The following is a 62,305-nucleotide window of genomic DNA, read 5'->3' as shown; positions in this document are numbered from 1 at the left end:
AATGCCCAAGTTTACATTTTTTTCTTATCCCATCAATTGAAAGGATTTTTGGGGATGATGACATTTTTCAAGATGATAATGCATCCTGCCATAGAGCAAAAACTGTGAAAACATTCCTTGAAAGAAGACACATAAGGTCAATGTCATGGCCTGCAAATGTCCGGATCTCAATCCAATTGAAAATCTTTGGTGGAAGTTGAAGAAAATGGTCCATGACAAGGCTCCAACCTGCAAAGCTGATCTGGCAACAGGAATTAGAGAAAGTTGGAGCCAGATTGATGAAGAGTACTGTTTGTCACTCATTAAGTCCATGCCTCAGAGACTGCAAGCTGTTATTAAAGCCAGAGGTGGTGCAACAAAATACTAGTGATGTATTGGAGTGTCCGTTTGTGTGTTTGTTTTTCATGATTCCATAATTTTTTCCCTCTGCCTGGTCTGCAAAAAATTACCCTTACTGAGTACCACATTTTTTATCTTGATTTCTTTTAAAGCCCTAAAGTTGCCATTTGAAATGACTTTAGTTTTGTGTCATGTCTGTGATCTGCTTTTTTTAAACATTAAACAACTGAATGAACATCCTCCGTACCCGGTGATTCCATAATTTTTGCCAGGGGTTGGATATAGTCCTATGGTGACATGCATAATGCATGTACACATTTTTATACATGTATGGTTATGGCTCACCTGGGGAGGTGAATTTGCTAAGTTGTAAGTCAGGGTGAGCGGCGCAGATCAGAGGCCTTGATGTAGTGGAGCAGAACAAGCAGACAGTATGTGGAATAGTGAGGTAGAGAAAAGACCACGGATGCAGGATGGCAGGTGGACCAAAAGAGCTGGAAGTACCTGATGACTGCACCATGATACAAAGAGTGAGGATAGCATATAGGAACAGCAGAGCTGAGTAGGCAATCAGAACATTGCCACAGGAGTGCAGATACGGATGCAGGATGGCAGGTGGACCAAAAGAGCCGGAAATACCTGATGACTGCACCATGATAGCATATAAGGAACAGCAGTGTTGAGTAGGCAATTAGGGACCTTGTTGCAGGATAGTTGACGATGTAGACATCAGCTTGTAATAGCAGAGACGAGAAGGCAGGCAGGTACCTTAATGCAGCAGGTTAAGGCTGGGGATAGCACCTTGAAATAGCAGAAATGGGTAGGCTGGCAGGTACATTGACGCAGAAGAGATGAGGGTGTGAACCGTACCTTGGAATAGCGGATAAGTAGGCTGGCAGGTAACTTGAAAAATCAATGCATCAGGAATAGAATAGACGAATAGAAGCTGGATAGCACTCAGGAGCAGCTGAGTAAATAATCAGGCATCCGTCTGTAGCAGAGCTAAGTGGGAAATGTGACTTGACTCCTGGAAAGCAGTGAATCCTCCGGCTGCTATCAGTCACATAAGCCGGCCTAAAAAGGCCTTTGATGATGACATCAAAGGTGCATGCCGGGTTTCCATAGGAATCTGGTGCAGACTAGCACAGAGGAAGCTGTTGGGGAAGGAAGAAGCAGAGCCCAGCGCTGGAGCCAGGACAGGTGAGCAACACAACACCGCGTATATTAGACCACATAGTAAATACTGCCATACAGCAATGTGCATGAAGCCTTAGGCTCGGTGTCCAGCACGCTTGGTGCTTGTTACAACAGATAATGCTGTTCCAATGCACTACGGACATAGATCATATAGATGTGTGAATAGATTATATAACCGACCGAGTTTTCTATCAAAGGGACTATGTGGTAACAAGGATTTAAGTCTGATGGTAAAGCTCCTGCTAATAACTTTCTCATACACTTTTGACGCCGATTTAACATGCGCAGGTTTTTCTAAGTGACTTTTCTTTTTTTGTCGTGTTGTATTCATCGCTATTTTTTTTTCAAAACGGAGTTGAAGAGTTTTGCGCAAATTCAAAGATGCTATTTTTTCTTGTCTTTTACATTTTGTTGCAGCTTTTTATGGTAAAAAGTCACATGAGCCTTTTAAATTGTTGCATGTTAGCCCTGAATAAAAAAATAAATAAATAAATTTAGAGATAGACTTTGTACTCTAGCAGAGAGCAAAAAATTTGTGACAATTAGTAAAGTCGCAATTGATGATTTAGATGAAAACATTTGGGTAAGAAAAATCACGGCCACATTGCTGAACACAGAAGAAAAACAGACAAAACCAATTAAAGTTAAGAAAGCTGCAAATTAAATAATGAATAAGGAGCAAACATAAAAGTTGCAATTAGAACCAGTTTTATTCTGGAAACAAGGTGCAAAGACAAATGATGAATCGGGTCCTTTGGGCTTGAATTACTCAACATTTTCAAAGTTGTGCTTGCTTGCAGTGAAGTGGATCTCTAGTTGAAATCTATAGGCGAAGAAAATCTTAGGGCACGTTCATTTGGAATGGGAAAAAAAAACAAAAAAAACACACGCTTTATTTATAAATATGAAAAAGTTTATATCAATCTTACACACACAATTCAAGTAACTTTGCTTCTATGGAACAGGATCCAAACTTAGAAGTGGAGTTTCCATACATCACAGACATGATACATTACTCGGCCCCAGGGGAAGAGCACGGTGCATTTTCTTATACATTATATATTTTTTCTTATCTGATTTTTAAAGTTAGCATTGCATAAATTCATTTATTCTTTTTGCCAAGTAAAGACTTTTTTCATTTGATCATAAGAAAGAGCCCAAAGACAGAAAGTCAGCAGAACCATCTGATGATGGTGGTCCGGGCGACTATACTTGTACGACAACGTTAGGGAAAAGAAGGATCAGTCATGTTAAAGAAGTTGTCCCCTTGTATAAAAGTTTGTCCCATAAGCTCCATTAGTAGTAAAAAAACAAACAAACAAAAAAAAAAAACTGTTCATTACTCACCCTTCAGGGGTCCAGTGCTCAATCTCCGCTGTGGCTCCTGTGTCCGATATGGTCGTCAACGCTGCAGCCAATTAGTGAGTGCAATGGCTCTGCTGATGTAGACAGCACGAGCTGCTCAGTTATCAGCTGCAGTCAATAATGGACACCAGGAGCAGAAGTGGAGACTCAAAGATGGACCGGAAAAGATGAGTACAGCACAGATATATATATTTTTTTTTTTACAATTAATGGAGCTTATTGGAAAAACTTTTCTAAAAAGGGACAACGCCTTTAAATTTCATCAAACGATCCCTTTGTTTTCAGGAAAGATAAGCTGCCAACAGAGATGTCCTGCAGCAGCTTTCTTCCCTTTTTGCACGCTCGGCTGAACTGAGCGTGCATGTCTACGAATCAAAAGAAGTTGGGAGGAATAGTTGTTGATCAATCCAGCTATTGGCTGACAACTACTGAATGGGTAGCAGCAACTTTTCCCTGCTGTTAATAAGTACAACTTGCACAATGCACTTCTTGTAACTAGTGATGAGCGAGTATGTTCTGTTAACCCTTTCGGCGAGCATGCTCGGGTGCTCACCGAGTATCTTCAGAGTGCTCGGGTGTTATGTTTTAGTCACTCGGTGCTTATGATTTGCGACGGTTTGATAGGCATTCCTCACATGTATTAAAGCTAAGAAACAGGCATTCTTCACATGTATTAAAGCTGTCAAACAGTCGCAAATCATGAGCACGGAGTGACTAAAACATAACACCCGAGCACGCTGAAGATACTCGGAAAACACCAGAGCATGCTCATAAATCTCGAGTAACGAGCATGCTCGCTCATCACTACTTGTAACCTAATTCAGGAAGAATCTTTATAAATAAGGAAGACAAATGTAAAATAAAAATATATTAGATATGTCCACCTTAACCACAATTTTTATTGCTCCAAATTAAAGCAAATAGTAGCAGCAACAAGATCCAAACACTTACTGTCTACAGCTCCTAGGCAGAACAATGCATCTCCATGGTAACAATACTACAAATTAGAACCTTGTGTAGTCAGACTGTGAAGTCCTATTCCCAACTATTCTTTTCTTCTTGTTAAATTATATCCGATAGTCGCCCACTTCTTGTAACCTAGGACTAACTGAAGGGCGTACGGAGCATCAGACTGGTTAGGGTTCGTGTGTAGTCATGTAGACACATTGTTTCTACAGATTTTATGCAACCCAAAGTTGCAGAACATTTTCAAATCAAGGCTATATACAATATGGGCTATATAGAAAAAATGTTGTTTTTTTAGTATTTTGATGCATATTTGCAATATAAATTGGTTGCAAAAGTGGTCATACCCTGTAAAGTTCTTTGAGAATATATAATTACAAATGTTAACTTTCTGATCAATATAATCACTGATTAAATATGGTGCAAGTGCACTAATCTTGAGGACTGTGACAGTTCTGGTGGGCAGTCAGTGTTGATATGGGATACATCCAAAACCAAACAGTGAAAGCAACCAAAGTCAACCATTCAGGTGAACGATGATCCTAATAAATGTCCTGTAGGGGGCAGCACTGTTACAAGACCGTTCACACATGGACAGAAAAAATAGTATGAAGGCACAGAGGTTTGAGGTCTTCAGTGTGAACAGCATGGAAATAAATCGTGAACTCTACAGTTATTGTCTTAGGAGTATGGGAAAAGAAGACAAAATCTTCCTCCGTTTGATAAGAAATGAATCATCTGTACAATCTTGAGAATAATAACTTGCCTTCAATATATAAAATAATGAAAAATATTCTGGGCTCATGTGTTTGGTGCAGATTTTCCCCAAGTAAAATACATTGCAAAGTGGATGAATGTTAACTTGACCTCATCCACATGCTATGTTTTTTTTAGCTTTTTTTTTTTCCTTTTAATTAATACGGAACCCGCGCTGAAGTTGTTTTTGTGTTGCAGAATATCGCCTTTTTAGTGCTGTTTTAACCCATTCATTTCAATAGGGACCCTGAAATCCACAAGTTAATCTGCTGATCTGCATTGTGTTATTGAACACACAAAAATGCAGGAATACCGGTAATTGAGATTAGAAATATGAAGGCAAAATCCAAACCGAATAAGCAATGTGTGAATGGATTTGCATATAGTGCATGGAGATTTTGCTGCAAATTTGCCACGGATTTCACCCTATGCTTTTGCAAAGGGTAAAAAAAAAACTGCAATGAAAGAATTGACGTGCTGCAAATTTCAAAAGGTCAATTAATGCAAGGAACGTTTTTGCATTTCCGCTAGACTATTCTTCTCTGGTGCTACCGTATATTGTACTGATTTCTTGCATTCAAATCCGTGTGGAAAATCTGCATCAAATAGAAACTGATTTTACCCTATAGGGAAAAAATATTCATTTTGAAAATGCCAACTGGACAACCCCTTTATATTCCACAACAAACAGTGAAAACCTAGAAAACCTACAAGCCGAACCATTATAAGATTACTAAAGGTGCGACTACTGGCAACAATCACCGAAGCCTGAGAGTATGGTAAGCAGTATAGAAAATTTCCAAAGGTCACTTGTGGGAGATTGTAGAAAGACTGTCATGGTGAATGTGAATACTCGAAAAATCCATAAAAAACAATCATATACAATGCTGGGCTTCCATATACAAAAGATTACTATAGGCTGCCATGTGACCTTCAATGCACTTAGCACCATTATGGTGGAGTGTCCATACAGCGGAGAACACACAGTCAGACTAGATCAATTTCTTAGGAGCCAATGTAACTCTTTTAGTGGCCAGGCAAGAAGAATTATAACAGGTATTAACAATAAACAGCCAAAAAGTTAGATTATGTTCAATGAGTTTTCAAAGTTTTTTTTGGAGCGGATCTCAAAAATCCTCCTGGAAAACGCTTCCAATTCCTTTCTATATAAAATCCACTTTTCTGTTCACATGAGTTTTTTTTTTTCCTGAAGAGGTTTTTAAAAAAAAAAAAAAGTGCATATTTACTTCTTGGAAGAGGATCCTGAAGGAAACCTGTCAAAATGCGGTAATGTCACAACAAAAAAAACTGCAACCTTAGAAAAAACAAAAACCTTTTCAAAACCATTTTTTTTTCTGAAATAGTCTCTGCTTGAAAAATTCATGATTTTGACCTGCTGAAAAAACTGCACATTAAAAGTTTGACGCTGGCATCCAAGACTAAGTGCGCTGGCCACCCGGGTTCGAGGACTTTTCCTGCCCCGTACAAAAGGTATTGTAAACTCTGAGCATTAGCCTAATAAAGTGCACATATTACTTCTATAGAAAAATAAGCTCAATATAATGTCAGCCCTGTATATTCAGTGCACACGGGTGCTGCATACATGGCAAATCTGGATTCAGCCTTATACCAGTCTAAGAGGAGCATGATCCGCAGACGGTGACGGGGCAGATGGTGATGACTCCGGCGGGATCAGGTGCTGGGCAGGTGAGGCGACCACTTCTGGCCGTCTTGCGTTTTTCCTGTGGACCCGTAGCCGGATGCATATCCCTCGGACACGGCGCTTTCTCTGAAGTCGCTCGGCCCGGCAGACTTGCAGCAGCAGCAGCTCCTCAGTGAGGAGATCAGACGCGTCCTGATAACACGAGTGCACAGAACAAACATGATGCAGTTCGCTCCTCCCTGGAAACTATTCCCAATACCCTGGGAAGAAAAAAAAAGTATGAAAAATAATATGAGTTTATCATCCAATGTGTCTACAATAAAGCAAAGATGCTCCATTAAAATAATATGATCCTAAAAGGGGGCTTAAATGGACTCAGTCTGTCCCCTACAAAACTGAAATTAAACATTTCACATAGTGGGATTTCAATTGGTGCCAAGTCCCCTAGTACGATACATTTGACTTATTTTGTTTTTTTTATAGAAACATATGGAAATGGGGAGGCTTCGGTGAACCCGAGTGTTCCACTTCACCCCTTCCATTTTCCTCCCTTTCCCTTTGCTTTAAGATGATTGACAGCACTTGCTTAACACTGCACGTATTCAATACTCAGCTCTGCACACCGACACTGCAAGAGTCAACAGCGCACAAACAATGTCAGTGCGTTCGGCTGCCCTCTAATCACCCTGTCCTGTGAGCATCATCCATCCGCTGCTGTGCGATCCTGCTTGCCGATACAGACCCAGGAATCAGACCTGAGCACACTGACACTGTTGTTCTCAGCTGTGTGTGTGCAGGCAGGGCTGAGGATTCGATACAGGCAGCGCCCCTTGGAGCACTGTCAATCATCACAAGGGGAAGGGCGGAAGATGGTAATGAGCGAGGTGGAACAGTGCCCCGAGAACTTGGTCCTGCCATGGGTGCAGCAAAGACCCCACTTTCACATATGTAATAAAACTATCTTAACATGAAAAAAAAAATAATTAAAATCTACAGCAGAATGATTTTTATAGGAACCAAGTCCCCTATATGAATATAAATTGTTTGTTTATTTTCAGTTGTGAAAGTGACAGACTCCTTTTAAAGATATTGATGACCTATTCTTAGGATAGGTCATGAATATCAGATTGATGGTGGTCCGACATCCCCTCCAATCAGCTGTTTCTTATTTCTGCCAGATGCAAAGAGAGCCGGACAGCACAGCTCCGCTCACTGTGTGGCACCATTTCCCGGGTGCTGCATTCAGCTCCTATTCACATCAAAAGGAGCCGAGTTGCAATACCTGAGAATGGCCACTATAGCATGAAAGGTGCTGTGTTGTGAACATTGATCAGAGCGCGCATCTGGCCGCCATCGGAGATAATTACACCCAATCGGTGGAGGTGCCGGGCGTTGCACCCCAACCAATACTAATCCTGGAAGACCCTGTTTAAGGAGGTTTGAACAATTTCTTCTTGTTAGAGTTTCTAAACATTAAAAGGAATATGTTAACCAGATAAGTAAAGGTACTGTCCATCTTTGGGGACATTTTTAACTTAAATGCAGTCATTTGGGGTTAAAATAATTTTTGTAATTGGCTTTAATTAAAAATGTTGCAGTTTGTTTTCTACAGTCTGCCTTGCACTGACTACTGCCAGCTGCAGAATGAGCTAACTGAGAATCAGTCAGTGAGCCCTGATGGGAGAATTTGTAACTCTTCTGTCTTTTGTTTAGCTCCTCACCACATATTTATGATCACAGACCATGTCAAAGTTGAATGTGCAGTGAAACAAAGGGACTGTAAAAATCAAACGGTGCAAAATGAGTAATGAAACCCAATTGCAATAATGATTTTTAGCCCCAAATAAATGCATTTAAAGAAGAAAAAGTCCCTTAAAAATGGACAACCCCTTTAATTATCTCTCTCTCCTGTCCAATGTTTGACATTGATACCCGTATGGCTGTGCAGTTATCTCACAGACCCTCTGTGCTGTTGTGTCCTGGTTTATGATATGACCGGCGATGGTCCCACTTACATGCAATACAACAAGGATGGGGTTGTGCACGGCTGGCGAGTCGCAGAGAGTCAATATAAAGCGTATGGTGCTCCAGATACGGAGAACGATGAAGATGATGGGGATGAAAATGAGCTTCTTGTCCGCTATGGCTCTGGGCTGGTACACGGTAGCGGCCCTCAGGATCGGACGGTATTCAGACAACGCCCTATGCTGCAAGAAGGAGGGAGAAGTCACATTAAGGGCAGCAGCAACAGATGACCAACCTCCTACCATGTACTAACAAAATTACATATATCCATTATTATCTGTTTTATGAAGCTGCTGTAAGGTCAGGGATACGCTGCATCTAATGACTGCCAATGGGGTCGCTGTTGGATTTTTCGGTGACAGGCTGCAACTTTGCCCCCATAAACAACGAAAATTAGATTATAAAAAATAAACAAAAAAAACCAAAACCTTGCATTGAAAATAAAATGTACAGCAGTAATAAAACGGTGTATAACTATATTGTGCCCCCTGGTGTTATCAGAAGGTAAAACAAGGACTATGAACTTTTTACACAACTGAAGTGAATCAATCTAGTAACTGCAGAGGAGGATCCGTCACATTTTGCACAGGGGGGTCTGGAGCAGAAGTTACACTTTAGCTAGAGGGATCCTCCATCTAGGAAGGTCATGTTATGTTGCCAGGATATAATATGCTGATCGGTGGGCATCCAAACTTTAAGGGTTCATTTAATCTGGCAGATAATTCCTAGGAAAGCTCATTTCCCAATTATTGATCTATCTAAAACAGACTGCGGATCATCCATTGAATGAGCAAAACGCTCGTTTGTCAAGTGGAAATCATTTGTAAGCTAGCTAAAAATAATTTTTCTCGGCAGCACATGTCCTCTGCAAACAGGACATGTGCTGCAGAGAAAATTATTATTTCATGTGCACAGAACGATTGTTTTAACGATCGTTCTGTGCACATTTAAGTGCAGTTGGCCAGTCCAAACAAGCTATTAAACAACTGCCAATTGGCGTTTTATTTGTCCTGTAAATGCCTTGAAGACAATTAAAGGAATCACTAAACCTAGAAAACTTTTTTTTTTAACATTTTTAATAATAAATATTTGTCCTGAGTTTGTCAGACTGTAGCAGTCCTGAAATATTCCCACAGAGAAAAAAAAATGGGTCAATCACCTGCCAATCTGCTCCAATTCCCGCTGGTGACTGGCAGAAGGGGGTAAGGCTTAGGGAAAAGGTGTAGCTTAATCTTTTGTCTTACTGCAGATAGGGAAAAGGGGGGGCTCCTGCTGCCGAAGTGGTCTTAAAACCACACACAGAATAATGAGAAGGCGAAGGGGGGGGGGGGGGCATGACTAATTTCCTTGGACACAAGGAAGAGATCATATATTTCTCATTTTAAGTTTGAATATGAGACTGAATAGAATGAAGGTCAAAGAGAAGAATAATAGAGGAAATTTGGGTATTTTCTTTTTAGCATTTTCTAGGTTTAGTGTTTCTGAAAAGAAAAAAAAAAATTAAGAATGTGTTTTTACCGCTCTACCGATGTGCTTCTTTATTCGCAGGTACAGCACCAGTAAGATCAGATACGCCAGGATCTCCCAGGCTTTCCCCGTTAGAAGCATCCATATTAACTTGTCTTTAGCTTCTATGTTGATCCAACACCAACCGACCGAGACGTAGGATGCGTCATAGCCAATCTTCTGGAGGTACACTGCAGCCACAGTGATCACCAGCGGAACGCCCCAGCTGTGCACAGAGAACATCGTGTTATACAGCAAATAACCAATGCAATCTGTATATACAGCAATAGACACTTATATAAGGACAGTATATAAAGTACATGACCAGGTGTTGGTTCTTTTCCTGTCTTGTTATATGCAGTTTAGACTTCACTCCTCAGACGTTCAGCAGTCTCAGCTCAAATCCATCTATTGAAGTTATTTAGCCCCCGACACCGTGAAGTAAGTAGAAGTCGGTGTATAAACTCCGGTCACTGGTTAGCTCAGCCTTGTACATTCAGGTTATATAGATCTTCAATTTAATTGCATCATCTGACTCCTTCATATTGTTACCTTTCAAACCCAATGAAACATAGAGAAGCATAGCTTTCCTTTTCTATATTCGAGTATGCCCCTGAAAAAGCAGGAATGGCGAAACCCAGTATCAGAAAAAGAACTTGCCGTTCTGTTTGAAAAATGTTTGGACAAGTTACCTCTGAAAGGCGACTGTGACTGAACGCCATCTGGGTAGTAAACTAAAAAAGTGAGAATTTCACACTTAAGGGTCCAAGTTTTTCAATAAATTTTGATTTAAGGGTTATTCTCAAGTTGTACGATGATGGTGGCCTGACCACTGGTGACCACCACGAGAAAGGGCTCTGACCTATAGATAAATTGTAAGGGCTCCATAGTACGGATCGGTGGGGGTAGCAGTACTCTAACCCTCTTATTACTTGCCCAGTTGGGAGTAACCCTAATAGTCAATATGCCAAGATGAAATCAGAGATCAAGATGGGGATCGAAATGTCAGCTAGGTATGTTTTAAACTTACATCACTATGGTCAGTTTTGTATCTGGAATTAGGCCTCATTCAGACACTGGTGTTTTGTCTCGTACATAAAAACAATACACCGATTTTCATCAGTGTTTTATCCGTGTGTCAATCTTTACCATCAGTGATTTTCTCATCTGCAAAAAAGTAACTAAAAAGGGTTCTCAAACTTCTTCTAACAAATAGTCAAGAAAAAGCAGACAGCACACAGAAGCAACTAGACTTGATTTCGCAATTCTGATCTGTGACACGGAGGAAAAAAGGATGTGTGCCCATTTTTTTGGGGGGAGACACTTGGTCCACAAAAAAAAACAAAAAAAACCACAGACATGTGTGCAGCCATATAGACTAAAAGATACATGTTCTACACAGGAAAAAAAAACTAAACAAAAGCAGATAAAAAAAATATTATCTTGTGGATTAAAAAAAAAAATTCAAATTCCAGTAGAATTTAGAAAAGAAAAATCCAAAGACAAACAAACAAAAAAAATGATATCAAACTATAGGAACAAGGAGAAGCCAAGGTAAGCATCTGACCGATCCGAGATGCTATTAATAATCCCCTCTCGGTGGCCAGAACTTCTCGGATTGCAGCTCGTGATCCCGATGACACCGTCTGTTTACTTTTTGTCTGACGTCTCGGGAGACGCTCAGTGCCACGTCTGACCCCAATCTTATACATGAGGCTTTTACCTTCTTCTACACAAACTCTCGAGACACAAGAGGATTTAGCTTTATAATTTAATGCCATTGTATAGGAAAGAATGCACAGAAAAATACACGGAAAACAAAACCTCATCAGTAGGATTCTAAAGGATGAAAAGAGGTCACATAATTCAAGAGAAAATTAAACCTGAAAAAGAGTAATGAAAAAATATGAAAGAGATGAGGACTACTCATTTCTAACTTTTTTATTTATTTACAGGTTTATTTTTCAAGAGGTTTCCAATCTCAGAAAGTGATGTCATATTGATGGGGTCTGACTGCCGTGACCCCCACCAATCCTGAGAATAAAGAGGAACCAGCCCTTTACCAATTTAAACATATGTCAATCACTTTCTGCCATAGGAAAAACTACGATGGGACATCACCACCTACGCCCTGTGGAGAACCACCGGAGCGCCAAATGTCTAGAAGAGTAAGCAGCAATTATTTCTATATTCTATACCACTCCCTTTATCCTGGCAAATATTGAATAATAAAAATCCCTTTAATATGACATGGTAAAAAAAAAAAAAGTATGTGGATAAAAGCAAAGAAAAATAAAAGTTAAATTAAGACAGGGAAATGCTTCATGCAAATTGACTTTTTTTTCCCCTCTATCACTGGAGAAAACCAGCTTTCCATGTAATAATCACTCTATTGCCAGGGGCTTTAGCCAATTCCTGTGGGATAAATTCCAAAGCGTAAAACTCAGACTTAAAGGACTAATCTGCTCTGCTTAAATTGGGTATTATTCAAAACATACATTACACCAATATGTCCATAGAAACAACGACTATAAGATCATAGGGCCGAATTTCCAAAATAATCCCCCCTGAGATATACACCCTATTTCAGACTAAGCTTTAAAGTAATGGTTGGATGTTAATGACGAGCGCCTCTTGTATTCGAACCAGGATAGAAAATAATGCAGAAGGTACAGATACGAGACCCCTTTGTGATTATTTTTATATCCTGTCGTTCTTCGAGGGCAGCTTCTTTGAAGATTTAGGAAATTTTACCACATGCGCTTTTTCTACCAAAATAGGCAATCTTCTCTGTTTGTTGCAGATTTGATGCAGCATTTTATTTTGCGCAAAACTGCTCTACACTTAAAAACACAGTTGCCTTTTTTTTCCGGCTGCCCGTAGAAATATGAAGGAAAATTGCACAATTCTACAGCATCTTCGAAGACACAGCGGGCAGGAGTATTCATGAAATCACATCCACTTCACTTAAACTGTTAAATGCAGCAGATCTGTTGCACAAAAATACGCAGTGGCATTAACGCTACATGGGAACACGGCCTTATGTAAATCACGTAACATCAGCAACTGTGCCAGTATGTGAAAGGGAGGAAAAACAAAAGGGACAAAAGGTTAGAATTAGTGATGAGCGAGCACTAAAATGCTCGGGTGCTCGATGCTCGGGTCGAGCACATTGGAATACTAGGGTGCTTTACCCGAGCAACGAGCCCAATGTAAGTCTATGGGAACCTAGAGCATTTTTCAGGCGGCTCCCCCTGGCGGTCTGCAGAGGGCCTAAAAATTTCCCAACTAGATAGGAACAGTGTTCCAATGACATGGGAACAGCATGGGGAAGACCCCTGGAAGCATCTCTGACTCCAGGTCACTGCTGTCAACAACGTTGTCGGAGTATTACGCCACTTTTACGGACTCACAATAAAACATACAAAAATGAAACCAAAATGGATTTTCCTGGGAAATATGTTAAGGAACATCCTTTCCAGGGTAATGACTAGTATATAAAGCAAAATAAATAACCAAAAACAAAAATACTCCTCCACACCCTGGGCTATGTTCACACGTAGCGTTTTTGATGCCTTTTTTTCACTTTTAAATTGCTTTCAACCGTGACAATTGCATTCACCAGGAAATATAATTTTAACATTTTACAACCTTATCTGGCCATGTGGTGTGTGAGATATCATCAGACACATCATGTTTCATTTATGAAGGAGGGACTCAAAGTCAAAAAGCCTATTTCTATAGGGCCATCAGGCGACCTTTACTATTCTTTAAGGGCCAGCAGTCGGCCCTCACTATTCTTACAGAGCAATCAGTCGGCTATGTTTTATTGTTCCCATTACTAAAGAGTGGGTCTCCTATACTGTTATTGTGTATGCAGTGAGTGACAGGGCTGCCCAAAATTTGGACGCACCCCAATACCCCTTTGAAGAGACTTAGAGGAGGGCCTCCTGAAAACAATGTTCCCATTATTAGGAAGTAGGTCTTCCATTGTGTTTGCCTATGCAGTGAATGCAAGGGTTGCCAAAAATTGGGAGGCACTCCATTGCCCTTTGGAAGAGACGTAGAGGAGGGCCTCAAAAAAATAAATGTTCCCATTAGAAAGGAGCGGGTCTCTTATACTTGAAATGCGCATGCACTAAGTGTATGGGCTGACAAACATTTACCCCTGGGGGGTATACATAAACATACACTCCCTGACAGAAGTTATGTCGCTTATACATGTTATGTAAAAAAAAAAACAACTTATAACCTGACGTTAAATTCATCCATTGGTTTTATAAATTACTCTTTTGAAAGCTGAAACCCTCCCAAATTTGGTTTAGGTTAAGAAAATAAATTGGCATCAATGCTGAAATATTGATCATTTAATGAAAACAGAATGGTCAGATTTTGGCAAGACAAAAGGTTGTCGCCTGGTCATATAATGCACCCAATCCTAGTTTACAGCCTCACCAGTGCTCAGTAAATGATCGGATAATTAGTGGGCGTGTATAAAAAGAAACCCAGCACCCCAGACCTTCACTTGAACTGCAACTTGAACTCTGACAACATGCCAAATATCCACCCTGCGACCAGCCTTGATTATCAAGAGGCTGAAGACCAGATCCACTGCAGAGGTGGCTGGCACCTTTAATGAGTCTCAGCGTCGAGTACAAAGAATTAAGAAAAGATTTGAAGAGATTGGAGATGTGTTTGACAAGCCCAGGTCCGTCAGACCCCGCAAGACAACTGCTCAGGAGGAACGTTTGTTGGTTAGAAAATCCAAAGCAAGCCCCTCTTCCACTGCATCAGAGCTCCAACAGGCCTGGTCACCTCAAGTCCCTGTGTCAACCAGAACAGTTTGTAGGATTCTGTCTCGAAATGGCCTCCATGGTCGAATCAGTGCCCAGAAGCCAGCACTAAACAAAAGGCAAATAAAAAACCGTGTGGCATTTGCAAAGTCCCACAGCCTGCTAAACAGAAGGACGCTGGCAGAAGGTGGATTTCTCTGATGAATCTTCAGTAGAATTACACCACAACCGCCGCAAATACTGCAGGAGTCCTACTGGAGCCCGTATGGATCCAAAATAACCCAGAAAACAGTTAAATTTGGTGGTGGAAAGATCATGGTCTGGGGTTACATTCAGTATGGGGGTGCGCAAAACATTTGCAAGGTGGAAAGGAATATCAATAGCCTAAAATATCAAGAAGTATTAGCTACCTCTTACATTCCAAATCATAAAAGGGGTCAAATTCTGCAGCAGGATGGAGCTCCACCTCATACATCCACCTCTACGACAAAGTTCCTCCAGGACTGTCCAGCCCAGTCACCAGACATGAACATCATTGAGCATGTTTGGGGTAGGATGAAAGAGGAAGCTTGGAAGACAAAACCAAAAAATCTAGATGAACTCTGGGAGGCATGTAAGACTGCATTCTTTGCTTTTCCTGATGACTTCATTAATAAATTGTATCAATCATTGTTGAACCACATGGATGCAGTCCTTCAAGCTCATGGAAGTCACCCAAAATATTAAATATGACTCTAATAGCACCACAACTTCATTCACCAATGTTATGCAACATATATTTGTATTTTAAGATAATTATTTGTTTGAATATCACATTACTTTCTGTGGGCGACAAAACTTTTGTCTTGCCAAAATCTGACCATTCTGTGTCCATTAAATGATCAATATTTCAGAATTGATGCCAATTTATTTTCTTAACCTAAACCAAATTTGGGAGGGTACCAGTTTTCAAAAGAGTAATTTATAAAACAAATGGATAAATTTAATGTCAGGTTATAAGCTTTTATTTACATAACATGGATAAGCGACATAACTTCTGTCAGGAGTGTACTGTATAAAAAAAACACAGTAGTGCTTCCTGATGCTGCTACTTGAGAGTGTGCAACGACAGGTGCAGGGCAGGAGGCATCATGGACAGGGATTGGCTTGAATGCACAACAGCGGAATAAGCAATGGTGCCACCAGCAAACACCGTTCCTGGACCATGGGGTTCGGCCCACAAAGTCAGGTGCTTTGCTGCCATGTGCCTGATCATGCTGGTGGTGGTCAGGTTGGTCTTTTTGCCACCCCTGCTGATGCTGGCCTGGCAGGTGGTGCAAATGGCCTTTTTGGGGTTATCGGCAGAGTCTTTAAAAAACAACCAGACTCGGGAAGACCTAACAGTTATACTGGCAACTTCCTTCGTGTTGGTGTTACGGGGAAAGGTTGCCTGCCTTCTGTCTGCGGCCACCACACTGCTTCTTCCTGCCTGTTGGGGTGCTCTGCCTTGTGTGCTGCTGTCCTCGCTCTGCATGTCCTCCTGTCAGGTTGGGTCAGTTACTATATCATCCACCACCTCGTCTTCCACTTCCGCACCCTGGTCCTCCTCCTGACTTTCTGGCAGTTGTGTCTCATCATTGTCCACCTCTTGTGACACTTTCCCACCATCGCCTTCGTGTGACCGTGGCTGCTCAAATATTTGGGCATCGCTACATGCGATCTCCTCTTGCCCCCTTCAAGTGGATCGGGCGAGAGGCCTGAATCTATAAATGGAAAAGTGAACAGCTCTTCGGAGTGTCCAAGTGTGGGATAAGTTGTCTCCGGGCACTCGGCATGGTGGGAGGAAGGAGGATCAGGGTGAGAAATATGCGGTCCAGACTCACGGCTACTGAGACTTGACCGTGTGGAAGACAGGGTGGTGGTGGTGGTGGCTAAGTGACTGGAAGCATTATCCACTATCCAACCAACAACCTTTTGACACTGCTCTGGGTTCAATATTGGTGTGCTGCGGTCCCCTAGGAACTGGGACAGGAAGGTCGGGCGAGAAGATGTGGGTGTTTGTTGTGGCACAATTTCAGCTTGCCCAAGGCTTCGCCCTCTGTATGCACCATCACGTCCAGTTCCCCATCCCTTGCCACGCGCCTTGCGCATTTTAAATGGAGGACAATATCTTCCACACTCACTGCAAATGGCTGAATTTGGAGCGAAGTTATACGTAATCCGTGTGATGGAGAAACTACAGTTTTAAATACCTGGCCTGTAGGTATGGTGTATATTTTGAACAGCAAACTGGTGCCAAAAACTTTGCTGACACACTGAAAAAAAAATTTGAATGGAGGCCAGAAATGGCAGAATTTTCAGCGCAATTATATGTGATCCGTGTGACGGACAAACCACAATTTTAAATAGCTGGATTTCTAGCGCTGTAATATGGAAAGGACCTGGCTGTATTCTGCAGTGTCAACAAGCAAATGGCGCAGAAAAATAGTGTTCTCTGGATTGCTTTTTAAGCAAATAATGAGGATTAAGATCCCAAAAAAAGTATTCCTGGCCCCTGATACCTGGGCCTTTGTCTAGGAATGTCTAACAGCAGCAGAAGGCAGAATTGGAATGGAGCCTCTTGTGCTATATGCACTGCAGTCTGCTATATACACTGCCTGCCTATATACACTGCCTGCCTGATATCTCTGCAGATGGATTAGTCCTCAGAAGGACTGTTTGCTAAGATGGATATGTGTAATGTACGGTTTTCTCCCTACACTACCTAATACACAAGCAAATCTCTCCCTAGCTCACCAGCACCTCTCCCTACACTGTCTGATTGCGGAGTGACTGATGAGCACGGCTGCGCCAGGTCTGATATAGACCAGATGACGCTGTGTGGCCAGACAATCACTGTAATGCCACAACCAACATGGCTATGGCATTACAGTGAGTGGCAGGCAATCCCTGCATGTTGAGCGCCAAACATGCAGGGAGGGGACCCGAGCATCTCACAAGTACTCGGCAAGCTCCGAGCATCTCGAGTACAGAGGTGCTCAGGTGAGTACCGAATACTTACGAGTATGCTCGCTCATCACTAGTTAGAATGCTACATGAAGAGATGCGTGTTTTAGAGGAGATGCCCACTGAACTCAGAGCTGCAGCTGAAAGACGCAAGACAAGAAGGGAAACTTGTCCAATTTGTTTACATTTGTGAACGATTCTTGCATTGGAAATAACAGAACTTTCTTTGATGACGTAACACCTGGTTCCTAGATTCTGAAAAATGAAACATTTTTTAGACTTTTTTTTTTCCCCTGTGAATTCCAAATGCCACACTTTAGTTAAACTTATTCAGAAAAGTGTATAATTGCTGCTATTGACCCTGAAGGTGAGACGCACTTGATGTTAAGAGCTTATGGAGAACATAGCAGATAAGGTTCATACGGAAGACTTCAAGTCATCAGTGACAGCAGGGAATTCATTTCCTACTGAAAAAATATGTTTTAAAAAATTCACGCTGAGCCCTGTTCTTGTGCAGCATCAGTATTATTGAAATCTAAAATATGAACATGGGCTGTGGGATGACAAAAAGTGGCCACTGAATGTCCAAGTAGGTAAAACTTAGGCAACTATCTAACCTTGTGTTGCATTTACATGCAACATTGTGGTCCTCCTGAATAAAAACATAGGCAGTAACACAGTCTGAACTGTGCCTTAAAGGGGTTACATACCTCTTTTGATATTTTTATTTACTTAAATGCATGAATTTGGGGCAAAAAAACATTTCTGCAATTCAATGCCATTCAAAGTGTTGCACCGTTTTGCTTTTACAGGCTGTTTCCCTGCACATTCAACTTTGATGTGTTCTGTGGCCATAAATCAGTTGAGAGGAGCTAAGAAAAACACAGAATTATATACTCTGCCATTGGATCATCAGAACGAACTGACTGACTGATTCTCAGTTAACTCACTGCAACAAACAGTGCAGCAAACAGGATATAAAAGGCAAACTGTGAAAATTTTTAATGGAACCCAATTGCAAAAAGGATTTTTAGCCATAGACACGTACATTTAGAAAAAAAAATGGACCTGCGGCCAATGAAAAAGCATATACCCCAGCTTTCCTTTTTAGATGCCAATATTGCAGTCTGTTCAGAAGACAAGAGTCTTGGCCATAGGAGTCTGCAGAGGATTTATTAGTAAAATGGTAATAGGATAACAAAAATTACTCCTTCCTAATAAAGTTGCATCCATAGGAAGGCATTGAGTTTAATCCTGAAGACTGAAGTAGTGGATGCTACTGAACATGGAGAATACCGGGCAGCAGGCAATAGACCCTACACACATGCCCTCTATGCCATAAGCCAGCAATGCTTTGGGCTCAATATAATGGCTACATCAAGTCATGCTGCTATGTCTTGCCATTAGCACAGTAGTGACAGGGCGGTTGTGCAATCACTTTTCCCTTTTGCAAAATTTCTCAACTCCAATGCCATGATATCAGGTCTCAGGAATCCCCACTGGTCTGATCACACTGACATGTAAGAACATATTTATTATTGCAATGTATCAATGTTTTACGTCATTTAGAATTTGCGCTAAACTTAAAACATGGCGAGAAACAGAGGCAAATTTAAGCTTTTGGCACAAAGTTCTGAACATATTTATTATTATTATTTTTTTATTTTAAAGTTGCATATTCTAGACTGGAAGTGGTGGAAAAAAATGCATTACATGCTCCAACCATTTTTTGTACTTGTGTAAAAGGTCACAATGTATGCAAAATTTACATTAACTTGCAACATTTGGCACACTGGTCTCAGGCTGGCAACATTAGGAAGTGTTTACAAACATTTAAAAAGTTTTGCACAGAATTTACCCTTAAGGTGCCACATATGATAAATATTTGGACTTGAAGTTTGTGCACTAATCATCATTTTTGATAAATGTTCGATTTGTGTCTGGAGCGGCCTTTGCATCATTATTAAAATTTTGATTGCTTTGTGGGCGGCAGCCGGAGGAGATTATACAAATTAGGGGGCAATTTGTGTGAATGTAACAACATCCGATGTAGCAGAACTAGTTTGCAAAACCAGTCAGGCTGCAAATACTATTTTTAGTGGTTGGTCCTGCTTGACTTTTCTTTCTGCAATGGTTTGATGAAGTTTATTGTTGCAGTGTCCCCGCTTGCGACCTGTGCAATCTTCGTGATTCAGAACATTTTCCATGTAATGAGCAGATAAGCAGCGTCCTACAAATCACATTCACATTCTGGAATTTGAGATTTTGCAGATTTTTAGAGCCAATGATTTGTCCGATGATTCCTCTGAAGGCATGGAGAGTGAAGCCAATGCTGAATGGCTGCAGGGATTGTGTGACAATATCACGCGATCCCTGGGAAAGCTAGACACCATTGGAAAGGTGCCGCCACGGAAGCTGAGTAAAAGGGGGCAGTCAGACGGCCATAATGATTGAATTGCAATCCTCGGACTAGCAGTCCGCTCTCCTGACCTGAGTGTGACAGCATGTGTTTCTATGTAGCCGTCATGCTCAGGTCAGGAGAGTCGACGGTCAGTCCAAGGATTGCAATGCGATCCTTGTGCGAGTATAACGATCGTCTGATTGCGCCCTAAAAGGTTATTATCTTATGAGGGGGAAATAGAGATTGAAAAGGGCTTGCCCGGGTAGTGGACAACCCCTTTAAGGAAAAAAAAATCCTGGGTTTCATGGGGGGTCAGCTGACAGTCCTATCTGTGTGAGAGCCCGCGACAGATGAATGTTGGGGGGAGATATGGATCCGACACGTCTGATTCCAGACTGCCAGTCTTTTTATTTTTCCGGAAATAAGTTGCCGCCAGAACCATCAGCCAAACGTAAAGGGTTCAGGCGGGCGTATTTTATGGTCCATATACGTACCACAAGGCCCGGACTGGCCGCGGGTCTCCCAACCTGATCTTACAGTCTCATAGACACATACAAGGCTGTAAGTTCAGGTCAGGAGACCCGCGGCCAGTCCAGACTTGTGGTATAGACAGTAAAATACGCTTGTCTGAACCCGGTCTTACGCTGACAAGGCGCATGTTGGCTAGCCGTATGGGACGGAAACTCTGCCCTCTAAAAAAAACAAAACAATTGTTGCACGGTTGGGTGATCCTTGGAGGAGTGGCCAGTCGCATCATGTAGCGGCAGCCTTACTAACTCTCTGTTAAAGTGAACTCACTGACAATTTTGAGTTAACTCATTCTGCAGCTAGCCACATATCCATTCATGGACCCACAAGTCAGGGCCCTTGACCACCTCCATGTAGTGTAGCAAGCAATGTTCTCACTTGTCAGACAAGTGGTTATTGTTCGCTCTCGCAGATATAAATGTGCGGAGTAAATCTGCAGCCGCGGTCACATGAAATCTTGTTTACTCCAATGATAGAAGATGAGAGGAGCTCTCGGAGCATTCATCAACTAAACAGCACGACCCCAGAACTAATCCATCACATTAGAAACAACAACAAAATCAGCACAGAAGTGAGAACGCTCCGTGCAGACAAAGGCCGGTCTGTAAAGACGAGCGACCACAGCGGAGACGAGCGGCACCGATGACTTGGCCACTAGGGAGAATAGCCGCGTGTTCACATCTTGTGTATATGCTGCAGACCTGAGTGCGGGAAATCCACAGCGTAAAACAGCACTGCCAAGCAGAAAACGCAATAAATCTGTTATGTGTGAACACAGCCTTCATGAGCGTCCTGAGGAACTAATGGGCTGTCCATAATTTCACTACTAAAATACAAAGCGCTCGCCCTAGTCACATTTCCTAATATACTGTACGTCCGATCGCTCTAAGGAGGCAGAATAGTCACATGCATAATATGGAGGAAAGTATTGGGACACAAGTCTTAATTCCTGAATTCAGGTCCTTCCTTCAGGCTCCATTGCTCGCAGGTGTATTACATCGGGCCCCCTCCCCAGTTGTATTAAGTCGGGCTCCCGGCCCCCTCCCCACCCCAGTTATATTACGTCCGGCTCCCGGCCCCCTCCCCACCTCAGTTGTATTACACCCGGCTCCTGGTTCCCTCCAACCCCAGTATATTACATCAGGCCCCTGGTGTAATACATCCGGCTCCTGGCCCCCTCCCAACTCCAGTGTATTACATCTGGCTCCTGGCCCCCTCCCACCCCAGTGTATTACATCCGGCCCCTCTCCACTAGCATTAACATCAGCACAAACACTGCGCCCCCACTGGGAGCTTCATGGCCGACCAGCTGCATGCAGCCTTACATCACCAAGCACAATGCCGAGCGTCAGATGGAGTGGTGTAAACCCGTCACCACTGGACTCTGGAGAAGACGTGTTCTGTGCAGTGACAGATCACACTTCTCTATCTGGCATCTGATGGATAAGTCTGGGTTTGGTGAATGCAGGAGAATGTTACCCCCTGACTGCACTGTGCTAAATGTAGTTTGGTTGAGCCCAATCCGCTGGCCAACTACTGTTTATGGAACCACCAGTATAATCCCAGACAGCAGATACGAGGGGGAACGTATAATCAGATATATTGGATTTTAACATCCTTGATCCTTTTTTCTCAAGGGAGATAGACACCTTTTGGCAGCAGCTTTTCTCCCCTCTCCGCGGTGTCTATCCATGCATGCTCCCCCGACACACTGCATATGACATGCACGCTGCAGCCTGTCCTCCCGTCACCTCACCATCTTCCTGCTCACAAATGTGGAATCATCTAAATAATTACAGCTTCCCCTTATTGATTATATCATTGATGACGACGATGGATTTTATTTGTCCTACGAAGCTTTTCAGCCCCGTCACTGCCACGAAACTAATGCTGGTTTCAGTAACGCTTTTTCAGAATAGAAAGGGGAAGGAAAGCAACGTGGTTTTTTTTTTGGATCAAAGTTACAATAGATTTTCAGTAAATAATACAGAAGTTGTGTGTGTTGTGTATCAGCTCCTCACCTGATTATCCGCGGCAGCCTTTACTTTTCTAAGTTTGTGCAATTATCCACTTATTATACACGGCATGAAATGGTCGGGACGTTCAAAATGTGTAAAAGTATTAAAAATATGTTATACTAAAAGTGGAAACAATCAGCAAGCCGTATACTTCCTGATAGGTTCCTGACAGCAGAACTTCCCAAGCTGTGGCTGAACACCTGCCTCCACTGTCAGGTTAATGAGGCATCATGGCTTGCTAGGAATGAGGACAGGGCAATGCTCACGGTCAGCCATACTTCCTGGCGGTGGATGAATGTTCATGTTGCAGTTTGTACCAACCTGATGGGATGGAACCAGTAGACCATGTGCTCGGCGAGGCTCTGCTGGGACTGGACGATGGTGATGTAGAGGTACAGGGCCACCGCCACCGTCCAAAAGAACGAGCTGGTGTTGGAGAAGGTGGAGAGAGCCCCCTGGGCTACGCAGTCCCAGCTCGTGCCCTGGAAATCTCGCAGGACCCCATAGAAGTAGGAGGCGGCAGAGAGTAAGTCCGCCACCGACAGGAAGAGGAGCAGCTGACGAGGACGACTCCGGAGCTCGGGCCAACGGACATGGGTGAAGATGATGAGCAGAGATCCCAGAAAAGAGAGCGCGCAGGACAAGAGGACGGTCACCTGCTCCGACAGGTACAGGGTTTGCTGGGGAACGTCCGTCCAAGCCATTGGGGAACGCTCAAACCTGCGGAGAAAGAGGCAAACGATTAGTGGCAGCATCAGGTCCCCAACAGGCGAGCGGCAGCCCCACCGGCACCCAACAGGCATGTAGTGAACTAACACACTAATATAACAGGTGGATCGCTTACTGACACCCACCTGGGACCCCAGCACTACTTCCTCATTCTCCGCTATCACAGCAGAGAACGTCCCATGTGTGACAATAATTCATAGTGACATCTACAGAGCAGCGCGGACACCGCAGAGCGGAGCGGGAAACTGTGCACCAAGGTCAATAAGAACAAGTGACCTGAGTGCTAACAGCCCCATGTAATCGCCAGACCACAGACCCATGTAAACGACACACATAACCAGTCCCATGCAAGCTGAGCTCACGTCCAGTACTCCTCTGTATGCCCGGTAAGCAGAAAAAAGGATCCGATTCAAATGGAAGAAATACAGAAGGTGATTTCATGGATCCGTTTTCCAGAGACTTCTAAAAACAAATCCAGTTTCAATCAGTTTTTTCTTTAAGCCGGACAAAAAAAAAAGTTTGTCTGCACAACTTTTTTTTGCTGTGAACTGCGCCCAAACAGACAGAGGTTTGAGGTTTGTGGTTTGGAACTTGGAAGTAAATAGTAAAAATCACTTCCCAGGAATCTTCAAGAGTCAATAGTTAGATACTTGGTGATACACAGTGCGATACAGACATTAGATACACTGTGACACTATTACACAGTGGATACTCCGCGGTGCCGCGCCTGGTTGCCGCCTGTACACACTGGACCCTTGCACTCACCCGGAGCCGCGCTTTCCTCTCACCGATCTCCTGCCAGGACCCCGCACTCTCAGGATCTCGCTGCCGGCGGAGAACAGGGCGGAGCCTCTGCCCGGGACATCCGGGATGGCAGGAAACGTCCGCAGAGCCGGGGAGGAATGCCGGGAGCCCGGTGCAACCTCCGAGTCTTCTCTGCACTGTGGGAGTGTGCTCCCGCGTCCTGCCGCCAGTGGGCGCTGTGCTCCTGCGTCCTGCCGCCAGTGGGCGCTGTGCTCCTGCGTCCTGCCGCCAGTGGGCGCTGTGCTCCTGCGTCCTGCCGCCAGTGGGCGCTGTGCTCCTGCGTCCTGCCGCCAGTGGGCGCTGTGCTCCTGCGTCCTGCCGCCAGTGGGCGCTGTGCTCCTGCGTCCTGCCGCCAGTGGGCGCTGTGCTCCTCCGCCCTGCCGACAGTGGGCGCTGTGCTCCTGCGTCCTGCCGCCAGTGGACGCTGTGCTCCTCCGTCCTGCCGCCAGTGGGCGCTGTGCTCCTCCGTCCTGCCGCCAGTGGGCGCTGTGCTCCTCCGTCCTGCCGCCAGTGGGCGCTGTGCTCCTGCGTCCTGCCGCCAGTGGGCGCTGTGCTCCTGCGTCCTGCCGCCAGTGGGCTCTGTGCTCCTGCGTCCTGCCGCCAGTGGGCGCCGTGCTCCTCCGTCCTGCCGCCAGTGGGCGCCGTGCTTCTCCATCCTGTCGCCAGTGGGCGCCGTGCTCCTGCGTCCTTCCGCCAGTGGGCGCCGTGCTCCTGCGTCCTTCCGCCAGTGGGCGCCGTGCTCCTGCGTCCTTCCGCCAGTGGGCGCCGTGCTCCTGCGTCCTTCCGCCAGTGGGCGCCGTGCTCCTGCGTCCTTCCGCCAGTGGGCGCCGTGCTCCTGCGTCCTTCCGCCAGTGGGCGCCGTGCTCCTGCGTCCTTCCGCCAGTGGGCGCCGTGCTCCTGCGTCCTTCCGCCAGTGGGCGCCGTGCTCCTGCGTCCTTCCGCCAGTGGGCGCCGTGCTCCTGCGTCCTTCCGCCACTGGGCGCCGCGCTCCTGCGTCCTGCCGCCAGTGTGCGCCGCGCTCCTGCGTCCTGCCGCCAGTGGGCTCTGTGCTCCTGCATCCTGCCGCCAGTGGGCTCTGTGCTCCTGCATCCTGCCGCCAGTGGGCGCCGTGCTCCTCCATCCTGCCGCCAGTGGGCGCCGTGCTTCTCCATCCTGTCGCCAGTGGGCGCCGTGCTCCTGCGTCCTTCCGCCAGTGGGCGCCGTGCTCCTGCGTCCTTCCGCCAGTGGGCGCCGTGCTCCTGCGTCCTTCCGCCAGTGGGCGCCGTGCTCCTGCGTCCTTCCGCCAGTGGGCGCCGTGCTCCTGCGTCCTTCCGCCAGTGGGCGCCGTGCTCCTGCGTCCTTCCGCCAGTGGGCGCCGTGCTCCTGCGTCCTTCCGCCAGTGGGCGCCGTGCTCCTGCGTCCTTCCGCCACTGGGCGCCGCGCTCCTGCGTCCTGCCGCCAGTGTGCGCCGCGCTCCTGCGTCCTGCCGCCAGTGGGCTCTGTGCTCCTGCATCCTGCCGCCAGTGGGCTCTGTGCTCCTGCATCCTGCCGCCAGTGGGCGCCGTGCTCCTCCATCCTGCCGCCAGTGGGCGCCGTGCTTCTCCATCCTGTCGCCAGTGGGCGCCGTGCTCCTGCGTCCTTCCGCCAGTGGGCGCCGTGCTCCTGCGTCCTTCCGCCAGTGGGCGCCGTGCTCCTGCGTCCTTCCGCCAGTGGGCGCCGTGCTCCTGCGTCCTTCCGCCACTGGGCGCCGCGCTCCTGCGTCCTGCCGCCAGTGGGCGCCGCGCTCCTGCGTCCTGCCGCCAGTGGGCTCTGTGCTCCTGCATCCTGCCGCCAGTGGGCTCTGTGCTCCTGCATCCTGCCGCCAGTGGGCGCCGTGCTCCTCCATCCTGCCGCCAGTGGGCGCCGTGCTTCTCCATCCTGTCGCCAGTGGGCGCCGTGCTCCTGCGTCCTTCCGCCAGTGGGCGCCGTGCTCCTGCGTCCTTCCGCCAGTGGGCGCCGTGCTCCTGCGTCCTTCCGCCACTGGGCGCCGCGCTCCTGCGTCCTGCCGCCAGTGTGCGCCGCGCTCCTGCGTCCTGCCGCCAGTGTGCGCCGCGCTCCTGCGTCCTGCCGCCAGTGGGCTCTGTGCTCCTGCATCCTGCCGCCAGTGGGCTCTGTGCTCCTGCATCCTGCCGCCAGTGGGCTCTGTGCTCCTCCATCCTGCCGCCAGTGGGCGCCGTGCTTCTCCATCCTGTCGCCAGTGGGCGCCGTGCTCCTGCGTCCTTCCGCCAGTGGGCGCCGTGCTCCTGCGTCCTTCCGCCAGTGGGCTCCGTGCTCCTGCGTCCTTCCGCCAGTGGGCGCCGTGCTCCTGCGTCCTTCCGCCAGTGGGCGCCGTGCTCCTGCGTCCTTCCGCCAGTGGGCGCCGTGCTCCTGCGTCCTTCCGCCAGTGGGCGCCGTGCTCCTGCGTCCTTCCGCCACTGGGCGCCGCGCTCCTGCGTCCTGCCGCCAGTGTGCGCCGCGCTCCTGCGTCCTGCCGCCAGTGGGCTCTGTGCTCCTGCATCCTGCCGCCAGTGGGCTCTGTGCTCCTGCATCCTGCCGCCAGTGGGCGCCGTGCTCCTCCATCCTGCCGCCAGTGGGCGCCGTGCTTCTCCATCCTGTCGCCAGTGGGCGCCGTGCTCCTGCGTCCTTCCGCCAGTGGGCGCCGTGCTCCTGCGTCCTTCCGCCAGTGGGCGCCGTGCTCCTGCGTCCTTCCGCCAGTGGGCGCCGTGCTCCTGCGTCCTTCCGCCAGTGGGCGCCGTGCTCCTGCGTCCTTCCGCCACTGGGCGCCGCGCTCCTGCATCCTGCCGCCAGTGTGCGCCGCGCTCCTGCGTCCTGCCGCCAGTGGGCGCCGCGCTCCTGCGTCCTTCCGCCACTGGGCGCCGCGCTCCTGCGTCCTTCCGCCACTGGGCGCCGCGCTCCTGCGTCCTTCCGCCACTGGGCGCCGCGCTCCTGCGTCCTTCCGCCACTGGGCGCCGCGCTCCTGCGTCGTTCCGCCAGTGGGCGCCGTGCTCCTGCGTCCTGCCGCCAGTGGGTGCTGTGCTCCTGCGTCCTGCCGCTAGGGGGCGCTGTACTGAGTTGTAGTTCTCCTTCTGACCCCAAGGTTTCCTGCTTCTGCAGTCTGCATATACCACTGATAATAGGCATAATAATACCTCGTGCATGCCTAATACAAGATAGTAGCATGACTCCAAGGGGTTTTGGAAATTAGAATAAAAATTGGCAATTATTTTGCAAATCACAGCGCCACTCCTGTTCCCAGGATGTGTCTGGTATTGCAGTTTTTCGTCATTCCCTTAAAGGGCACAATCAGATACTACGGAGACAGGATAAGATCAGATGTCTGTATAGCACAATGCCTGGACTGATCATGGGTCTCCCAACCAGAACTTACCACCTCATAGACATGTATGAAGCCATAAATGTGGGTCAGTAGACCCCCAGACAGTCCATGAAATGCACCCGTCTGATCCCGGCCACAGTCTCCTCCAGGAGCGGAGTCTATTCTCGCCATTATGTAAGTCAGCGGCGTGCAGAGGGGCAGTGCGGAGCTCTTGGCCATTTATAAGGCCGGGTTCACACATTGCAGATTCGATGCAGATTTCTATACTGGAATAATCAGCGTTTCTGAATCTAATAACTGCACATATTTTCCCCACTTATTCATACGTTATATGTGCATTTTTCGTTGTTCAAACACCACACAAAAAATTAACAAATCAATATGAGGCCACAGTTGTAACCGGCAGATAGGGTCACCATTGAAATTAATGGGTTAAATCTGTATAAAAAGTTGCTTTGCTCTGCGCTCACACGCTGCATATTTGGTGCTGATTCTACTCACGTAAAATCCGCGTCTTTTTACGTCACCAGCAAATACCTTTCAGCTTAATACCATCTGCATGCGGCTCTTTTTTGGACACAGCATCCACACAGAAATGGGGTTTTTGGGGCATTTTTGAAAACTGCAACATGTATAATTCTGTTGTGAAAACATTTCTATTTCAACAAGGTTCCGGATACCCGCAAGTCACATCGCTGGCTTTGTTTTGTTGTAATTTTTTGGTGCCTTTTCCACAACCAAAAACATAGATAAAAACGCAAGAATAAGTGCGGAAAATATGTGCAGATTTTTGTCCCAGAAATTATGGAGATTTTAGTTTAGAAATCATCTTGTAAAATCTGCACCAAATACGCAGTGTGTGAATGCAGCCTTACTGCAAAAAAAAATGGACAAACACAACAAAAACTGATTTCTATGCAGATTCCAAACACAAAAACTCCCCCCAAAAATCACAGCATGACATTAAGTGAAAACTCATCCAAATATTGGATCTGTAAATTGCTGTGTTTTTTAAAATGAGCAGCGTATGAACCCGGCCTCCCTGTTGCAGAAATGCACTTCTTTGGTGTGGATTTCACCCATCCATTTCAATGGGCGCAGGTTGCACCGCCTGTCCGGCATTGTTTTCTCTTTCTGCCTTTCTGAATGTAAAAATGTATAAAAGCCGCACGAATAAGTGCAGAAAATCTAGGAGGATTTGAGATGCAGAAACACTGTTAGAAATCCTTCATTAGTTTAGGAATCCTCCAGTTTCTCAATGCAAAGTTGGATAGGAACATGGTCATCTCATCCTCTGTGTTCTAGAAAAACAAGAAATCCTCTTTTCTTCCATAGAAAATGTCAATGTCAAAGGTATCTAGATGGCAAGAAGTTGGGGTATAGTCATACTTGAGGCTCACGCACAATAAAGGGGTTTTCCCAAAATTGCAAGGTATCCCACCTATAGGAGAGTGGATAATATGCTTAACGATTTGTTTCTGCCCGTCGGGACCCCCAGCGAACTCAAGAACAGGGATCCGCAGAGTCTTGGATGGAGCGGAGATGCGCATGCTCAGCCTCAGCTCCTTTCATTGTCAGTTGGACTAGGTGAGAATTGTACTTGATTTTTCCAGCAGTGCCATAGACCATGAATGGAGCAGAGGTCAAGTATGCGCATCTCTCCTCCATAGCCCGACTTCGGGATCACTGGAGGTAATCCCCTATTTCCTATCCTATCAGTTGTTCTCATTATTTGAATCATCAGGTCCCATGGTTGCTTTTAATTGCAGGATTTAAGGGGTTAAATCTGGTATTGGAGGCGGCTCTGATCTTAGCTGTTAGAACCAGAGCTCGGTTGTCATTAGTAGGGATGAAAGGACCCGTGGAAGTTCGGGTTCGTTCATCTCGAGTCATTAGACCTGCTCCGCCTTGCACTGGTTTAGGGTCTTTTCCACAATGCCATAAACCAGCCCTAAGAAATTAAGTAGTTAGGAGCCTCCAGTGCTGACCCGGTCAACCAGAACTTGCGCCTCCATAGGATGAAGCTTCATTTCCTTATCGAAAGCTATTTGGGCACCATATAGTAAATTGCACGGGACTGCACTAGCCAACACAGGACCACATATTATATTATTATATAATTAGTTAATACACCACCAACTTATATTCTTGCTTTGAGGTATGTCTGGCAGAATCATAGGCGCTAGGATGATCACTGTCTTTGCAATAACCATGACGGCACCATTCTTCACAATGTTGCACTTTCTACCTTATTATTTCACTGCACTTTTAATTCTTAATCTTTATCATTTGTGAATGTATTACATCCTCTCTGATCAGTTACCAGTTTATACCAGTTTACATAACTACTTGGTCAGCATAGTAAAAATCCCTGTGCTCCCCTGATTCTACCACTCTTTTCCCTTTTGCGCTGCGTCGCTCCATTGCAGAGATATTCAATCTTGTTGCTTGTGGAGTGCAGTATGTGAAATCTCTGCTTGCAGACTAACTGAGCGTTTCTTCACAGTCTTCTCTGGGGGCATGCAGTTTCACTCCTCCCTCCCAGATGCTGCCAATCACAGCTCAGCAGCTGATCTAGCAGTCTTAGATGCTGTCACTTGCTTAATATTATTGAGTTAAATAGCTCGTAAAAATCCCTGCGCTCCCCTGATTCTGACACTCTGTTTCCATTTTGCGCTGCGTTGCTCTATTGCAGAGATATTCACATTTCTTGGTTTTTGAGCGCAGTATGTGAAATCTCTACTTTGCAGTGCTACTGGACGTTCTTCATAGTCTTCTCTAGGGGCTTCCCTCCCACATGCTACCAATCACAGTTTGACAGCATCTGTGACTGCTAGATCAGCTGTCGAACTGTGATTTGCAGTGTCTGGGAGGGAGGGATGGAAGCTTATGCCCACAGAGAAGACTGTGAAGAAATGCCCAGTTGGTCTGCAAACAGAGATTTCACATACTGTGCTCCAAAAACAACAAATGTGAATATCTCTGCAATGGAGCGTCGCAGCACAAAATGGAAAAGAGCGGCAAAATCAGGGGAGCTCAGGGATTTTTACAAGTTACTTAACTCAATGATATTGAGCAAGTGACAGATCTTCTTTAAATTCTACCAGATCAACATCTGCATAGAAATTATGCTTTTTCCCTCTAGTTATGTTAATTTTCTGCCGCACACAAAAAAACTATTAATTGTTTAACTGGCTCGCATGTAAAATAGGAACATTTAATGATGAGACCCATTGTGGTCAGTGGCATAGCTAGTGGGGGGGGGACAGTGGTTGTGGTTGGCCCCGCACCTCAGTTTTGGATTGGGTTTAAAGTCCAATAAAAGAAGCGTATCATTGTGAAGATAGGAATCCACATGTGCAATTATGATGTAAGTTGCATTTACTAAAAATATTTTTTGACTTTGTGCATGGATATAAGTTGGTGCATGGGTGTTGTTATACGGGGTCCAGCAGCAGCAGTCGCACCCAGACCATAGAGCCTGAAGGGGGCCAAAAGTCTCTTTATAAAATGAGATGACCGCTTTATTATCAATGGTAAATCGGGGTCATGATACACTTTAGGCATTACACCTCTGACTTAGTGGATGAGTCATTTTTTGGGTGGTTTTTTTTGCTTTTCAGAACGACTGTTCTTAATTATTTTGTTCAGATGTGAATGCAAACAAATCTATTTTATTGTATGACCAAAGTCAGTGATACGGGCATGAAGCCTTCCTCACCCCTCCAGCCCCTGGAAAGCGGAAAGTAATGTCCACTGTGGGGGTGAGTCACAAACCTCACATCATTCCTTAGGAAAGGAAAGTGATGGTCTTCATTAAAAGCAGGAAATATTTGGAAGCGCACACAGTTTATGTGAATGATGTAAAGGGCTTTGTTGGTGGCGTCTACTGGAAGACCTATTCATGTGCCCGGAATGTATTCGTTGTTTATCCTGTGGTTTTCGGAAGATAGTTATTATAATACATAGCCGGAAACAGCACAATACATCATATGGTTCCAAATGGATTATCGATGGCCGCTTGGTTTTGCCAAGGAAATCTGCAATTTTCCGCAAGATTTTGCTTTTCTTAAGGGTTTGTTCCATGTTGCATTGCACCCCGGGTGCCAGTTGATACAGTTTCCAAATGCCCCACGACACCATCTTGACCAACCCGGGCGTGAGCCGTCTACTCTACCTAAAACCCAAAGAGTTCTACTGACCCTGTTTTTGACCATGAAGGTTCCTTAGGTGGATGCTGCCTACTCAACCCCATGCATGTCTGAACTTGTCTCTAAAGATGGTCCAACATGACATATATAGCTGAAACATCCACGTTCATAGTTTTACTGGACACAGCCAGCCCAACCCAAGCTCTGTCTGGACTTGTCTCTAAGTATACCTGAGTAACACTTTCTGAGGGGTTGTTCTTTAGAAAAGTGTATCTGTATGCAGTATGTCAAATATCAGTATATCAAACTTCCAGCAAGTAAGTACATGTCCTGTCCAAAGAGCTTGTCTGATAGTGCGGGTTATAAATGGGTACATTAAATCAGTGGCATAGCATGGGGGTGGGCATTAGAGGCAATTGCCTAGGGTGTCAAAATTCTATATGGCAAAATTTTACCAACCCCACTCCCATTTAGACAGGACTCTGCAAAACTGAGTTGCTACTTTTTGGACCGGCGCGCCCAGGTGCAGTGAGTGTTTCTCTCCCTTCTGCTGTGTATGATGCACTTTGTTGTGCTCCACGGATTTTGCAAGTTGCTCGGCGTGGATCAGTAACATCATCTCTCTAGACATATTAAAGGCTCATTGAAACACACATCTGTGTTTTGTGTTTAAGACTCTAATCTCATGTTTGGTGTGCGCCACTAACTGTGCTTTTTGTGATTTTGCTTGTTTCTTTCCCTCCTATATTCCACTTCATACGTCCTGCTGCTCCTTAGATTCTTGATCATGCCTAGTCCTCAATCCCCACATCCCTTCCTGCTTGCTGCATCGACGCCCGGGGTCCGTGTGCCCACCTGAGGCTTAGAGTATCCACCTCACCTGGTGAGTTTAAGGCTATGTTCACACATTGCGTTTTTTTTCAGTGTTTTTTTGATGCGTTTTTTTTTTATGCAAATTTTCAACTGCGTTTTACAGTACCAGCAAAGTCTGAGCTTCCAGAAATCTCATGCACACATCAGGCATTTTTATTTGATCAGTACTTTGTGCTTTGCATGTTTTTTTGCAGAATAGAGCCTGTCACTTCTTTCAGTGTTTTTTTCCATTAGAATTAATGAGTGGTGAAAAAAACACCAAAAACGCAGGTGTCGGGTTTTTCAGCACTTTTTCAGCGTTTTTTTTGTGGCAAAACCCGAATGAGATATTTTTTTCACTGAACTTTATGTACATGCATAAAAGAGATAAAAGGACAGTGAAAAAAACGCACCAAAAAGCAAGCAAAAAAGCAAGAAAAATCCTGAACAAACCTCCTGCCAAGAGATCAGGTTTTGCTGCAGAAAAAACACAATGTGTGAATATAGCCTTACAGAGATGACAAAGCTCTCAGTATAATGAAGTAAGCTTTGTCATCTTGGTTGCTGCCTATGCAGAGTGCAGCAGCCGGTCACAAACTCATCTTACTTGCTGCGCTCTCCATAGGTAGCGACAGTATTGAATCATGTGCCCTGCTGTACTCATCTGCAGCTTTCTGCCTCCCCTCATTTGTAATTTTGTGAGAGGAGAGACAGGGACCTACTAGGAGATCTGTCCCAAACGTAAAAAAAATTATCCCTTGTAAAAAAAAGAAAAAAATAATAGTATTGCAGTCATTTTTTTCTATCTCTAACTAGAGTCGGGATAATAAAATAATTACATAAAAACTAAATATTAAAACAAGGTATAACTTCTTTTTTTTTGTCAGATTTCATCAAACAGCAGAATAAAACTAAAAGTCCAAATGGTAAACTATAATTATATCAGAACTTTCTTAAAACACAATGTGTTTAAAAAACGCTCTGCCACCAAGTTTTTGCCACCTAATCTGAGAGAGCAGCAGAATGTAGGGACAGAGACCCTGATTCCAACGATGTGTCACTTACTGGGCAGCTTGCTGTAGTTTTGATAAAATCACTGTTTTTGGCAGTACCGGTCACAGTCAGAAGAGGGCCCCTGTGCAAAAACAAAACAGTATATGGGCTCATCATAATGCACAATTCCACCTGCTTTGGTGGGCCCCGTGCTCTTGCGCAGCTGCACAGATTCCACCAATGTTATTTTCACCCCTGGTCTTTGGCCTCATTCAGACATCCGTGGTTCACATACGTGTTCTATATGTATAAAACACAGTTGCATATTGTATAAAAAATACTATTTCAAATCTACACCAAAGTCACGGCAAAAGAGGGGAAAATGGAGCAAAAAAAAGTCTGCAAAAACCAGAACAGATTGGTATTGTGGATTTTGGTGCGGACACCTGCAGAAAAAATGGAGTAGAAAAAAAGAGCAAAAGTTTTGCATGTGGGAAAAGTTCCGAACAGAAGTTAAAAGTAACTTTCTAGACAAAGACTGTATGCAAACTTTATATTTGCTTCTTTTTCGATTATGTATATTTATTTATTTTATATAGCAAATGACACATAGATGCAATAATTATTAATAATAACCACTACAGAAGACTATGTGCTACTCTTTGTGCATCTTCTTTCTTGCTCTGTCATACTCCCTCGTTATTGGGAGTTAACACAACACATACCAAGCTCATGAAATGCCCCCATACTTTTCCCACCCTTCAGCCCGTCATATGATCACTTCAATGCTGGTGACAAAAAGTTATTAGTGGCTACAAATAACAAGGGATGTGGCCGAGTTTCTGTGACACACCTCAACCTGTCCGGTTTCTGGAATGTACATATACTTCTACTGCATCAACATAGTATAGAAGATTATAGTGTTGGGTAACCTTGTAAACTTGGGAGTACCTACCAGGGCAGCAGGTATAGCGGGGGGATACTACGGGGGCCACAGCACCGAAGGAGACAGATCACTGGAAGACCAAGAAAAATATACTGTACAGGTGACAGAGGAGACCTATATATCACTGTATCTTGGATATAATATAGAGGAGTAAGTGGTTTCCTCCTGCTGCCAATTTTATTAGTAATGTCACGGAGAAAGAACACACACAGTATTATCAGAATTTTTTTTTCCGAATGTCTAAACATATCTGGATTCTCCAAAGCGAAAATTTACACCGTATTACATTACCCACAAAGTGGCTGAAATTTTGACAAATCCCATCCACGCCCAGAAAAAAATGTGACCTTTATGTGAATTTATTCTATGGCTTTTGCCATTTGCGGTGGATAGTGGGAAACTTGTAGCAAAGGTCTTGAGAAATGTACATGTAACTCATGCTGATTTTGATGTGGATTCATCACACCTTTTCCGTTACTCTAAATTAAAAACCTGAACTGGAGTATAAGTTGGTGTGCATGCAGCATGTAGGAGCATGTTCACACTGGCCACTAAACAGACAAAACTCAAGATAAAAAAAAACATAAAAAGCAAATACCTTGTAGTAAATAAATAAGCAGCAATAGTACATGAAAATAATTAACATCATTTTGATCAAAAAAATTTTCCGGGCTCAGTCCTTCTCAGCCCTTGTCCACATGCATGTGAATTGACAAATGGTAAGGTTTTAATATTTGAGGTTAGGACTGTCCCGAATAGGGTCACCTTGACGCGGTGGGATGGCTTTTACATTTTTTTAATCAAAATTATGTTAACCAAGTATCCTATATTATTTTTATGCACTATTGCTGTTTGTTTATTTACTTCAGGGTATTTGCTTTTTATGTTTTTATCTTGGGTTTTGTCTGTTACTGTAAATTATAAGTTGCAAAATTAAATACTTTGACCTTGCAGAAACATTGTGATTCCACACCGAGGCCATGTTCTCACTTAGCATAATGCAAATTGTCTCTTCAGAGAGGAAGAGGACCAGAACTCTAGTGCCACCTACAAGAAGTAGCAATCCTAAAAGTCAATAGCATAAATACTGCATTTTTTTTGTTGCACAGAAAATTTTCTACATTTAAAGAGGTTGTCCACGTTTGGCACAAAATACAGTAGTCACTGTATCTGATTGCAGACTTACGCATACTCCTGACCGCGCACTCTTGCGGTCTCATGACTGCTCACTCCCAGCACTGGAGAATCCTGACAGTGAGCACCATGCACGCTGTGAGGATTCACAAGCCTGCAGTCACATAGCATTACTGTTGACTTTCATGCCAAACCTGGACAACCCCTTTAACTATCCAAGCAAACTGGATGTGATTTTATGAAAACTCCTACTCACTGTGCGTTTAAAGATACTGTTGAGCTGTGCATTATCTGGTGTATTTTTTCTGTATAGGCTTCTTCCAGGAGCTGGAAGAAAACACAGTTGTGTTTTTAAATCCAGAATGAAAGCTAAATTAAATGCACTAAAAAAACACTTCTTCAAATCTGCGGCAAGAAAGCAGTGCAGCAAAAACGTAAATCGTAAAAGATCGCTGTTGCATATTTTGTTGCAGACAAACAACGTGGAAGAAATACAGCCAATTAAACACAGATATTACGCATTAGGTGAACTCAGCCAAAAAATGCAGTTTTCATCCCCATATCTACTTTGCTTGAACTGTAATTTTCTGCACAACAAATGCAACATTTGCGCTATGTGAGAACATGGACTAAAGTTGACAAAAATTTACAATTTTGAACATTTGTTGGGCATAATTTAGCCACAAACTATCAATTTATGACAGACAGTCATAGTTTGGAAAGACGTAAATGTATCTTTATACCTGTGATCAGCGGCATACCGCCAATGGTGGCAGGCCATTCGGCTGCTATGGGGCCCATGAGTCGGGAGGCCCGATGCCACCACCAGAACCGGGCCCCCCGCCCACCATTGCAAGTTTAAGTATATTGGCATCCTGGATGTTGATACAGTTGAAAGCAATGATGAAAGAGGGAGCGTTAGCTGACGCTCCCTCCCCCATCATTCTTCCTTGGCGTCTGACATCTCAGCGCAACGGGCGCGATAATGTCACAACATGGCCCCGCTGCACTGAGATGTGCGGCACTTCAGGATGCTCACTGCAGAGACTGGAGCAGCGGGGGAATGAGGAGGAGAGGTGAGTATTGTAATTTTTTTTTAAATCAGTGAGAACATTGTGGTGGCCAGAACACTGTATGGAGGACTAAGGGGAGTGTATTATACTATATGGAGAAATATGGGGAGTGCATTATACTATATGGAGGAATATGGAGAGTGCATTATACTACATGGAGGACTATGGGGAGTGCATTATACTGTATGGAGGACTATGGGGAGTGCATTATACTATATGGAGGAATATGGGGAGAGCAGTATACTGTATGCATCACTATGGGGAGTGCATTATACTATATTGAGGACTATGGGGAGTGCATTATACTATATGAGGACTATGGGGAGTTCAGCATACTATATGGAGGACTATGGGGAGTGCATTATACTACATGGAGGACTATGGGGAGTGCATTATACTATATGGAGGAATATGGGGAGTGCATTATACTATATGGAGGAATATAAAGAGTGCATTATACTATATGGAGGAATATGAAGAGTGCATTATACTATATGGAGGACTATGAAGAGTGCAGTATACTATATGGAGGAATATGGGGAGTGCAGTATACTATATGGAGGAATATGGGGAGTGCAGTATACTATATGGAGGAATATGGGGAGTGCAGTATACTATATGGAGGACTATGGGGTGTGCATTATGCTATATGGAGGAATATGGGGATTGCATTATACTATATGGAGGAATATGGGGAGTGCATTATACTGTATGGAGGACTATGGGAAGCGCATTATACTACATGGATGACTATGGGGAGTGCATTATACTATATGGAGGAATATGAGGAGTGAGGTATACTATATGGAGGAATATGGGGAGTGCATTATACTATATGGAGCACTATGGGGAGTGCAGTATACTATATGGAGGACTATGGGGAGTGCAGTATACTATATGGAGGAATATGGGGATTGCATTATATTATACGGAGGAATTATATGGAGGACTATGGGGAGTGCATTATAATATATGGAGGACTATGAGGAGTGCATTATACTGTATGGAGGACTATGGGGAGTGCATTATACTGTATGGAGGACTATGGGGAGTGCAGTATACTATATGGAGGACTATGGGGAGTGTATTATACTATATGGAGGAATATGAAGAGTGCATTATACTATATGGTGGAATTTGAAGAGTGTATTATATTAAGGACTATGGGGAGTGCATTATACTGTATGGAGCACTATGGGGAGTGCATTATATGTTAGAACTCTCCTGTTAGGTTTTTTTTTTTGTTTGCTGGTCACATGACCATTTTTGCCTATTTAATCCGGCTCCGCCCTCCTGGCCTTGCTGGACTTCATTGTATTTACTACTCTTGAGCTAGCTTGGTGGTCTGTTGCCATTCTCTGTTAGTGTTGCTAGGTCTTCTGACCTCTATGCTTTTTGTTGTGTGTTTGTCTTTGACTGCTACTATTTCTGCTAGGAGGTGTCCAACTTATCCCAGTCCCTAGTTCTTGTAGGGATCCCTCCCTCACATCTATAGGTCTTCGTACAGACTAGCCGAGGACTTTAGCGGGTCTGATCGCAGGATCAGGTTCCCCGTTACATCGTAGGGATCTAGTTTAGTTCTATTGTAGGGACAGATCTCCTGTCTTTCCTTAGTCCCTGTAGCAGATCATAACAGTAGTCCAGCCCTAAAAGAAAAAAAAATTTTCTCTAAGGAAAGACCTCCAGTTTTCCATCATGGTCTCGGTTCAAGATTTGGCTCAACGCTTGCAGGGACTCTCTCTGGAGGTGGCCAATCTCCAACAACACGTGAGTAGCTGTTCTGGAGCACATTTTGTGGAACCAAAGGTACGTCTGCCTGATTTATTTTTTGGCGAACAACAAGATTTTTTTTCTTTTAAAAATGCTTGTTTATTGTATTTTCGTTTGAGACCCGGATCCTCTGGTGATGAATTACAGCGCATAGGGTTCATAATGTCACTTTTGCGCAAAGATCCTCAGGGATGGGCCTTCTCTCTCCAACCTAGTGATCCGTGCTTTAGATCAGTGGATAGTTTTTTTTCTGCTTTGGGTTTGTTGTACGATGATCCTGATCGTGTCTCATCTGCTGAGTCTGAATTGAGACATCTGAGGCAGGGATCAGGTAATGTGGAAAAATATTGTTCTCACTTCCGTCGGTGGTCTGCCCAGGTGGGGTGGAACGATTCAGCTTTGAAAAGCTTGTTTCTTGCAGGGCTAGGTGAAAGGGTTAAGGATTTACTGATTGGTTATCCCACACCTGGAAACTTGCAGGAGGCAATGCAATTAGCTATACGGGTGGACAGGAGACTGCGTGCAAGGGATAATGAGAGCAAATCCTCTGCTATGTCAGCTCCGAGTCCTGAGAGGGTCTGTGCTGACAATGGAGAGCCGATGGAGATTGGGGCGATGGCACCCCGCTCTCAGGAAAAAGACCGCAGGCTTTCTGAAGGCTTGTACTTCTATTGCGGAAATTCTGGTCATTTTATTAAGAACTGTGTGCTTCGTATGAAGAAAAAAAAATGGTCAGTCATGCACGTATAGCCTGTTTAAATTCTAAGGGAGTATTCCTATCTGCCACTACTGCTGCTCAGGATGAATTAATTGAATTTCGGGTATTTGTGGATTGTGGTTCTACTCTGAATGTGATTGATGGGGGATTCTTGGAAAAACTTAGATTAGAAACTAAAACTTTGTCATCCCCTATTGCTGTGGTTTCTGTTGATGGCTCTCCCTTGAAGAGTGTTACTCACAAGGTCTGTGAATTTCCCCTCACTATTAATGGTATTCATCAAGAGAATTTGGATTTGGTGGTATTTGATAATTTGCCTTCTCCAGTAATATTGGGGTTACCCTGGTTAAAATTGCACAATCCTGTACTGGATTGGTCTACCAATGAAATTAAGTCCTGGAGCCCTAAGTGTTATGACAAGTGTTGTAACGGGCGCATTGCTGCTGTGAATAAAGGGGAATTACCTGTACCTATTCAGGATTTTTGGAGAGTTTTTTCTGAGGAGGAGTCACAAATTTTGCCTCCCCATAGAGACTATGATTGTACCATTGAATTTGTCCCTGGAGCGACTCTTCCTAAAAGTCGCTTATTTAATCTTACTATTCCTGAGAGAAAGGCTTTGGAGGAATACATACAGACAAGCTTGGTCGCTGGTCACATTAGGCCTTCCAAGTCTCCTGTGGCTGTTGGATTTTTTTTTGTAAAAAAAAAAGATGGCGGTTTACGTCCTTGTCTGGACTTTCGTGAGATTAATAAAATTACTGTACGCAATCCTTACCCACTGCCATTGATTCCTGATTTATTTAACCAGTTAGTGGGGGCCAAGTGGTTCTCTAAAATTGATCTCCGGGGGGCATACAATTTGTTGCGCATGAAGGAGGGTGATGAATGGAAGACTGCTTTTAACACTCCTGTGGGTCATTTTGAGAATCTGGTGATGCCTTTTGGTCTTACCAATGCTCCAGCATTTTTTCAGAATCTTATTAATGACATCCTTAGACCTTTAATCGGCAAAAATGTGGTTGTGTATTTGGATGACATTCTGATTTATTCGCCTGATCTGGAGTCTCATTGGCGGAGCGTACGTGAGGTATTACAGTTATTAATGGACAATTCGCTTTTTGCTAAGCTGGAGAAATGTGAGTTCGCTGTACAGAGAATTAGTTTTTTGGGCTACATTATCTCCAGTGAAGGTTTTGAGATGGACCCTGTTAAAGTTCAAGCTGTGCAGGAATGGCCTAGGCCTATTGGTTTGAAATCGGTACAGAGGTTTTTGGGTTTCGCCAATTATTACAGAAAATTCATAAAAAAATTTTCTATTATTGTCAAACCGCTGACCGATCTCACCAGGAAAGGTGCTAATGCGGTTCAGTGGACTTCTGAGGCCATTGAAGCTTTTGTGTTTCTAAAGGAGAGGTTCACCTCTGCTCCCATCCTTATGCAGCCTGATGTGACTAAGCCGTTTTTGGTTGAGGTTGATGCTTCTTCGGTGGGGGTCGGTGCGGTGTTGTCTCAGGAAAACAAGGATGGAGTACATCCCTGTGCCTTTTTTTCAAAAAAATTTTCTGAGACTGAACTTAATTACGATATTGGTAATCGGGAATTGCTGGCGATTAAACTCGCATTTGAACACTGGCGTCACCTCTTGGAAGGTGCTGAATTTCCCATTCAGGTTTTCACTGATCATAAAAATCTGATCTATCTCGATGCTGCCAAGCGCTTGAATGCCCGTCAGGCTAGGTGGGCACTTTTTTTCTCGCGGTTTAATTTTTCCGTTACTTACATCCCGGGTACCAAGAATGTTAAAGCGGATGCTTTGTCTCGCAGCTTTTCTCCCATGGTCGGTGTTGAGGAGGAAGAGGAGAGCATTTTACAAGAAGGTGTTGTGATTGCTGCTTTGGACTCCATTTTGGAGGATGAGATTCTTAAAGCTCAGGAGAATGCCCCATCTAACACTCCCCATGGGAGGTTGTTTGTGTCTAGGACCTTTAGGAGAGATTTGTTTGTTGAGTGTCATGAGTCTCGGTTGGCAGGTCATCCAGGAATTTCTGAGACCAAGAGACTTGTGGGTCGCAGTTTTTGGTGGCCTGGATGGCAGAAGGAAGTTATTAAGTGGGTGCGCCAATGTACTGTGTGTGCTAGATCCCAGTCTTCGTATGCTCCTGCGGCGGGGTTGCTTTGCCCTCTGGAGGTTCCTAGTGCACCTTGGACACATCTGGCTATGGACTTTATTACTGACCTTCCCCCCTCTGAAGGTTTCACGGTCATCTGGGTGGTCGTGGACCGTTTTAGCAAGATGTGTCACTTGGTTCCCTTCATCAAACTGCCTTGCGCTAAGACACTCGCTAAGGCCTTTGTCAAGGAAATTGTCAGACTACATGGTGTTCCTACTGACATTGTTTCTGATAGGGGACCTCAGTTCGTGGCTCGTTTTTGGCGTGCCTTTTGTGACAGGTTGGGAGTTCATTTGTCGTTTTCATCCGGATATCATCCTGAGTCTAATGGCCAGACAGAAAGGAAGAACCAGGATGTTGAGCAGTTCTTGCGTTGTTTTGTGGCAGACAATCAAGAGGGGTGGTCTGAGTTTATGCCACTTGCTGAATTTGCTCTTAACAACCATACATCCTCTTCTGCTGGGTGTTCGCCTTTTTTTTGTTGTTCTGGGAGACATCCGTCTTTTGGGTCATTCTCCAAATTGGTTTCGGCTGTGCCTGAGGAGGAGAGTTTTTCCGATGATTTGGAGAGAGTTTGGACGGATGTGCGTGGTAATCTTCAGGAGGCTAACAAAAAATCTAAGAGGTACTTTGATAGGAAACGGCAAGAGGTTTTGTTTGCTGTTGGTGACATGGTTTGGTTGTCCTCTAAGAGTCTGCGATTGAGGATTCCTTCTAAAAAATTGGGTCCCAAGTTCGTAGGGCCCTTTAAGGTGCTTCAGATAGTTAACCAATCTGCTGTTAGGTTGGAGGTTCCTACGTCCTGGAAGATTAACCCGGTGTTTCATGTTTCTCTGTTGAAAAAAGCTGATGTGTCGGATGGTGACGCCTCTGCCACTGTTCCTCCGGTGGTGGAGGACGGGGAATATGAAATTTCCCGCATCCTAAATTCTAGACGGTATAGAGGGAGTTTGCAGTATCTCGTCGCTTGGAAGGGTTTTGGACCTGAGGATAACTCATGGGTGAGGGCGGATGATGTTTCTGCTTCCAGACTTGTCAGAGCGTTTCACAGGAGGTTTCCTGGTAAGCCTGGGCCTAGGGGATCCGGAGGATCCTCTTAGAAGAGGGGGTACTGTTAGAACTCTCCTGTTAGTTTTTTTTTTAGTTTGCTGGTCACATGACCATTTTTGCCAATTTAATCCGGCTCCGCCCTCCTGGCCTTGCTGGACTTCATTGTATTTACTACTCTTGAGCTAGCTTGGTGCTCTGTTGCCGTTCTCTGTTAGTGTTGCTAGGTCTTCTGACCTCTATGCTTTTTGTTGTGTGTTTGTCTTTGACTGCTACTATTTCTGCTAGGAGGTGTCCAACTTATCCCAGTCCCTAGTTCTTGTAGGGATCCCTACCTCACATCTATAGGTCTTCATACAGACTAGACGAGGACTTTAGCGGGTCTGATCGCAGGATCAGGTTCCCCGTTACATCGTAGGGATCTAGTTTAGTTCTATTGTAGGGACAGATCTCCTGTCTTTCCTTAGTCCCTGTAGCAGATCATAACATTATACTACTTTGGGGACTATGGGGAGTGCATTATACTATATGGAGGACTAGGGGGAGTGCAGTATACTATATGGAGGGATAAGGGGAGTGCATTATACTACATGGATGACTATGGGGAGTGCATTATACTATATGGAGGAATATGAAGATTGCATTATACTATATGGAGGAATATGAAGAGTGCAGTATACTATATGGAGGACTATGGGGTGTGAATTCTGCTATATGGAGGAATATGGGGATTGCATTATACTATATGGAGGAATATGGGGAGTGCATTATACTGTATGGAGGACTATGGGAAGTGCATTATACTATATGGAGGATTATGGGGAGTGCATTATACTGTATGGAGCACTATGGGGAGTGCATTATACTATATTGAGGACTATGGGGAGTGTATTATACTACATGGAGGACTATGGGGAGTGCATTATACTATATGGAGGACTAGGGGGAGTGAAGTATACTATATGGAGGGATAAGGGGAGTGCATTATACTACATGGATGACTATGGGGAGTGCATTATACTATATGGAGGAATATGGGGAGTGCATTATACTACATGGAGGAATATGAGGAGTGCAGTATACTATATGGAGGAATATGAGGAGTGCAGTATACTATATGGAGGACTATGGGGAGTGCAGTATACTATATGGAGGACTATGGGGAGTGCAGTATACTATATGGAGGACTATGGGGAGTGCAGTATACTATATGGAGGACTATGGGGAGTGCAGTATACTATATGGAGGACTATGGGGAGTGCAGTATACTATATGGAGGACTATGGGGAGTGCAGTATACTATATGGAGGACTATGGGGAGTGCAGTATACTATATGGAGGACTATGGGGAGTGCAGTATACTATACGGAGGAACATGGGGAGTGCATTATACTATATGGAGGACTATGGGAAGTGCATTATACTATATGGAGGACTATGGGGAGTGCATTATAATATATGGAGGACTATGGGGAGTGCATTATAATATATGGAGGACTATAAGGAGTGCATTATACTGTATGGAGGACTATGGGGAGTGCAGTATACTATAAGGAGGACTATGGGGAGTGTATTATACTATACGTAGGAATATGGGAAGTGCATTATACTATATGGAGGAATATGGGAAGTGTTATGATCTGCTACAAGCACTAAGGAAAGAAAGGAGATCTGTCCCTACAATAGAACTAAGCTAGATCCCTACGATGTAACGGGGAACCTGATCCTGCGATCAGACCCGCTAAAGTCCTCGGCTAGTCTGTACGAAGACCTATAGATGCAAGGAAGGGATCCCTACAAGAACTAGGGACTGGGATAAAGTTGGGCACCTCCTAGCAGAAATTGTAGCAGTAAAAGACAAACACACAACATAGAACATAAAGGTCCGAAGACCAAGCTAAACAGACTGAGAAAGGTAACTAAGCACCAGGCTAACTTAAGAGTAGAAATTACAATGAAGTCCAGCAAGGCCAGGAGGGCGGAGCAGGATTAAATAGGCAAACAAGGTCATGTGACCAGCAAGATAGAAAAAACCTAACAGGAGAGTTCTAACAGGAAGTGCATTATACTATATGGAACACTATGGAGAGCGCATTATACTATATGGAGGACTATGGGAAGTGCATTATAATATATGGAGGACTATGGGGAGTGCATTATACTATATGGATTACTATGGGGAGTGCATTATGCTATATGGAGGGCTATGGGGAGTGCATTATACTGTATGGATTCCTATGGGGAGTGCATTATACTATATGGAGGGCTATGGGGAGTGCATTATACTGTATGGAGGACTATGGGAAGTGCATTATAATATATGGAGGACTATGGGGAGTGCATTATACTATATGGATTACTATGGGGAGTGCATTATACTATATGGAGTGCTATGGGGAGTGCATTATGCTATATGGAGGGCTATGGGGAGTGCATTATACTGTATGGAGGACTATGGGGAGTGCATTCTACTATATGGAGGAATATAGGTAGAGCAGTATACTGTATGGGGAGTGCATTATACTATATGGAGGAATATGGGGAGTGCATTATACTATATGGATTAATATGGAGAGTGCATTATACTATATGCAGGACTATGGGGAGCACATTATACTATATGGGGGACTATGGGGAGTTAATTATGCTATATGGAGGGCTATGGGGAGTGCATTATACTGTATGGAGGACTATGGGGAGTGCATTCTACTATATGGAGGAATATAGGTAGAGCAGTATACTGTATGGAGCGCTATGGGGAGTGCATTATACTATATGGAGGAATATGGGGAGTGCATTATACTATATGGATTAATATGGAGAGTGCATTATACTATATGCAGGACTATGGGGAGCACAATATACTATATGGGGGACTATGGGGAGTGCATTATGATATATGGAGGACTATGGGGAGTTCATTATAATATATGGAGGACTATGAGGAGTGCATTATACTGTATGGAGGACTATGGGGAGTGCAGTATACTATATTGAGGACTATATTATACTATATGGAGGAGTATGGGGAGTGCATTACACTATATGGAGGAATATGGGGAGTGCATAATACTATATGGAGGAAAATGGGGAGTGTATTATACTATATGCAGGACTATGGGGAGTGCATTATACCAGTGTTACCCAACTCCAGTCCTCAAGGCTCACCAATAGATCATGTTTTCAGGATTTCCTTAGTATTGCACAGTTGATGGAATTATTGCCTGTGCAGGTGATGTAATTATCACCTGGGAAATACTAAGGAAATCCTGAAAACATGATCTGTTGGTGGGCCATGAGGACTGGAGTTGGGGAACCCTGCATTATATTATATGCAGGACTATGGGGAGTGCATTATAGTATATGGAGGACTATGGGGAGTGCATTATACTTTATGGAGGACTATGGGGAGTGCATTATACTATATGGATTACTATGGGGAGTGCATTATACTATATGGAGGGCTATGGGGAGTGCATTATGCTATATGGAGGGCTATGGGGAGTGCATTATACTGTATGGAGGACTATGGGAAGTGCATTATAATATATGGAGGACTATGGGGAGTGCATTATACTATATGGATTACTATGGGGAGTGCATTATACTATATGGAGGGCTATGGGGAGTGCATTATGCTATATGGAGGGCTATGGGGAGTGCATTATACTGTATGGAGGACTATGGGGAGTGCATTCTACTATATGGAGGAATATAGGTAGAGCAGTATACTGTATGGGGAGTGCATTATACTATATGGAGGAATATGGGGAGTGCATTATACTATATGGATTAATATGGAGAGTGCATTATACTATATGCAGGACTATGGGGAGCACATTATACTATATGGGGGACTATGGGGAGTTAATTATGCTATATGGAGGGCTATGGGGAGTGCATTATACTGTATGGAGGACTATGGGGAGTGCATTCTACTATATGGAGGAATATAGGTAGAGCAGTATACTGTATGGAGCGCTATGGGGAGTGCATTATACTATATGGAGGAATATGGGGAGTGCATTATACTATATGGATTAATATGGAGAGTGCATTATACTATATGCAGGACTATGGGGAGCACAATATACTATATGGGGGACTATGGGGAGTGCATTATGATATATGGAGGACTATGGGGAGTTCATTATAATATATGGAGGACTATGAGGAGTGCATTATACTGTATGGAGGACTATGGGGAGTGCAGTATACTATATTGAGGACTATATTATACTATATGGAGGAGTATGGGGAGTGCATTACACTATATGGAGGAATATGGGGAGTGCATAATACTATATGGAGGAAAATGGGGAGTGTATTATACTATATGCAGGACTATGGGGAGTGCATTATACCAGTGTTACCCAACTCCAGTCCTCAAGGCTCACCAATAGATCATGTTTTCAGGATTTCCTTAGTATTGCACAGTTGATGGAATTATTGCCTGTGCAGGTGATGTAATTATCACCTGGGAAATACTAAGGAAATCCTGAAAACATGATCTGTTGGTGGGCCATGAGGACTGGAGTTGGGGAACCCTGCATTATATTATATGCAGGACTATGGGGAGTGCATTATAGTATATGGAGGACTATGGGGAGTGCATTATACTTTATGGAGGACTATGGGGAGTGCATTATAGCAGGGTTCCCCAACTCCAGTCCTCAAGGCCCACCAACAGGTCATGTTTTCAGGATTTCCTTAGTATTACACAGGTGATAATTGCATCACCTGCACAGGCAATAATTCCATCACCTGTGCAATACTAAGGAAATCCTGAAAACATGACCTGTTGGTGGGCCTTGAGGACTGGAGTTGGGGAACCCTGCATTATAGTATATGGAGGACTATGAGGTGCATTATACTATATGAAGGACTATGGAGAGTGCATTATACTATATGGATGACTATGGGGTGCATTATACTATAATGAAGGCTGTCTGGAGCCTATTATAATATTTGGAGTGCTTTGTGGGAGTCTTTATACTGTATGCAAGCAATTATACAGTGTGAAGCTTTGTGTGGGGTCCATCATACTGTGTGTGGGTCATTATACAGTGTGGGGCCATTATACAGTATGTAGGCCCATTATACTTTTATACTGCATGGAGGGCTGTGTGTGGGGTCACAGTTGGGGGATCATACTGTGTTGGAGTCACCATACTTTGATGGGGAAGTTGAGGGGAGGGGGGTACAGTAGGGTCATTATACTGTACATGTGGAGGGTACTGTGTAGGAATTCACCATGGGGGTATCATGCTGTGTTTTTGAGGCACTTTTGTTGGCATCATACTTTATGGGAGCAATGAAAGGGGGTTCTAGGGCTTCAGTAGGAAGGCTTTGCAAAGGCTGCAAAGTTGTGACATAATGCTCTCCTGTGACCCCACTGAATATGCTTTTTTTTTCTTTTTGGGGGGGTCAGTTAGAACTTCTGCTCTTGCGCCCCATGATTTCTATGTACGCCCCTGCCTGCGATGTGTTTGCAAACATCATTGCCATCACCCATGATCTGTGGACCAGAACAGTAGTCACTTTTGCAAGACTGCTCATGGTACATTTGGTAGAAATCAAAGGTGGTCGCCTTAAAGAATGCAAGAATATGAGAACGGCTCTGGGTTTTTCTTTGGCTGCAACATTGTGAATCTCCTCTTGTTACAGACTTTACTAGAACAAAATAAGACAGAACATTAAAAAAAACAATAACTATTTCTTCAGCTAAGAGTAAAATAACAGATGGAAGGTCTGTTTTATTATATCACACGGAAGTTTCAAAAATGACAAATATAGTGTATGGACACGAGTATTCATTGTACATTGCATCCAATTACCGTGCTCAGATGAGTGTAGGCAAAATTGTCTGCTTTTCATACTGAAAAAATTGATGTTTTTACATGCATATTATGTCGCTTTTACCCATATTCAATCCGTGTGTCCTTTTTTATGTCTGTGTGCCATCTCATTTATATGTTCGTTTTTACCATCTGTATGGTATCCGGTTTTTACAGGAATAATTTTAGAAAGAATAAAAGACCAAATACATTTTCCTGTGTTAATACTTGTAATGGATCTATAAAAAAAAGCATGGTAACCTGTATGTGATCCGGTTTTGCGCACCTATTTCTTATTATGGGCGAGTCTGATCCAGAACTGGGATCACAGTAGTGCATGCTGCAATTTTTTACATGCAGAACAGTAGCGTCGTTACTAGAGGGCAGGAGGTATCTTTGCCCCCGGCCCTCGCTTGGAGGGGTGCACCCCGAGCTACTGCCACACTTATTTATATCGGCGTGCGCAGCATCAGCAATGTAGTTAAGCTCTGCAGTAGAGCAGGGAGCCATGATCTCCCTGCACCACCATCCTCCTTTCTGCGCAGATCTAGGTGGCAACAGAAGCAGCACAGACTGCCTCACATTTTAGAGCAGTGAGAGCAGAAAGTCATCCTTTTTTCATCCGGATTTTAATGGTACCATAGATAAGTGAAAATGAAAAAAAGTTTACATAACTTGCCTCATTCACTTTTTAGAAACAGATGAGAAAAAAATGGAAGCAAAAGAGATGCTACATTGGAAAAAAAAAAAGTATGTTGTAAACTGAAACCGATGTGTGAATGTGCCCCTATTAAACACTCTTTCAGCAAATGTTCGTTAAATTGTATTTTTTTATATAGTCACTTTATGTTCCACTAACTTCTGAATTATAGGACGCTCATCATTCTCGGACTATTATCCTGTTACATCAGCTTGACTTCTTAGAAGTGCGCTCTTCAATATTGCACGATGCTTCTTCACCCTCCATCATCTTCTATTGTAGATTTATGCTTCTTATAAAAGGTGTGCAAACGCATCAGTGAATAATTCTTTATTATCTTTAAGTGTCAGCAGCACATTAAATATTATCGTACAGGTTTTCAACAAGTCATTTTACAATAAAAGCCTCTGAAGAAGTCATGAGCAATAACTATGGCCAGGACACAGGAAAACCCTGAAGCTGTCTGAGTTGTTTTATTGCTACAATGTTACAAAAATGTATCAGAAATAAAAGTAAATAAAGAAGGTTCCCATTCAAGCAGAGATATTGACAAGGAATCGATCCTGATGTTTGTTTTTTTTATTGTGCAATGAAGAAGCAATAATTGCAGGATATACAATATCTTTTTAATGTAAATTACAACTTTTTTTTTCAAACCATTTAGTTATTTCTACATATGTGCAATCGTCTATGCGGATTCATTTCAAATCATGACTTTAAAACAGGTCAGAGCTGAGAAATCCCCATTGATGTCTATGGAATGTGATGGGAAAAGTGATAGGAAACAAAAAAGTGATTTTTCCATACAAGTGTCTAGAGATATAGTGGAGGAACAGAGGTAGGATCTAAGAGTAAACCATGACTTCCTCTTGATTACTTACACATCCGAAGTTAAGGACAGTGACGCCAGATTGGGCGCAAGGATTGCGTGAGCCCCTGGAACGCAAGTACCGACACCGCTGGAATGGCGCAGACACCGGAGGTGAATATAAGTGTTTATATTTTATCAGGGGCAAACATTCAGATCGAGAAGGGGTTGTCCTAGTAGTAGCCAACCGCTTTAAGGGCACGACCCCACTATCAGTATTTGGACAGTATTCGATCAGTATTTTTTCTCAGGCGTGGGAGCCAAAACCAGGAGTGGGTGATAAATGCAGAATTGGTGACTTGTTTCTATTATACCTTTTCTCTGATTGTTCTCACCTGGCTTTGGCTCCTAATCCTGAGATAAAAATACTGACTGAACACACACACATATATATATATATATATATAGTGGCCAAAAGTATTGGCACCCCTGCAATTCTGTCAGATAATACTCAGTTTCTTCCTGAAAATTATTGCAATCACAAATTCTTTGGTATTATTCTCTTCATTTAATTTGTCTTCAATGAAAAAAACACAAAAAGAATTGTCCTAAAGCCAAATTGATATAATTCCACACCAAACCTAAAAAAGGGGGTGGACAAAAGTATTGGCACTGTTTGAAAAATCATGTGATGCTTCTCTAATTCGTGTAATTAACAGCACCTGTAACTTACCTGTGGCACCTAACAGGTGTTGGCAAGAACTAAATCACACTTGCAGCCAGTTAACATGGATTAAAGAGGACTCAACCTCTGTCCTGTGTCCTTGTGTGCACCACATTGAGCATGGAGAAAAGAAAGAAGACCAAAGAACTGTCTGAGGACTTGAGAAACGACATTGTGAGGAAGCATGAGCAATCTCAAGGCTACAAGTCCATCTCCAAAGACCTGAATGTTCCTGTGTCTTCCGTGCGCAGTGCCATCAAGAAGTTAAAAGCCCATGGCACTGTGGCTAACCTCCCTAGATGTGGACGGAAAAGAAATATTGACGAGAGATTTCAATGCCAGATAGTGCGGATAGTGGATAAAGAACCTCGACTAACATCCAAACAAGTTCAAGCTGCCCTGCAGTCCGAGGGTACAACAGTGTCAGCCCGTTCTATCCGTCGGCGTCTGAATGAAAAGGGACTGTATGGTAGTGTGGCACCCCAGGGGTCTGGTTTCCACAGTAACAGCAATGTTATGTCTGAGAGCAGGTGGGAGGTCTCTTGGTCAGGAATCCTATGAATGCCACACCTCCTGCCCAGTCCTGGGAGGGGAAGGACTTCCCCTATATAAACCTAGGGCTGAGGCAGGGTTAGTGTGTAGAGAAGAAGTAGAGACAGAGAAGAGAAGCAGATATAGGAAAAGAACATCAGGAGCTCTGTGGGAGCAGTGCTATAAGGAGTCAGGGGCTGGCAGCTGCAGAGCTCGCCCTGACTGAGAAGCTATCACCGGACCCGAAGTCCGAGGCTGTGGGGACTAATCTTTACCCAGCAGCAGAAACCGCCCGGCAGGGGATTTCAGGTCCTCTGGCCAAGAAACCCGAAGGCACGGTCACACGCGTGGGACCAGCACCGCCGTCGTGGAGCGGACGCCACTAGAAGGCCCCGAGTCACCGGCCATACGGGTGAGCACCACACGGTACACTCAGGGACGTGGGCTACTTATACCCGCCTCTAGCAAGGTAGCCAGAAGAGTACAGTCAGTTTGGGAGGCCTACAACTCCGCCTGGCCAGGGGAGATCCCATCTGCTCAAGGACTGACCAGGCCCCGATCGCTAGCCAGTACTCCGGGAGGGTCTATCTTTATCACCAGTAAAGACCCTGAATTACACCGCATCGTCTCTGAGTGATTCCTGCTACCCCCATCATCCACGTCGGCTGCCCTGAGGCCATACCCCTCCCGTTGGGGGTGATACTATCACGCTGCACAATCCTACCACCAGCCTCAGCGGTCTGCCCTGCAGCGGCAGCTCCTTCGCTGCATTCAACGGGTGGCGTAGTCGTCCAACATCTACCGCAAATACATCGCCGCTCAGTTTGACTCCCTGGGCACGGACCGGGTCACCGCCACGAGACTACAACCCTCAACAGATCCGGCTCCGAGTAAGCTCCCGTGCGCGCGATGCCGCGCGACGAAGGCCCAGGGGTGCATCAACTTTTGGCGTAGTCGGCAGGATCTCGTGCCCGCAACCACCGGGTACTGCGTGCCTGAAAAAGACTGTTCAAACTTACCAGTGGTGAAGATTCCCGCCATCCGGCGCCATCTTCTGTCTTCTTCCCGCCATCCGCAAAGTTTTCCCGCCATCCGGCGCCATCTTCTGCCTTCTTCCCGCCATCCGTGGAGTTTTCCCGCCGTTGGACGCCATCTTGAAGACGCCGCGCGGGAAGAAGAGGGGCGCGGACTCCGAAAGCGCACGAGAACTGAAGCCCCGCCTCACGTCCGGACGTTGCGTAAGGTCCTGGAAGGAGCCCAGCAGACGCCGACGTCACAGGAGCGCGACGGAAGGTCCTCAACCCTGACTATCCACTGCGGAGCCGCGGCCTACGGAAGAGGATCATCGCAAGGTAGGCCACGGTCCACTAGGGGGGAGGAAGATGTCGGATACGGAGGAGAGCTTCACTGCCTCAACCCCCGCCAGCGCCACCGCTGCTGCAGTCATGCCTTTCACCATGCCCTATATCCCGGGAGCGGCCTGGCTACCCCAGTACTCAGGGGAGTCACATACCCTGCATGACTTTAGAGAAAAGCTGGATAGCCTCTTCCAGGTGTATCCCCTCACAGAAGAGCAAAAAGTGAGCATCCTGGTGGCCCAATTAACCGGGGCAGCCCAAAGGGAGGTAAAGTCCTGGCCACCTGGGGGAAGGACTATTGCAGGGATACTAACCCGGCTGAGGGACACCTTTGATACCCGCACCTCAGCCGAGATCAAGCTTAGATTCTACGGGTGCAAGCAGCGAGCACACGAGAGTATAAGGGACTATGCCCTGAACCTACAAGAGGCCCTGAGAGCCATTAAGCAGACCGACCCTGACGGCGTGGGAGACGAGGACAGGCTGTTGACTGAACAATTTATAGAGGGTTTATATTGCAATGCCCACCGAACCCAGTTGCGGGCAATGGCCTTACAGGACCCTCATCTGGGATTTGCACAGTTCAAGGACAGAGCCATCCGGGTGCTCCGAGAACCGGCACCAGGTGGCGTTGTGACCCACAGACGCCCCACTACCACTTACCACCAGGAGGCGGCACCCTTGTCGGCAGGGCCTGTGGGAGCTGATGCGCAGGCTTTGAACAATGACCCGGCTCCAGACCTGCACCATCAGGTCCAAGAGCTAGCTAAAAGCGTTGCCGCGCTAACCCGAACTGTGCAGTCTTTACAGGTTTCCACTCCAGGGAAGATCCAGCTGGCATCCGGACCGGAGGACATCCCGTGGCGTCGACCAAGGAGGACCCCACCGGCCAGAGGAAGACCCAGCGACCGATACAACGAGGACGGACAACCCATCTGCCGCCGCTGCAATCAACCCGGACATATGGCAAGGTACTGTCCTTTAAACTGGCACAACCTGGGGTAGAGGGCCAAACCCCAGGAAAAAGATCACCAGGCCCATCGAACTGGCGCGACAAATATGTGGGAGGACGTCCAGTCTTGCCCGTGGTACTGGATGGCATCCCCATGAGTGCCCTACTGGACACCGGGTCACAGGTTACCACTATCCCGTACGTGCTCTTCAAGCAGTACTGGAATGACTCGGATATCACCCGCTACCCTGACGACGACTTGAGTATCATCGCCAGCAATGGTCAGCCCATGCCACAGATTGGATTTAAAGAGGTGACCATTAAAATCGGTAGAGTCGAATTGGCGGCACAGGGACTGATCATTGTAGACATTGACAAGCGCGAGAGTCACCCAAAGATAACTCTAGGAACTAATGTAATTGAAAATTGTCTTGCAGAGGTGATTTTCCTTTTACAGCAGGTTGCCAAGAACGCCAGCTCCGGCCAGCAGCGAGTGCTCCAGAAAGAGATCCGGGCACTGATGCGACGGCAACAGATAGAACTCTCCGGTGGTGAGATTGGTAGCGTAAGAATGTGTGACCCTTTTCCTATTGCCATGCCCCCAGAAAGTGAAATGATGATTTGGTGCCGGGCAGCTATTGGTCTGAGAGGTAGAGATTACCAGGCAATGGTAGAACCAGTTTACTCAGACAGTAGGCCCACCATTTTGACAGCACGGGGGGTGGTCAATGTACGCCATGGGAGGGTGCCCGTTCGCATAATAAATATCGGGAAGAGGGAAGTGTACCTGCCCCGGTATGCCACGCTAGCCAAATTGTATACCATCAATCAAAATTCCATACAGTCCGTAGAACCCTTGCCTCCATCTTCCCCGGAGGAAAGTAACGGCTCTAAGGAAACAATGGAGGACTGGTGTCAGCAACTACATTTGGGTACTGACTCCACTCCCTCACACCAGAGACAGGGAGTCTATCGGGTGGTTCAAGAGTACGAGAGAGTGTTTAGTAAACACCCGTTAGACTTCGGGCGAGTCAAGGGGGTAGAACACCACATCCCCACGGGAGACCATCTTCCCATAAAAGAGAGGTATCGACCCGTACCCCCTGCACACTACCAACACGCCAAGGGGATGCTTAGGGACATGAAGGAGGCTGGGGTGATCAGGGATAGCTGTAGCCCCTGGGCAGCTCCACTAGTCTTAGTCAAAAAGAAAGACAACACCATGAGGATGTGTGTAGATTACCGGAAAATCAACCGTATCACACACAAGGATGCGTACCCCTTACCAAGGATAGAGGAGTCTTTGGCTGCTTTAAGATCTGCTAACTTCTTCTCTACCTTGGATCTCACTAGCGGGTACTGGCAGGTTCCTGTAGCAGAGGCGGACCGGGAGAAGACCGCATTCACAACCCCGATGGGACTTAGCGAGTTTACCTGCATGCCGTTCGGACTCTGCAACACACCGGGAACCTTCCAACGATTAATGGAGTGCTGTCTGGGCCACAGAAACTTCGAGACGGTCCTGTTGTACCTGGACGATGTCATCGTATATTCCAAGACTTATGAGGACCACCTGAAACACCTGGCGGAAGTGTTCGAAGCTCTGGCAAGCTACGGCTTAAAGGTAAAACCCTCCAAGTGTCACCTCTTGAAACCAAAGGTGCAGTACCTGGGACACGTGGTGAGTGCTGACGGAGTGGCTCCCGACCCTGATAAGATCACCGCAATTAAGGAATGGCCAAGTCCCTCCAGTGTAAAGGAAGTGCGGCAGTTCCTCGGGTTGGTAGGCTATTACCGCAGATTCATCCCCGGTTTCACCAAAAAGGCAGCTCCTATGCAGGACCTCCTGATAGGCCAGTCCCGGAAGGCCAAGAACCAGAAGCCGCCCTTCAAATGGGAGAAGTTAGAAGAAGAGTCCTTCCGCCAGCTGAAGATGGCCCTCACGGGGGATGAAATCCTGGCGTACCCTGATTACAGCCAGCCCTTTATCCTCTACACCGACGCAAGTAACATCGGGCTAGGAGCCGTACTGTCCCAGATCCAGCAGGGGAAAGAACGAGTAATCGCTTACGCTAGCCGAAAACTGCGACCCACCGAAAGAAACCCTGAGAATTACAGCTCATTTAAGCTAGAGTTCCTGGCAGTGGTGTGGGCAGTCACCGAACGCTTTAAGCACTACCTCGCTTCTTCCCGGTTCACCGTGTACACGGATAACAACCCGTTGACACACCTGGACACGGCAAGACTCGGTGCCCTAGAGCAGAGATGGATGGCCCGTCTGTCCAACTACGAGTTCACAATCAAATACCGGGCAGGACGCTCCAATACCAACGCGGACGCCCTGTCCAGGATGCCAAACCTACCGGATGTAGGAGAAGATTCAGAGGGATTGGAAGAAGTCGAACTCCCCGCGTTCCACCGTCATGGGACTATCCAGTATTCCCATCGGGTAAGGAGTAAGCAAGCCGCTACGTTTAACCCCTTGCCTCACTACAACTGGGAGGAAACGCAAGACAGTGACCCTGCCGTCCGACTGGTGAAGGAGATGCTCACTCAGCCAGATGCCCGCCTTGACCCAGACGCTCCGGAGGAAGCCAAACAACTGTGGGCTGAGAAGAGTCGACTGTTCCTTTACAAGGGGAAGTTGTGCCGCAGAATGGTTAACTCCCGGACGCATGAACTAATCTGGCAAGTAGTGGTGCCACGGAGAGACGCAGCTATGGTGATGGAGGCATACCACGACGGGGCTGGACACTTCGGATGGAAGAAGCTGGAGTTCCTGCTGCGTGGGCGGTTCCACTGGGTAGGCATGAGGGGAACCATCGAGAGGTGGTGCAGAGACTGTGGCCCGTGCAACCTAAGAAGGAAGGACCGTGCCAGCCAGAAGACTCCCCTGCAGTCCATCGTCACCCGGCAGCCGTTGGAACTGGTAGCCTTGGATCAGGTAAAACTGACCCCAAGCAGAAGTGGCTACGTCTACGCGTTAACCATTGTGGATCATTACTCCCGGTTCTTGGTTGTCGTCCCCGTTAAGGACTTAACGGCTCAAACAGCAGCTAGAGCCTTCCAGCAGCACTTCTGCCGTCCACACGGGTACCCGGACCAAGTGCTGACGGACCAGGGACCTGCCTTTGAAGCGGAGGTCTTCCAGGAATTCTGCAATCTGTATGGCTGCCGGAAGATAAGGACGACACCCTATCATCCGCAAACTAATGGACTTTGTGAGAAAATGAACCAGGTGGTAATGGATCTCCTGAAAACGTTGCCCCTGGAAGAACGCAGTCTGTGGCCTGAGAAGCTGCCCGATCTAGTGGACCTATACAACCACATCCCGGTAGGTTCCACCAACTGTACCCCGGCTTACCTAATGAGGGCGAGACCTGGTAAGTTACCTGTTGACCTGGAAATGGGAGTCCTGACACCCGAGGACACTTCACCAGAAGCAGACTGGGACACAGAGAGGCAGCAGCAGTACCGGAAAGTACAGGAGAGCGTGGAGCGAAGTCTCTGTCAGGCTAGGGAAAGACAAGAGAAAACTTACAACCAGTATGCTCCCGCTGTTCCCCTGGTACCCGGAGAGCAGGTCTTGAAGAGGAAAAGACGGCTCCACAAGTTGGACGACCAGTGGGAGAAGGACCCGTACACCGTACTGCCCTCAAGCCACGAGAACCCGAAAGTCTGTACCATCAGTAAAGACGGAGGGGAGACCATAGCCATTGTATCCCGGGATCACCTGAAGAAGTGTCCTGAACAGCTACGGAACCCTGAAGAGGAACAAGAAGACCATCGACCCGTAGAGGAAAGGGAAGATATGGTTAGTACTGTGCTCGGAGACTTCCCTCGGTCCTGGACTCAAGTCAATGGTGCAGTTGTGGTACCCGTCCTCACGTTCCTCCAACCAGCATCCCAAGTGCCTACGGAGCAACAGGTAGAGCTGGAAGAGCAGCCGGTCCAGGAGGCAGAAGACTCCACACAAGCAGAACAGGAGGATCAACCCTCTGCTTATAGTGAGCCTGCCGTACCCCTAGTGAGCCAAAGAGCCGGTAGACAGCTGCCCAGTTTACCCTTGACAGCTCCTACACCCTGTAGTTCAGGGCTAGACAGTCAGCTCCGTAGGTCCACTAGGGCCACTAGAGGCCAGTTACCCGCACGTTGGAGGATTTGAAGTGTATAAATTGTTTTATTTGTGGTTACCTGTTTTTCTTGTTGCTTGTGTATAATTATGTGTTTCTAGTTATTTATAGGAGTCCTTGGTGGATTTACCGGGAATCCTTGTACATGGTTGGAGCGTAACCTAGGAATGGACTAAAGACTGTTAAGGACTCGGGGCAGGACAGACCCCTACCTGGTTACGTCTCCCTGTTTTGGTGAAATGGACACCTTGCTTTTCTTCAAAAACTGCACCCGGTTGCGGACACGCCGTGACCATCTTTATATGTTTTTCTTATTGTACTATTATTGTTTATACCTTGTTATGTTTAAAAATATGTTTAGTCCCGGAGTACTAAATTTCACTAGGGGGGAATGTGGCACCCCAGGGGTCTGGTTTCCACAGTAACAGCAATGTTATGTCTGAGAGCAGGTGGGAGGTCTCTTGGTCAGGAATCCTATGCATGCCACACCTCCTGCCCAGTCCTGGGAGGGGAAGGACTTCCCCTATATAAACCTAGGGCTGAGGCAGGGTTAGTGTGTAGAGAAGAAGTAGAGACAGAGAAGAGAAGCAGATATAGGAAAAGAACATCAGGAGCTCTGTGGGAGCAGTGCTATAAGGAGTCAGGGGCTGGCAGCTGCAGAGCTCGCCCTGACTGAGAAGCTATCACCGGACCCGGAGTCCGAGGCTGTGGGGACTAATCTTTACCCAGCAGCAGAAACCGCCCGGCAGGGGATTTCAGGTCCTCTGGCCAAGAAACCCGAAGGCACGGTCACACGCGTGGGACCAGCACCGCCGTCGTGGAGTGGACACCACTAGAAGGCCCCGAGTCACCGGCCATACGGGTGAGCACCACACGGTACACTCAGGGACGTGGGCTACTTATACCCGCCTCTAGCAAGGTAGCCAGAAGAGTACAGTCAGTTTGGGAGGCCTACAACTCCGCCTGGCCAGGGGAGATCCCATCTGCTCAAGGACTGACCAGGCCCCGATCGCTAGCCAGTATTCCGGGAGGGTCTATCTTTATCACCAGTAAAGACCCTGAATTACACCGCATCGTCTCTGAGTGATTCCTGCTACCCCCATCATCCACGTCGGCTGCCCTGAGGCCATACCCCTCCCGTTGGGGGTGATACTATCACGCTGCACAATCCTACCACCGGCCTCAGCGGTCTGCCCTGCAGCGGCAGCTCCTTCGCTGCATTCAACGGGTGGCGTAGTCGTCCAACATCTACCGCTAATACATCGCCGCTCAGTTTGACTCCCTGGGCACGGACCGGGTCACCGCCACGAGACTACAACCCTCAACAGATCCGGCTCCGAGTAAGCTCCCGTGCGTGCGATGCCGCGCGACGAAGGCCCAGGGGTGCGTCAGTAGGATACCCAGGAAGACCCCACTTCTTACCCCGAGACATAAAAAAGCCAGGCTGGAGTTTGCCAAAACTTACCTGAGAAAGCCTAAAACGTTTTGGAAGAATGTTCTCTGGTTAGATGAGACAAAAGTAGAGCTTTTTGGGAAAAAGCATCAACATAGCATGTACAGGAAAAAAAAAAAAAGAGGCATTCAAAGAAAAGAACACGGTCCCTACAGTCAAACATGGCGGAGGTTCCCTGATGTTTTGGGGTTGCTTTGCTGCCTCTGGCACTGGACTGCTTGACCGTGTGCATGGCATTATGAAGTCTGAAGACTACCAACAAATTTTGCAGCATAATGTAAGGCCCAGTGTGAGAAAGCTGGGTCTCCCTCAGAGGTCATGGGTCTTCCAGCAGGACAATGACCCAAAACACACTTCCAAAAGCACTATAAAATGGTTTGAGAGAAAGCACTGGAGACTTCTAAGGTGGCCAGCAATGAGTCCAGACCTGAATCCCATAGAACACCTGTGGAGAGATCTCAAAATGGCAGTTTGGAGAAGGCACCCTTCAAATATCAGGGACCTGGAGCAGTTTGCCAAAGAAGAATGGTCTACAATTCCAGCAGAGCATTGTAAGAAACTCATTGATGGTTACCGGAAGCGGTTGTTCGCAGTTATTTTGGCTAAAGGTTGTGCAACCAAGTATTAGGCTGAGGGAGCCAATACTTTTGTCTGGCCCATTTTTGGAGTTTTGTGTGAAATGATCAATGATTTGATTTTTGCTTCATTATCTTTTGTGTTTTTTCCTTGCAAGCAAATTAAATGAAGATCATTTTCAGGAAGAAACTGAGTATTATCTGACAGAATTGCAGCGGTGCCAATACTTTTGGCCACCGCTGTGTGTGTGTATATGTATGGATATAGATATAATTTTTTTTTTTTTTTTGGGGGGGGTTATGTGCACACGTTGAGTAAATACATGCAGAAATTTCTGCACCATTTCTGCATCTCTTGGCAGGAAAAACACAGCTGCAAAAATGCACCAAGTCTGCAACGTGAGCACACAGCCTAAAAGGGAATATACACAGAATATACACTGCTCAAAAAAATAAAGGGAACACTTAAACAACAGAATATAAATCCAAGTAAATCAAACTTCTGTGAAATCAAACTGTCCACTTAGGAAGCAACACTGATTGACAATCAATTTCACATGCTGTTGTGCAAATGGAATAGACAGTAGATTGCCAATAATTTCTATTATCAAGACACCCTCAATAAAGGAGTGGTTCTGCAGGTGGGGACCACAGACCACATCTCAGTACCAATGCTTTCTGGCTGATGTTTTGGTCACTTTTGAATGTTGGTTGTGCTTTCACACTCGTGGTAGCATGAGATGGACTCTACAGCCCATAGAAGTTGCTCAGGTAGTGCAGCTCATCCAGGATGGCACATCAATGCAAGCTGTGGCAAGAAGGTTTACGGTGTCTGTCAGTGTAGTGTCCAGAGGCTGGAGGCGCTACTAGGAGACAGGCCAGTACACCAGGAGACGTGGAGGGGGCCGTAGGAAGGCAACAACCCAGCAGCAGGACCGCTACCTCCGCCTTTGTGTAAGGAGGAACAGGAGGAGCACTGCCAGAGCTCTGCAAAATGACCTCCAGCAGGCCACAAATGTGCATGTGTCTGCACAAACGGTTAGAAACCGACTCCATGAGGGTGGTATGAGGGCCCGACGTCCACAGATGGGGGTTGTGCTCACAGCCCAAAACCCGTGCAGGACTCTTGGCATTTGCCACAGAACACCAGGATTGGCAGTCGCCACTGGCGCCCTGTGCTCTTCACAGATGAAAGCAGGTTCACACTGAGCACATGTGACAGACGTGACAGAGTCTGAAGACGCCGTGGAGAGCGATCTGCTGCCTGCAACATCCTTCAGCATGACCGGTTTGGCAGTGGGTCAGTAATGGTGTGGGGTGGCATTTCTTTGGAGGGCCGCACAGCCCTCCATGTGCTCGCTAGAAGTAGCCTGACTGCCATTAGGTACCAAGATGAGATCCTCAGACCCCTTGTGAGACCATAAGCTGGTGCGGTTGGCCCTGGGTTCCTCCTAATGCAGGAGAATGCCAGACCTCATGTGGCTGGAGTGTGTCAGCAGTTCCTGCAAGATGAAGGCACTGAAGCTATAGACTGGCCCGCCCGTTCCCCAGACCTGAATCCGACTGAGCACATCTGGGACATCATGTCTCGCTACATCCACCAACGTCACGTTGCACCACAGACTGTCCAGGAGTTGGCGGATGCTTTAGTCCAGGTCTGGGAGGAGATCCCACAGGAGACCATCCGAAACCTCATCAGGAGCATGCCCAGGCGTTGTAGGGAGATCATACAGGCACGTGGAGGCCACACACAATACTGAGCCTCATTTTGACTTGTTTTAACCCCTAACTGGCCCAGGGCATATTAATAAGCCCCAGGCCATCACCCCCGGTTCAGTGAGGGCTCCGGCGCTGAGCCTGCACTGAACCAGGTACATGTCTGCTGATTCTTACAGCTGACATGTGCCCGCAACAGCCGCGGGTGGAATTGCGATCCACCCGCGGCTGTTAACATGTTAAATGCCGCTGTCAATCTCTGACAGCGGCATTAGCCCAACCCATTGGTGACTCAGTCACGTGATCGCGGGTCACAGATGGGTGGTCATGACAACCCTGGGTCTGCAGCAGACACCAGTCGTTGTCATGTAAAGATTACTATGAGCGCCACCTAGTGGTCAGCGCTCATAGTACAGTAGCATTTCTGCTACATATAGGGGATCTGCTGATCACCGGTATGTAGCAGAGGCGATCGGACAGTTGCTGCTTCTAGTCTCCTATGGAGACTATAGAAGCAAGCAAAAAGTTTTAAAAAAAGGTTTATAAAAATATTACAAAAAATTAAAAAATATAAAAGTTTAAATCACCCCCCTTTTGCCCCATTCAAAATAAAATAATAAAAAATAAACCCCACATACACATATTTGGTATCGCCGCGTTCAGAATCGCCCGATCAATATAAAAAAAAATTAATCCGATCGATAAACGGCGTAGTGAGAAAAAAAATTCTAAACGCCAGAATTACGTCTTTTTGGTCGCCGCAACATTGCAATAAAATGCAATAACGGGTGATCAAAACATCGGATCTACCCCAAAATGGTATTACTAAAAACGTCAGCTCGGCGCGCAAAAAATAAGCCCTCACCCCGACCCAGATTCCGAAAAATGGAGACGCTACGGGTATCGGAAAGTTGCGCCATTTTTTTTTAAAAATTTTAGCAAGCTTTGGGATTTTTTTTCACCACTTAAATAAAAAAAGAACCTATAGATGTTTGGTGTCTACGAACTCGTAATGACCTGGAGAATAATAATGGCAGGTCAGTTTTAGCATTCAGTGAACGTGGTAAAAAAAATAATAAAAAAAAAACATCTGTGGTATTGCACTTTTTTTGCAATTTCGCCGCACTTGGAATTTTTTTCCCGTTTTCCAGTACATGATATGGTAAAACTAGTAATGGCGTTTAAAAGTACAACTCGTCCCGCAAAAAATAAGCCCTCACATGGCAATATTGACCAAAAAATAAAAACGCT

The 62,305-nt window shown here is 45.6% G+C and overlaps 1 protein-coding gene across 3 annotated transcripts; it reads right to left on the bottom strand.

Annotated features, from left to right (window-relative positions):
• Window positions 1-2,227: 2,227 nt before the first annotated feature.
• Window positions 2,228-24,262, bottom strand: GPR157 (G protein-coupled receptor 157). Of its 3 annotated transcripts, none has more exons than XR_012252492.1 (6): window positions 24,037-24,262; window positions 22,864-23,262; window positions 9,830-10,043; window positions 8,302-8,493; window positions 6,254-6,546; window positions 2,228-2,359 (listed from the first exon to the last, which is right to left on the bottom strand). XR_012252492.1 is itself a non-coding variant. In XM_073656929.1 (5 exons), exons 2-5 carry the CDS (start codon window positions 23,244-23,246, stop codon window positions 6,316-6,318), a joined length of 1,020 nt encoding a protein of 339 aa, XP_073513030.1. In that variant the 5' UTR covers window positions 23,247-23,262; window positions 24,037-24,259; the 3' UTR covers window positions 3,495-6,315. The 3 variants fall into 3 exon arrangements, 1 of the variants encoding a protein (XP_073513030.1); XR_012252491.1 differs by having other exon boundaries at window positions 2,228-2,376; window positions 24,037-24,261; XM_073656929.1 differs by lacking the exon at window positions 2,228-2,359 and having other exon boundaries at window positions 3,495-6,546; window positions 24,037-24,259.
• Between the last annotated feature and the right edge of the window lie 38,043 nt (window positions 24,263-62,305).

This window comes from Phyllobates terribilis, unplaced genomic scaffold (genome assembly GCF_046119375.1).
Source record: "Phyllobates terribilis strain yellow unplaced genomic scaffold, ASM4611937v1 Scaffold_12__6_contigs__length_324123572, whole genome shotgun sequence".
NCBI lineage: Eukaryota > Metazoa > Chordata > Amphibia > Anura > Dendrobatidae > Phyllobates > Phyllobates terribilis.
Note: the sequence above shows the minus strand (reverse complement) of the source record. Positions and strands in the feature narration are given on the sequence as shown.

Bases quoted from the DNA above. Each gene is read 5' to 3' on its own strand.
- GPR157 (XM_073656929.1), bottom strand. From the start codon at position 23,246: ATGGCTTGGACGGACGTTCCCCAGCAAACCCTGTACCTGTCGGAGCAG. The intron at 10,044-22,863 runs GTTGGTACAAAC...CTCTGTGCACAG, and splicing joins TACTGGTTCCATCCCATCAG to CTGGGGCGTTCCGCTGGTGA. The intron at 8,494-9,829 runs GTAAAAACACAT...TCCTTCTTGCAG, and splicing joins AGAAGCACATCGGTAGAGCG to CATAGGGCGTTGTCTGAATA.